General features: G+C 40.0%; 4 protein-coding genes across 4 annotated transcripts; all 4 read left to right on the forward strand.

Moving 5' to 3' along the window:
• Positions 1–3866: 3866 nt before the first annotated feature.
• Positions 3867–6434, forward strand: LOC148115652 (vomeronasal type-2 receptor 26-like). The gene is made up of 2 exons (XM_087885103.1): positions 3867–3948; positions 5524–6434. The coding sequence occupies exons 1-2, from the start codon at positions 3876–3878 to the stop codon at positions 6432–6434; spliced, it is 984 nt and encodes a 327-aa protein (XP_087741229.1). The 5' UTR covers positions 3867–3875.
• Positions 6435–10448: 4014 nt separating this feature from the next.
• Positions 10449–24529, forward strand: LOC148115653 (vomeronasal type-2 receptor 26-like). The gene is made up of 5 exons (XM_087885210.1): positions 10449–10727; positions 12462–12719; positions 17111–17338; positions 21964–22090; positions 23586–24529. The coding sequence occupies exons 1-5, from the start codon at positions 10449–10451 to the stop codon at positions 24527–24529; spliced, it is 1836 nt and encodes a 611-aa protein (XP_087741336.1).
• A 3919-nt stretch (positions 24530–28448) lies between these two features.
• On the forward strand, positions 28449–41419 carry LOC148115654 (vomeronasal type-2 receptor 26-like). Its single transcript, XM_087885211.1, has 3 exons — positions 28449–28727; positions 32816–33074; positions 40476–41419. The coding sequence occupies exons 1-3, from the start codon at positions 28449–28451 to the stop codon at positions 41417–41419; spliced, it is 1482 nt and encodes a 493-aa protein (XP_087741337.1).
• A 4018-nt stretch (positions 41420–45437) lies between these two features.
• LOC148115655 (vomeronasal type-2 receptor 26-like) lies at positions 45438–59437 on the forward strand. Its single transcript, XM_087885212.1, has 5 exons — positions 45438–45716; positions 47451–47708; positions 52106–52333; positions 56942–57068; positions 58415–59437. The coding sequence occupies exons 1-5, from the start codon at positions 45438–45440 to the stop codon at positions 59344–59346; spliced, it is 1824 nt and encodes a 607-aa protein (XP_087741338.1). The 3' UTR covers positions 59347–59437.
• The last annotated feature ends 12371 nt before the right edge of the window (positions 59438–71808 follow it).

The raw sequence follows: 71808 nt of genomic DNA on the forward strand, positions 1-71808 counted from the left end.
GATGAAGCCCCCACGATTTCTGAAGGCAAGCCATTCCACTGGTTAATTGTCCCCACTGTTAGGAAATTCCTCCTTAGTTCCAGGTTGTTCCATCCATTGATTCTTGTCCTGCCCTCTTGTGCTTTGGAAAATAAGTTGACCTCCTTATTCAGTTTACTTATAATTTGTTAAGAACAGTTTATTACATGTTGCTAGAAGAATTTTCAGCTAAGCTGGATCGCCAAATGAAGGACATAGGACAATTGCTCAAAGTAGAAGTGAATTATTTCAAAAAGCCATATATCATAAGAGACATTCAGTGGTTTGAAAGTGGCCACCCCTTGATATATAGAGGCAGCAGTACTGATAGGGAAGTAGGCCCCTTATGTGTTATTTTTGTGGATGTGCCAGCTGATGTGTTTGCTCCAAGAAACATCTGGAAATCCAAGGAAGACATACAGATTTCTCACCCACAGTGTATGGTAATCCTCTTGTTCATTTTGTGTTGTCAATTGTTGGCATGTTTGGTGTTGGGGGAGCAGTGAAGGATTTCCATACCTAGATGGGATTTCTTTAGTTATGATTATGTTGTTGGTGTTTGGCAATTTCTTAGTGGGAGAGACACTAAGCTGGTTTCAGTTGATGTGCCAATAATGTGATTTTCTTTGCAGCTTCATTGGTTTCTGAGAAACTTTCAGCTTCACAACACTTCCAGAGATGGGATTTATTTGGATGAAAATGGAATTCCGACTGCTGACTTTGACATAGCGAACTGGAAACCATCTTCCAAAAATTCTGTTCCTTGGGTGAAAGTTGGGAGTGTAAAAAGAGAAGGCTCCTCTGAAGTCAAGCTCTCCATCAATCAGAGTGCCATCCTGTGGCCAATATCATTTGGTCAGGTAGGTGAAGCTGCTTGGTTTGAGATCTCCTATTTTTTCCCCACATTTTCTGCTCCAAAATAATTCTTATTGATGATAGTCCACATACCCTCCAAATAAGGAAGCCTAAAGCCCCTATAATTCATAGTATATTATGTATCTTTAGAGGTTTTTCAGTAGTTTCCCACAAAATGAATACTGCTACATCACCGGTTGTGTTAGGGCCCTTACAGTCTACATTATTAAGTCACAATATGAATAAACTATGAAACAATCTTATTTTCAATGAGACAATAACCAAAGGTTCAAGAGAATAGTCCTGTCAGGGCTCCGACCATTAACTCATGACCTTCAAGCCAAGTTTCAAAAGAAATCCAGTTCTTTATTAGGAGCACCATGTTGGCAGCTTGCCAAGTGTAGTCAACTCTACCACATGTAATTTACGGCTCAACTATGGCCCTGTTACCCGCTCCTCCCAGGCTGTGTCATAAATCACATTCTCCAACAAGGCACTTCCATGGGCTGTAGAAACCATGACTCACAAACTGGCTCTGGTAATCTGAGATCCGACCTTGGAGGAAGGTGTGCATGGAATGTGCTTGTAAATGGGGCTGCTGAACTGCTCTGACAGATCTCCCCCCTTTCTGCCCATGACAGCTCAAGAGCAGACTAGAAATCCTTTGTGAGTTGACAAGTACACTGAATTGCACAAAAGAAAGATATCAAGTTGAACATGTGGTGGATAAAATGAAGTCAGTTGAAAAAAAATCATTTATACATGATGATACTGTCAGCCTTGAAGCCATTTTGGAAGCGTCTTTTGTCACAAGTAAATGCCTTATTCTCCAATATGTAAATAGTATATAACCGGGGTATTAGGGGTTAACTTATTCTTCATCATTTAATATATTCATATTTAACCACTCCCATATCTTGCTCCGCCTTGTGTATATAAAAGGAGCTGTATGCACCTCCTCCTTGCTTCTATCTGTGATTATTCAGTGAATATAGAATGCCTACTGTAAATAAACAGTGTTTTGTTTGAATACTTTATTCTTAAATCAATTATTGAGTCTGATCCTTAAAATCTTGCAACATCTTTGCCATCTGGGCTGCCATAGCAAGGTTGGTTGGAGCTCTGGGAGCGTGAGGGGCGAGACAGAGATAGCTGGGGGATGTGTAGCCAAAATCACATTCTTTCCCATGGAAGACAAGGATACTCTATCAGGTGTTGGAGGGGCATGGACAATGCCAGCCGGAGTTGGGACTGTGATCTGGTTGGACCATGTAATGGACATGTGATCTGGGGGAAAGAACTTTGGGTTTTGATTTCGGTGGGGAAAACCTCAGGTCCTTCAGAGTCAGATTTTCACCAGCTGTGCCAATATGACATTCCTAATAAATTCATACTTTGAGGAAACTCTAGGCCTCGGGGTTTTGATTGCTCTGAAAGATACAATGTTCAGCTATATGAGAGAAAGATAGGGACTGTTGCCACAATAAATAAACCCAGATTTTGGAAGTTTCCTCCCTCCAACCCAACCAAAAAGGAAGAAAGTAGATATAGCCTTTCACACATGCAGTAAGGACAGGCACCTTTTGGAATGGAACAATTTTCCTTCAGAATGTAGAAAACAGTATGTAACAGTTGACTCACTATGCAGCCCTGCTTGCAACCAGATAACAGTAACGGGAGGAGGGAAAGAAGGCATTGGAATTTAAGGCGAGGTTTGGAAGGGAACTTTGGAATGCAAGAGTGCCGCGTGGAAATGTGAGACAAACCGAAACCCCAAGGTCATCGACTGGAAACGTCTGAAGTAAACAGGCTGTTTTCAAAATAAAGCAAGTGCAATTGATTAGTGGACAATGGACAATAGGAGGTCCAGGGGCAGGGGGAGAAAAAGTTTTCCTATACTGTTTGTGCACAAAAACATCAGAACTGGCTTTTCTACTTCTGTACCCATATGGCTTTTCAGTAAAGTTATACTCCTGGAGAAAAAATGTCCCATGAGTTTCTTTTGCTCTTTAATGCAGTGGGATGATTCACACAATGTTTCTGAATTGACAGTAAAGATTTACAGAGAAAGAGAATCAACTTTAATTTACCATTTCTGTGGAGAGTCTTATTCCATAAAGGTCGATGTTAGATGATACCTCCAACAGAGAATAGAGTAGTGTAGAGTGGAGTGGAGTGGAGTGGAGTGGAGTGGAGTGGAGTGGAGTGGAGTGGAGAGGAGAGGAGAGGAGAGGAGAAGAGAAGAGAAGAGAAGAGAAGAGAAGAGAAGAGAAGAGAAGAGAAGAGAAGAGAAGAGAAGAGAAGAGAAGAGAAGAGAAGAGAAGAGAAGAGAAGAGAAGAGTTGAGTTGTAAGGGACCTTGGAAGTCTTCTAGTCCAACCCCCTGCTTAGACAGGAAACCCTACATTACTTCAGACAAATGGCTATCCAACATCTTCTTTAAAATGTCCAGTGTTGGAAAATTCACAACTTCTGAAGGCAAGTTGTTCCACTGATTAATTGTTTTAACTGTCAGGAAATTTCTCCTTAGTCTATGTTTCTCCCCTTGATTAGTTTCCATCCATTGTATCTTTTCCTGCCCTCAGGTGCTTTGGAGAATAGCTTGACTCCCTCTTCTTTGTGGCAACCCCTGAGATATTGGAACACTGCTATCATGTCTCCCCTAGTCCTTCTTTTCATTACCCAGTCCCTGAAACCATTCTTCATATGTTTTAGCCTCCAATCCCCTAATCATTTTTGTTGCTCTTTTCTGCACTCTTTCTAGAGCCTTTCTAGAGAGTCTTTCTAGAGGGAAAGGAACGAAGATGGGGGTATCCATCAATAATTGCTATAGCACTATTCCATGGCTGAGTTTGCTCCATGTGTTTGTTGTTTTCCAGAAACCAGTTCATTGAAATAAACCCATATAATTCATATGCTGCTCTGACTGATCTTTATTGTTATAATTAGATAGTGCCTTCTTCTAGATGTACAGAAAGTTGTTACCTAGGACATGCCAAGGTTATGATTGAGGGAAAACCAGTTTGTTGCTATGACTGTTCTCTGTGTATGGAAGGAACATTCTCTGAGAAAGAAGGTAGGTGGCTTTGGAAAAAAGAGACAAATTCACGATACAGTCAAAAGTCACTCTTGCATTTCTATCAGTGTTTGGTAAAGATGTTTTTTCCCTACTATTTGTCAACCTAATTAGTAGCATAGTATGCTTATGATTACACAAAGTAAGAAAAATGGAATTTCTGAAAGTTCCACAAACTTTTTAAGATTGGTTACCATCACCTAATTTTGCATGAAGATTTGGCTATTAAATAAATAATGAAAAACCGCTGAAGTCTCTTCTTTCTTTCCTGAGGTATCAGGAAAGAAGAAAAGTCTTCTGGTCAACAGAAATATTGAATTATTTTTTGAAGATGATGTGGCCTGATTGTGGTGTGGGCCTCCCTGAAGAGGTACTGAGCTCCAGCATTGGTTCTTTTCTAGCCCCAGGTCAGCCTTGGTGTCCCAAGAGCCACACTCCATATTGAACATGGTGGAGATATTAATTGGTTCTAATTAATACCATTTCAATCAATGTACAACAACCTCTCTTTGTTGGACCCATCAAGTGAGCAAACGTGACATAAGAGCCCAGAGTGCATCATTTGCCATTATGAAATATGCAATATAACAAGACAACAATTGCATTTCAGCAACAATTTAATTAATTAAAGCCAAAATTCTAAATTTCTGTCCATCCAATGTAACTCATTTTCCATAGCACTTCTTCACTATCTCGCATAGGTCATATAGGATAGGATAGGATAGGATAGGATAGGATAGGATAGGATAGGATAGGATAGGATAGGATAGGATAGGATAGGATAGGATAGGATAGGATAGGATAGGATAGAAACTTTATTTTGCCAAGTGTGATTCTGTCTCTGGACCAGAAGCCACGCAATAATAATAATAATAATAATAATAATAATAATAACAATAATAATAATAATAATAATAATAATAATAATAATAATAATAATAATAATAATAGTAAATTATTAGTAGAGAAGATGAAAATGATTAATGAACTATTTATCCTTTATTTATTTATTTATTTATTTATTTATTTGTTTGTTTGTTTATTTATTTATTGGTTCGATTTATATGCCGCCCTTCTCCCGAGACTCAGGGCGGCTTACAATGTGTTAAGCAATAGCCTTCATACTTTTGTATATACCTGCTTAGTAGGGCTTTCGGCCCCCCCAAGCGGTGTTCTTTTTTTTATATAAAGTCAGCATATTGCCCCCACAATCCAGGTCCTCATTTTACCTACCTCGAAAGGATGGAAGGCTGAGTCAACCTTGAGCCTGGTGAGATTTGAACTTGCAGTAATTGCAGACAGCTGGTGCTACTTAACAGCACTTTAGTCTGCTGCGCCACCAAGGCTCTAATAATTAATTAATTAATTAATTAATATATTTTCTCACATTTCCTACTTAGCTTTGACTAAGTATGATGGATAAGTATTTTCCAATATGTTCTCCACTTCTGTCAATATCTTCTCTCACCCCATCATTTATAAAAACATGTTTTATGTATTGTAGTAGTATTGATTTCATTTGTATTTCCTATAATTCTATAGCTGCAGAAACAGACACGTTTTTCTGTTTTTCAGATGCAGCCCATTGTGAAAAGTGTCCAGATGATCAGCATTCCAATGAGAAGAGAGATCAATGTATCCCCAAGGTTATAACTTTCCTGTCCTATAAAGAAAATTTGGGTCTCATCCTGATTCTTTTTGCCTTTGCCTTATCCATAACTACTGCCTTTGTTCTGGGAATCTTCATTAAGTACCGAGAAACTCCCATAGTCAAAGCCAATAACCGGGACCTCACCTACATACTCTTGATCGCCCTCCTGTTTTCCTTCTTGACCTCCCTTCTATTTATGGGTCAACCTAAGAAAGTTACCTGTCTTCTTCGACAAACCACCTTCAGTATTATTTTTTCAGTTGCTGTTTCTTCATTGCTGGCCAAGACTGTCATGGTGGTGGTGGCATTTCTGGCCACAAAGCCAGGCAGCATGATGAGGAAATGGCTGGGAAAGAGTTTGGCTGTCTCTATTGTCCTGTCCTGTTCTGGGGTTCAGGTGGGCATCTGCCTTGTATGGCTAGGAATTTCTCCTGCATTCCCAGATTTTGACCTGCATTCCCAACCAGGACAGATCATCCTGCAGTGTAATGAAGGCTCAGTTACCATGTTCTACACTGCCCTTGGCTACATGGCGTTTCTGGCTACCATCTGCTTCATGGTGGCTTTTCTAGCCAGAAAACTCCCAGGGACCTTCAATGAAGCCAAGTGGATCACTTTCAGCATGCTGGTTTTCTGCAGTGTTTGGATCTCCTTTGTCCCCACTTACCTGAGCACCAAAGGGAAATACATGGTGGCTGTGCAGATCTTCTCCATCCTGGCCTCCAGTCTTGGTTTACTGGGCTGCATCTTTGTCCCCAAATGCTACATCATTATTCTGAGACCTGATATGAACACTAAGGAGCATCTAATGATGAAAAGCTATGCGGGCTCCTGATTTTAGAAGCTATTTTTGTATAGGTTGCAGGTATAAAATATTATGTCTTGTAAGTAATCTCCTTTTTGTGTGCTTTAAACAAGCTTTGTCCATCAATGTGAGTGCTGAGTTATAATGACTAACTATAGGTAATTTTGGATAATGACCTGACAACTGGTTCTCATGATGGTTGCAACATCTGGTGGTCACATGATCACCATTTGTAAGCTTCCCTGCTAGCTTCTTATAACCAAAATCAATAAACTGACAGATTGTTCCCCATTACTTTTCTACCCAAGCAACTTCCCCACTGACTTTGTTTGTGGGAACTTGGAAGCCCCTGTCATGTGATGTCTTTTCTTAATGATCCATAATCCTATTTTAATAAGAGCTTGCTCTTCCTTTGCATTTTAATTATGTGAAACTATCGTCATCACTTGTTGGGTTGTGGGCAAAACCAATCAGTTACTAAAGACAAAGAAAAGCACAGAGGATCTGAAGAATCTGCCACCAATTTCTGACTGGATGTTAGTGGTGCCAGCATGTCCACGTGAAGACTTTTTCTTGCTGTTATGATGCCTACCTTGGCAGAGATGACAATGACTATTTGATAACATGGGACTCAGTGTTTCAGAGTTTCCAGTCATCTGAGAATTGGCAGTGAGTGGATATAGGAGGTGACCAGACTGAGCCCAAGGGAGGGGTCAAACATGTCATATGTTATGAGTCCCTGCATTCTCGCAAGAGATCTAAGTCCAGCCCACCTTGAATACTTACTTAATTCCCACCCATTTCCCTTGACCGTTGGCAGCTTAGATATTTGTGGAGAGCTTAACCTTGCAATAAACCTTTATATTCATTTGAATTGCTTGAATCTCCTGATTTCCCTGGTGCTTGACAGTAGCAGAGGTAGTTGATTGATTGATGATTGATTGATTGATTGATTGATTGATATGGTAAAGGAACACCTTAGATTTGGGTGCTGCTACAAACCACCTCACGTGGAATATAGTCCATCCTGTTTCCCTCATGTGGTAATAATAAATAACACAAAAAATTGTGTGTTCATGCACTCTATTTTTTGCAGTCTGGTTTTGTCATTTTTGATCAGTTTTTAACTAGTAAGTAGGAATAATATGAATCTTCCTCATTCTGGCCTCATGTGGGTGAAGATTTCTTCTTTTTCCTAAATTCAAGAGAAAAAGCCACTCAATGGCTTCCAATATTATTGACCATGGCATTCTTTTAGGCTAGCTGTCAATTTAGAACTGGGCAGCATAGTGTTACGCTTGTTTGTTAATTTTTCCATGGCTGGTTCCAATCATTATTAATAGGGGTTGAAAGGCCCAGCCCATGGATTCTTCTTTGCGGGTCATCACAAGGCTTGGTACACTCTCCACTCCTTTGTATCATCTACAAAAAACTGTTGGGTGAGATCATCGAACACTATGGGATGAAATTTGGGTGGCCTATAAATGTAATGAATAAAAATCAAATAAACAATCTACATTTAGGAGGAAGATTCCCATGCACACCAAGACAGAGTAAGGAGGTATAATCTCCCTACTGGATAGTTAAAATCCACAGCTCCCACGCATATGAAGATGAGCTGGTCGGCACGCCAGAACCTGAAAGACCAACAGACAACAGCTTGCATGCCCAGAGAGACGGCTTTGCATGCCACTTCTGGCATGCGTGCCATAGGTTCGCCATCATGGCTCTATACCAACCCAAAGAGGAAAGTATTCAGAAATTTTTTCCAAAACAAACCCCACAGTTGCTTTTAGCAGTACAACACCATAGTGGTGCGGTGATTAGAATGCAGTATTGCAGGCTAACTCTGCTGACTGCCAGCAGTTCGATCCTGACCAGCTCAAGGTTGACTCAGCCTTCCATCCTTCCGAAGTCGGTAAAATGAGGACCCAGATTGTGAGGGGCAATATGCTGACTCTGTAAACTGCTTAGAGAGGGCTGTAAAGCTGCCAGTCTTTAATTAGCTTAGCTAAGTCTTAGCTGTAAGTCTAAGTTCTATTGCTATATCATGTTCTGGAATAGCTGACCTTCACTGAGATTCACATCAGACAGAATAAGAATAAATTATGATATACCCACTAGCTAGTTAAAAAGTATACTATTGTTTCACCACAGGACAATCTTTAACATTTCATGAATATTGTTCTAGGATAAAAGGCAAACTTTTCTGAATTGTTCCCCTTCTGACACTAAAATTAGGATGATGCCTCTGAGTCATGTCAAATTGTTTTCTCCAACTGCACACTTCTGTTGCAACAGTCATTCCCAATTCCCCATCTAATTATTAAAATCACTGTTATTTATTCTATTTTTTTAAAAAAAATATTTATGAGATTTCCACCATCTTTAATTTTAAAGCAATTAGGCAGGGACTGTGCTAGACTGAAATTGCAAGTGTCTCTTCCAGATGTATAGCAAACTCCAACATCTTCACTGCCGATGAACTATTTTGTGAACTCTGGGATCAACTGTACTTCAGAGAGAGAAATATAGGAAGGATCTCAATCGATATTTGCAAAATGCTGCTGCTGCAAATGCAGCTCTTTCTGATGCTGATTCTGTCCCAATTTCCCTGTGCCACGATGCGCTTGAAATGTCCACTAAAGGTGATAACAGAAGAATTGAAAGGGTTTAATTACTACAAGCCAGGAGACTACCTGATTGCTGGAATAACATCTAAAATATTTTCTCGACGTTATCCCTATGTTTTCTCTGAGGCTCCAACCCACAGATTGAGAAGGTATTTGTGGGCAAGTACAGGATTCTAGTGACAAGTTTTATCCACTTTGATGTTTTTTCCTTTTCCTAATTCCTCACCATGAGGAAGGCATGTGGCCTAGTGGTAAAGACACTTGCCTCCCCATCAGAAGGTTGAGAGTTCAATCCTAGGTAGTGACAGATGTTTCTCTACTAGGGCACAGAGAAAAAATATCTGCTGCAAACTCCACATGACATCAGGAAGGGCCAGTAAATGCTCAGCAACGTTCAGTCACCCTGACTCTACCTTGAATTAAGGGATTGCTGGGTTATAAAAAGGGAGTTAATGTTTTCTCTTTTAACAATTTCTCACTTGAGAAAGGCATTATTGCTTCTCTCAATTTGCTTTAAGGAAAGTGCTCCTGAGGTACATGACGGTTTGTGAAAAGCTGAGCATGCAAAGCTCCTTATAAGCTCTTCTGCCTCAACAGTATAGACAGCTTTAGCAAGATTCTTCCAAATAAATTTCCTGAGTAGGTTCTGCCTGTTCTCAAACGATTGGTGGGAAAGCAGGAAATATGTATGTTTTCACTCTTTATATATAAATGGTAGTTATATAGTGGGCAATGTTATAATCAAGCTACTCAAAACTTTTGAGCAGAAGGCAATCTTTTGAGGTTCCTCAACATTGTGTCATCTCCTTCCCTCTGTTGCACTCTATCCATCTTTCCATCCTTTCCAATATTTCTTTCCAACCAATGCCTTTACCTATTTTATAAGATGTTGTGGCTTCAGTTTTACCTTTGCTTCAAATAAAGGAATATATTGTAAAAGAATTGAAGGAGGACAGAAACCTTATGTGATAAGTTAATGTTTCAGCTGTAGACGATCACATTAAAGATTTTTGAATATAGGGCAGTAACTCCAAAGCCATTAATATTCTGTAAATGGATTTTACAGGAGCTAGAAAATACCACTTGCTCAAGACTGAATCCAGTACTTGAATCTGGCCATTAATTGTCTCATAGGTAATCCAGTAGGAAGAAATCATAAAATATTGTGAGTAATATATGTATATACACTTAATAACACTCTACTTTCAGCATTCCAGATGGTTGCAAAGATCTGGTTCTTTCTATAAGGTTTGAGCTTGGATGAGGGATTCAGTTGAGAGGATGTTTGGTCTGACACCTTGGAGGAACGCTATGTTTTCATTTGTGTTTTATCTATGATATGCTTTATGGATGGATGTGAGCTACCTAATGACATTGTACAAATAGGCTATTATTTTGCAGTAATTCGATGATGTTCCACCTCACCCTGCTCTTCTTCTTGATTGTTCATAAAATCAACCAGAGCCCAAGAGTGTTACCCAATATCACACTGGGTTACAACATCTATGATAACTTCCTCAATGCCAGGATCACCTATGAGGTCATGATGGACTTGCTGTCTACAGGTCAGGAGAATGTCCCAAACTATAGATGTGGAAGACAAAAGAACCTGCTGGCAGTTCTTGAAGAGATGGATACTGAATTCTTTGATCACATTTCTACTTTCTTGGGCATCTACAAAATTCCACAGGTATGAAGCTAAAATGAACTTAATTCCATGTTGTATGATCTTCAAATTAGCCTAGACTGCAGACCTCATATTATCTCCAAAACGTAATTAGATATTAAAATACCTGAAATAATTTTGTTTCCCCCAAAAAATGCATAGATATGACTTTAGTCTCCCTGCCACAACATGACTTTGAAACAATATCTTTAGCTTGTGACTTCTCCATTTCTGCCACTAAAGAGCCTTTCTTTAAAGAAATGAAAAAGCATGTAAATGAACTCAGGTCCCATGGTAGAATGTCTACTAATGTCGGGGAAATGATAGAGAAATATTTTGGCACACAAATGCTTGGAGAAAGGGCATAGTAAAATGTGGCCTGTTGCAAGATTTTTTTGCTGAAATACCCACAATAGCAGTTTTGGGAAGTGAAAGTGTGAGTTTGTCAAAAGTGATAATAAAATGAGTGGGAGATGGTGGTTGTTTGGTATTTTAAAAATGGGCATGACAAAGAAAGACAAAGGAGAATCAAGGATGTATAAGTGCTGAATGAGTGAGCTATAAATTGAAAAGTTAATGACTGGTACCAAAAGGATGGGTTTGGTCATAAAAGCATAGAAAAGGTTGTACTTTATGTACGTACATAATGACATCATACTGTGTAACAGAATGTCCTTTGCATGGTCAGTATCCAACTTGTTGCTGACAATGTACATAAAAAAGGCAGTATGCCTGTGCAACTGCATCCCATCTATAGGAGTCTCCATGTTGTTGAGTTAAAACACCATGTCCAAAGTCCTTTCTATATTGTAGAAGTCCCAAAGCCAAGTACTTTTTAAGGTCTGCCTTCAACTGCTCAAATGCCTGTTGATGTATAGAGCCCTAAGCAAAAGGATCAGTCATTGTACTTTCATAGAGTAGTTGGAGTTTCGCACTAGAGTGTCTGATTTAACAGTCACTCTGAATCTGAATGTGGTTCTCTCTGTGTGTATCCCTGTTAAATCATGAGCTTTCTCTATTCTAATATATTAAGATTCTCTTATCTGACCTGAACCACTTGCAGAACCTGATGATCTACTATGTAGCTGATCCACAGAATGTGTAGTGCTCACTCAATTGAGCCTCAATTGTTGACAGCAATAGTGCCTCACTGCATCCATAACTGTACGTATAGGGTTTGAAATGTAAGCTGCAGGCTGCAGAACTGTATGCAGCCTGGGGATCACCCATGTTGATCACCCATAGATTAAGTCAGAGTTCCCTCGCCTCAGAGGAAACAAAGAGGAGCAGAATAGAAAATATTAAGGGACCAAGCTAAAATTATACAGATACTTTTTTCTATAAAATTCTCTCAGCATTAGAGAAAAGCCCTTATACAGTATTTAAACATCTATCTTTTAGGATTAGGATTAGGAGCCGCAGTGTTGCAGTGGTTGGAGTGCAGTACTACAGGCTACTTCTGCTGGCTGCAGGCTGCCTGCAATTTGGCAGTTCGAATCTCACCAGGCTCAAGGTTGACTCAGCCTTCCATCCTTCCGAGCTGGGTAAAATGAAGAGCCAGATTGTTGGGGGCAATATGCTGACTCTGTAAACTGCTTAGAGGGGGCTGTAAAGCACTATAAAGCAGTATATAAGTCTAAGTGCTATTACTATTAAAAGTGACACTAACTGCCAATATATTCTCTTTCATCTTAGATCAACTTTGGTATTTTCAGCCACATACCTGAGCCAAAGCACCATTTTCCTTTTTTCTACCAGATGACTCCAAAGCAAGAACCTCCTAATTCAGCAATTGTCAAGCTGCTCCTTCATTTCCGATGGACATGGATCAGCCTCCTTTCTCAGGACAACGAAAGAGGAGAAAACCTTAAAAAAAGTTTGGAAACTCTAGCTGTAAAAAATGGGATATGCATTGTCCTCTCAGAGGCCATCCCAGCAACGAATGTGGATATACGTACCGGAAACATGTTTGAACAAGAAAAAAGGAAAATAGTAGACCTTCTAATCAACACTGAAGTAAAAATTGTAGTTTTTCAACTGGATTTTCAGGCCACAGCAATGCTAGTATCAGTAATACGTGATAGTGAAAGGAAGAATACATTCATTGCAGAAAAAGTGTGGATTGCAACAACTTTGTCATATTTATGTGTAAAAATGTTTTCCAAATATTTTGATCTCCAACATAAACATGTTTTGTTTTCCTTCCTCACCCAGACAAACAGGGGACAATATTATAATTTTAGTTCATATTCCTCTACAGAGAAACAGTTTGTAAATGAAGCGTTTCAGTGTTCCTTTTCAAGGTCTGTGTTGTCTAAGAAAGTTTGGGAAAGATGCACAGAAAAAGAGAGCAGCCTATTACCACCCCATGATGTGCTTGCAGGAAGGGTGACTGAGGATGGCTCCGGTATTTCCAAAGCAATCCAAGCTATGGCCTCAGTCCTCAATGTTGTCTCTTCCTCCCAACTGAGTAAGAGGCGAATGCAGGTTGGAGACCATCGGTCACTCCAATGTATACAGCCATGGCAGGTAAGACTTCTTCTTTGAGATTTCACTGATACTCCCAGTGGTGGGATCCTACCGGCTTAACAACCAGTTTGGTGATTGTGAGCTTCGCTACACATGCGTGCACAATTGAATGAAAAATCACTTCCGCATTGGTGCTAGGGAATTAAAACAGCTGAGGCGTGACAATCCGTTCTGCCGCGCTAATCAGCTGCGAAGATATAGATAAGTAAAGCTCAGACGGGTGGCCCCAACTGATCGTTGGAGAGAACCGGTTCGCTCCCAGCTGATCGTTGGAGCTACCAGTTCAGCTGAACTGGTCTGAATCAGTAGAATCCCACCCCTGGGTGCTCCCCTTTCACTGTATAAAATTGGACGCAGAGAAGGGTGAGACACTCCAAACAACAATTGTCCAGTTTATAGTATTTGAGAATGACAGAGACATTATGGGAATAACTCTTCCAAACTGAAACTACCTGGACTGGTTTAGGATGCTGTAGTGACAGAGACACCTCAATAGTGACAAAGCAATTTTTCTCATTTGCAAACTAAATGAGCTTCAAGATACTCTAGCAATCCTCCAATCAGGTTCTTATGGGTACCTAAAATGCAAATATGTCAATATTCAATCACCCAATCAGAATAGAACTGGAAGGGATCTTGGAGGTCTTCTGGTCCAACCCCCTGCTCAAGCAGGAGACCCTATACCACTTCAGACAAGTGGCTGTCGGATTCGACTGGAAACGTCACAGTCAGGGATTAGCAGGCTCTGATGAGCCTTGCGACATCCCGGACTGACGAACCGCTGCCGAGGGGTCTTCGGACCGAATCTGTCCTGTAGGGACAGGGAAGAAGGAGAGGCACCTCAGAAGACCAAGAGGAACAGGCAAGTTCCTTGGAGGTCAGAGGGAACTCTCCCTGACTTGGCAGCAGGGGGCAGTGGCCATTGCGAATGCCAGTAAGCTGGGGCAATCAGACTAAGCATTGTGCAGGAGCTGCGAATTGAGCAGAACATTGATGCCAGGTGAGTGACAACCAGCTCATAGGCAGAAAAAGAAAAAAAGAGGACTTTTAAATCAGTTATAAATGTCCCAGAGGAATAACAGTGGCTACTGGGCGTGGGGGAAAGGACGGAAGAAGAAGATTAAAGCAGAAGCTATAAAGTGACAAAACCTGATCAGAAAATTGTTTTTTTTTTAATTAAAATACTTGGAGGACTTTAAAAAATTAGAAGAATTAAGAACCTAGAAAGAAATTGAAAAGATCTTTCTTTAATTTGACAAAAAATAAAGGGGATCTAAAAAGCCCTGTAATAGAAGTTTCATATTAAGGAAAAGAAAAGGGGGGGAAACGGACTTTGAAATTTTGAATTAGACTATAAATTGACTTGGTGAAATAAAAACAAAAAAGAAGAAGATAAAAAGATCGTGAAGATTGGCGATGTGGATTATAAACAAAATGGATACTTTTACAGAACGTTGATTGGAATTGTGGACTCTGGAGAGACACCTCCAGGCGAAATTGGATCATTACAACATTGGACTCTTATTGTTGAAAAAAATAAAAAACTTTGATGGTGATAACCAGCTGTGAGAATTGCTAAGGAGGTTTTGTTTTGTCTGCAAGTGACTTGACTTTGATGATCAAAGAAACTGGATTGCAGCAGGACTTAAAATTGGAATAATACCAATCAAGATATAACAAAATGGAGCAGGAAATAAAGGAAATGATGAAAATGATGTATATGTCACTGAAAGCAGAAATAAGAGAAATAATTGCAATACTACAGAGAAGATCTGATGAAAATGTGTTAGACAACACTCAAGTGGATAAAGAAATGATGAATGAAAAGCAAGAAAGAGAGATTAAGAATAAAGATGAAGATAAAGACAAAGACATTGAAAACTCAACTGATTATCTTGGTAATAATAAAAAAGAGAGGAAAATTAAGAGTAAAGGAGGAAGTTTAATAATAAAGGTGAAACTTAAAGATTACATTGGGATTAACAATGGAAAGAGACAAGTAGGAAAAAAGGGGTGGAATAGAAATAATAAAAATATGAATGATTACACTGGGATTAACAGTGAAAGAACAAAAAAGAGAAAGGGATGGAGAATAATGGGAAATATAAAATGCAAAAGATAAGAGTGCAGGAATATAAAATGCAAATAAAAAGATGGGAGAAGAAAAAGAAGAAAAAGGAAAAAATGGGAGAAAGGGAGAAAGAAAGAGAGAAACATTGTGTAGGCACTTAGAATTAAAATGAATTGATGTAAAAGTTTTAGAAATAAATGAATGTCAGAAAAGGTAACAATTGAGATTATGATTTATTTAGAAATAAGAATAGGTTGTGACAGATGGAGTACCTATGAAATTGTGAATTAAAAAATGAATTGGTAAGGAATTGTGATATATTGTATGCATTTAGAATTAAAATGAATTGATGGAAAAGTTATAGATATAAATGAATGTTACTTAGAAATGAGAATAAGTTGTGACAGATGGAATATATATGAAATTGTGAATTTAAAAAATGAATTGCTAAGTAATTGTAATTAATTAGGGAAATTATAACAATTGGAAATTATAACTTTTAAGATAAGAGATAAGAATATAAATATTCAATGAATTGAAAATTGAATTTAAGATCTATGAAAATGTAAATTAAAAAATGAACTGATAAAAAAAATTGTGATATATGGAAGGTATTGAATAGTAATAATGAATTAATTAAGTTAATATGAAGTAATGGCAACATGTATGGGTTTTCAAGAATTGAAACAAGATTCAGAAATATAAATAAGCTTAATACATAAGATTGTAATAGTTGGAACATCTGAGTAAAGATTTATGCTTAATTGGTTTTGTGACCAAAATAAGGGAATTTAAGGAAATAATTGGGAACTATATTATGTTGTGAGAATTTAAATTTAAGGGTTCAAACTTAGGGGAGAAAAAGAAAAATTGAATTATACCAAGGTTAGAGGTTAGAATGAAGGGCAATATCAGTTTATTAAAATTAGAAAGAAAGAAATACTATGGTAAAAAATGAATATATAAAATTATGTTAAAGATGAACAAAAATTTGAATAAATTTATGACCGGGCCAATATTCTGTTCAGAAAAGATGCATTGTATCTTTGTTTGTGTGTTTTAAAGTAAAAAAAAAAACCGTTTACAAAAAACAAAAAGACAAGTAGCTGTCCAGTCTCTTCTTAAAAATCTCCAGTAATGAAGCCCCCACAATTTCTGAAGGCAATCTGTTCCACAGGTTAATTGTCCTCGCTGTTAGGAAATTCCTCCTTAGTTCTAGGTTGCTTCTCCCTTTGATTAGTTTCCATCCATTGTTTCTTGTCCTGCCCTCTGGTGCTTTGGAAAATAAGTTGACCTCCTCATTCAGTTTACTTACAGTTTGTTAAGAACAGTTTATTACGTGTTGCTAGAAGAATTTTCAGCTAAACTGGATCGCCAAATAAAGGCCACAGGATAACTGCTCAAAGTAGATGTGAAGTTAATTTCAAAAAGCCAGATAGTGAAACAGATATTGAGTGGTTTGAAAGTGGTCACCCCTTGACATATAGAGGCAGCAGTACTGATAGGGAAGTAGTTCCTTTATTTGTTATTTTTGTGGATGTGCCAGCTGATGTGTTTGCTCCAAGAAACATCTGGAAATCCAAGGAGGAAATATAGATTTCCCACCCACATTGTATGGTAATCCTTTTATTCATTTTGTGTTGTTAAATTGTTAGCATATTGGGGGAGCAGTGAAGGATTTCTATACCTAGAGAGGATTTCATTAGTTATGATTATGTTGTCGGTGTTTGACAATTTCCTAGTGAGAAACACATTAAGCTGGTTTCAGGTGATGTGCCAATAATGTGATTTTTCTATGTCTTTGCAGCTTCATTGGTTTCTGAGAAACTTTCAGCTTCACAACACTTCCAGAGATGGGATTTATTTGGATGAAAACGGAATTCCTACTGCTGACTTTGACATCGTGAACTGGAAACCATCTTCCAAAAATTCTGTTCCTTGGGTGAAAGTTGGGAGTGTAGAAAGAGAAGGCTCCTCTGAAGTCAAGGTCTCCATCAATCAGAGTGCCATCCTGTGGCCAATATCATTTGGTCAGGTAGGTGGAGCTGCTTAGTTTGAGATCTCCTATTTTTCTCCCAACATTTTCTGCTCCAAAATAATTCCTTTTTTTTTTTTTGAATTTTTTTTTTTTATTTATTTTTAAACATAAAACATAAAACAGCATCTTTTTAGAGCAAGGGTTTGATCCGGTATAAAATAAGTATAAATTCTAAATTTCATCAGTTAACATCTTAAAGGGAAAAAAAAGAAAAAAAAGAACAAATCTAAACCCAATTTTTTTCATTCAATCTAACATCTTATTCTAACATTTAATATTTTATTATGCAATCACCCTAAATCTTAAACTTCAAATCTAAACAGCTCTTTATAATATTCATTTATCATTTTAACAATCAGTATTTCATATATTTTCCTTACTTCAAAGACCCAAATCAGCTCAATGTTTCTTTTAACTCACATCTAATAATCAACATAAAGTATTTTATTCCTCTCTTAAGAACATTTCAAAATCAGTAATTGTTCTTCAGAAATAGCTCCTTCACTCCTCCTAGGTTTATTTTTGGCTGGATTGCAGCTTAATTAGCTGGTTTCCAGGGATGCTTTCCTCCACTCCTAACCTATATTTCGCTGGTTCACAGTTTAGCTTTAACTGCTCCCCAGTATTATCTCCTCCTCTCCTCCTAAGTTTATTTTTAGCTGGTTCACAGCATAATTTGCTGTTTTCCAGGGATGCTTTCCTCCACTCCTTACCTTATATTTAGCAGGTTCACAGTTTAGCTTTAACTGGTCCCCAGCATTGTCTCCTCCACTCCTCCTAAGTTTGTTTTTGGCTGATTCACAACTTAATTAGCTGTTTTCCAGGAATGCTTTCCTCCACTCCTTACTCTATATTTGACTGGTTCGCAGTTTGGCTCTCACTGCTCTCCAGCATTGCCTCCTTCACTCCTCTTAGGTTTATTTTTGGCTGGTTCACAGCCTAATCAGCTGTTCTCCAGAAATGCTTTCCTCCGCTCCTAACCTTATATTTGACTAATTCACAATTGAGCTTTGATCATCTGATCCCCAAAATCATACTTCTTTGCCAATTTAAAGGAATAATGTGTTTTAGTATATATCTTCTCTCCTACTCTCTCCTGAACTATTAATTTTCTTTAAATTTCTCCCATTTCTCATTTGTTTCTTGTTTTTCTATGTAAAACAACATTTTAAACCATTTTCAAATCCATTTTCTGTAACCATTGGAACGCTTATTAATATATATATTTTTTAAGAAATTCTTTCAAAATATCCACATTTTTTGTAGTTTATCTATAATGACATTTCTCACTTTAAAATAGTCATAAAATCTATAAACAATTCTTGGTAATATTCAAAGCTTCATTCACGTTTTCTTATTTTCTATAAAGAACAATATTTTAAACCATTTTAAAGAAACAATCTTCTGTAATCGTTGAATCTATCAATGATTCTTATTAATAATCAAAAATTCATTCATAATCTTCATATTTCTTGTAGTTTTTCTATAATCACGTTTTCCCCACCTTGAAAATCACTTCTCTTAATAATAGTAATGAAAAGTAAAAGTGGGAAAGAGAAAGGGAGAAGAAAAAAGGAATAAAAGTATAGCAGAAAAAATCAAAAAGAGAGATTCAAAAAGAGAAAGGGGAAAAAAGGAAAACAAAAAGAGAGGAATATAATAAGAGGATATTTTAAAAAGGAAAGAAAAAATAGAAAAGAGAGAGAAAGAAGCAGGAGAACGCTCCTCCTTACATTATTTAGACATCAATTACATAGAAAGTATTTACATCCATTTTAATCAAACTGTGGTACTTTTCTCATCTTGCTAATCTGTCCAAACTTTCTTTCTTTTTTTTCTTTTCAGTTCCAATATCAATAAAGTTATAAAGACTAAAGGATTTAGTTCTTTTGTATTCCATATATGGTATCATCATGTCTTCTTGTGGGGCTCCACCCTTCCCTTATGTTAGAACACCATTAATCAGTGATTTTAATTGTTCCAATTAATTTCTTTTTTTCAACTGTCCATAAGTAGTCCAAAGACATCTAAAATCAAGCCTCCTTATTTTTTCCTCAAAATAATCCAATTCTGGAAGCAAGAGACAAAGTTTCTTCTTTAAACAGCAAACTTTCCACAGTTGCAATTTGCACTTTCATTCTCTCAGCCATTTTAACTTCCTCTGCTTGTTATTCTCATAGCTTTTAAAAAAAAACATTCTGCTTGTTTCCTCTTCTCCTTCTTCTCTCCTTCCAAACTAATCCATTCTCATTAAAGACCAAGAAAATATCAAATTTTAAATCCATCCAAAGGGACGTTAAATTCCAAAAGCAGTCAATTGGTGCTATTGTCCTTTAATGGGTCTTCTCCTTGTTAATTGTTTAAATTCTTTGCCCAAATAGTTCTTAGCCGCTATTAGAGCCAGGGCATTATTAGTATTTAAATCTTTGAAGACTGTTCTCTCCTGGGCTAATCCACCCGGCATTCAAACATCTTTTGCTCCTGTGTCTCCTCCTGCACTTTGCTTGTCCTGGCTGCCAAAGCTTTGGGGAAGCCATCATGGCTGCCTCTCCCACCACCGCCGGCGCAGAGGGCAATCCTCTGGCCCCGAGGAACCTGCCCGTTCCTCTCAGCCATCCAAGGGGTCCCTCTCTAATCCCCTGTCCCTCCAGGACAGGGTAGGTCTGCAGACCTGCCGGCTGTGGCTTAAAAGACAGGGTTTTCGCAGGACTCCAAAGAGCCCCACTATTTTCCCGTCCACTCTCCGCGGCGCCAACCGGAAGTCCAAAATAATTCTTATTGATAATAGTCCACACACCCTCCAAATAACGAAACCTAAAGCCCCTGTAATTCATAGTATATTACGTATCTTTAGAGGTTTTTTAGTAGTTTATCCACAAATTGAAAACTGCTACATCACCGGTTGTGTTGGGGTACTTACAGTCTACATTATTAAGTCACAATATGATTTCATAATGAATAAACTATGAAACAATCTTATTTTCAATAAGACAATAACCAAAGTTGCAAGAGAATAGTCCTGTCAGGGCTCAGACGAATGCCCTAATTAACTCATGAGCCTCGAGCCAAGTTTCAAAAGAAATCCAGTTATTTCTTAGGAGCACCATGTCGGCAGCTTGCCAAGTGTAGTCAACTCTACCGCATGTAATTTATGACTTAACTATGACCCTGTTACCCCACTCCTCCCAGGCTGTGTCATAAATCACATTGTCTAATGAGGCACTTCTGCGGACTGTAGAAACCATGCCCCACAAACTGGCTCTGGTAAACTGATATCCGACCTTGGAGGAAGGTATGCATGGAATGTGCTTGTAAACGTGACTGCTGAACTGCTCTGACAGTTCTCCCCCCTTTCTGCCCATGATAACTCGAGAGCAGACTAGAAATGCTTTGAGAGTTGACAAGTACATTGAATTGCACAAAAGAAAGATATCAAGTTGAAAATGGGGTGGAGGGAATGAAGTCAGTTACCAAAAAAATCATTTATACATGATGATACTGTTAGCCTTGAAGCCATTTTAAGAGCATCTTCTGGGCTGCCACAGCAAGGCCAGTTGCACCTCTGGGAGCGTGAGAGGTGAGACAGAGATAGCTGGGAGACCTGGGGAAAGAACTTTGGGTTTTGATTTGAATGGGGGAAACCTCAGGTCCTTCAGTCAGGTTTTCACCAGCTGTGTCAATAGGACATTCCTAATAAATTCATATTTTGAGGAAACTCTAGGCCTCAGAATTTTGATTACTTTCGGTCTGTTACTTGGAACTCTGACAGATACAATGTGCAGCTATGCAAGAGAAAGATAGGGACTCTTGCCACAATAAATAAGCCCAGATTTTGGAAGTTTCCTCCTTCCACCCCCACAAAAAAAGAAGAAAGTAGATATAGCCTTTCACACATGCAGTAAGGACAGGCACCTTTTGCAATGGGTGCCATCTTTCTTCAAAATGTAGAAAACAGTGTGTTATCATTGACTCACTATGCAGCCCTGCCTGCAACCAGATAACAGTAATGGGAGGAGGGAGGGAAGGCATTGGAATTTAAGGGGAGGTTTGGGGGGGAATTCTGGAATGCAAGAGTGCTGCCTGGAAATTTGAGACAGACTCAAACCTCAAGGTCATTGACTGGAAATGTCTGAAGTAAACAGACTGTTTCCAAAATAAAGCAAGTACAATTGAGTAGTGGACAATGGGGGGTCCAGGGGCAGGGGGAGGAAAGATTTTCCTATACTGTTTGTGCGCAAAAACATCAGAACTGGCTTTTCTACTTCCGTTCCCATATGGCTTTTCAGTAAAGTTATACTCCTGGGGAAAAAAATGTCCCAGGAGTTTCTTTGGCTGTTTAATGCAATGGGATAATTGACACAATGTTTCTGAATTGGTAGTAAAGATTTACAGAGAAAGAGAATCAACTTTCATTTACCATTTCTGTGGAGAGTCTTATTCCATAAAGGTCACTATTAGATGATACCTCCAACAGAGAGAAAGGATAGAAGATGGGGGTATCCATCAATAATTGCTATGCCACTATTCCATGGCTGAGTTTGTTGTTTTCCAGAAACCAGTTCATTGAAATAAACCCATATAATTCATATGCTGCTCTGACTGATCTTTATTGTTATAATTAGGTAGTGCCTTCTTCTAGATGTACAGAAAGTTGTTATCCGGGACATGCCAAGGTTATGATTGAGGGAACACCAGTTTGTTGCTATGACTGTTCTCTGTGTATGGAAGGAACATTCTCTGAGAAAGAAGGTAGGTGGCTTTGGAAAAAAAGAGACATATTCACAATGCAGTCAAAAGTCACTCTTGCATTTCTATCAGTGTTTGGTAAAGATGTTTTTTCCCTACTATTTATCAACCTAATTAGTAGCATAGTATGCTTATGATTCCACAAAGTAAGAAAAATGGAATTTCTGAAAGTTCCACAAACTTTTTAAGGATTGGTTACTATCACCCAATTTTGCATGAAGATTTGGCTATTAAATAAATAATGAAAAACTGCTGAAATCTCTCAGATAATTATCTTCTTACCTGGTATCAGGAAAGAAGAAGTCTTCTGGTCAGCAGAAATGTTGAATTATTTCTTTTATTTATTTATTAAATTTTTATTTATTAAATTTATATCCCGCCCTTCTCCCCGAAGGGACTCAGGGCGGTGAACAGCCGAGAATTAAAATAACCTACAATATAAAAGTTAAAATAATAAAAATAAATTAAATTAAACGGCTGCCCCAATTTAAAACCCCTAGCAATACAATTAAAAAACTAACCCATAAAGCCTATTCAGGCCAGGCCGGCTTGCTGAAATAAAAATGTCTTCAGGGCCTTATGGAAAGTGCGGAGATCCGGAATCAGCCGTATTCTTGAACATGATTTGGCCTGATTGTGGTGTAGGCCGCCCTGGAGAGGTACTGAGCTCCAGCATGGGTTCTTTTCTAGCTCCAGGTCAGCCTTGGGATCTTAAGAGCCACACTCCATAATGAACATGAAGTGGAGATAAAAATTGGTTCTAATACCATTTCAATCAATGTACAACAACCTCTCTTTGTTGGAACAATCAAGTGAGCAAACATGATATAAGAGCCCAGAGTGCATCCTTTGCCGTTATGAAATATGCAATGTAACAAGACAACAATTGCATTCCAACAACAATTTAGTTAATTAAAGCCAAAATTCTAAATTTGTATCCATCCGATGTAACTCATTTTCCATAGCACTTCCTCACTATCTCTCATAGATCATATAGAATAGAATAGAATAGAATAGAATAGAATAGAATAGAATAGAATAGAATAGAATAGAATAGAATAGAATAGAATAGAATAGAATAGAATAGGATGGGATGGGATGGGATGGGACGGGACGGGACGGGACGGGACGGGACGGGACGGGACGGGACGGGACGGGACGGGACGGGACAGAACAGAACAGAACAGAATAGAATAGAAACTTTATTTGGCCGAGTGTGATTCTGTCTCTGGACCAGAAGCAACACAGTAATAATAATAGAATATAATATAGTATCAATAAATGAGTAGTAGAGAAGATGAAAACGATTAATGAAGGATTTATCCATTAATATATTTTCTCACATTTCCTACTTAGGTTTGACTAAGTATGATGGATAAGTATTTTCCAATATGTTCTCCACTTCTGTCAATATCTTCTCTCACCCCATCATTTATAAAAACATTTTTATGTAGTGTAGTAGTAATTGATTTCATTTGTATTTCCTATAATTCTATAGCTGCAGAAACAGACACGTTTTTCTGTTTTTCAGATGCAGCCCATTGTGAAAAGTGCCCAGATGATCAGCATTCCAATGAGAAGAGAGATCAATGTATCCCCAAGGTTATAACTTTCCTGTCCTATAAAGAAAATTTGGGTCTCATCCTGATTCTTTTTGCCTTTGCCTTATCCATAACTACTGCCTTTGTTCTGGGAATCTTCATGAAGTACCGAGAAACTCCCATAGTCAAAGCCAATAACCGGGACCTCACCTACATACTCTTGATCGCCCTCCTGCTTTCCTTCTTGACCTCCCTTCTATTTATGGGTCAACCTAAGAAAGTTACCTGTCTTCTTCGACAAACCACCTTCAGTATTATTTTTTCAGTTGCTGTTTCTTCATTGCTGGCCAAGACTGTCATGGTGGTGGTGGCATTTCTGGCCACAAAGCCAGGCAGCATGATGAGGAAATGGCTGGGAAAGAGTTTGGCTGTCTCTATTGTCCTGTCCTGTTCTGGGGTTCAGGTGGGCATCTGCCTTGTATGGCTAGGAATTTCTCCTGCATTCCCAGATTTTGACCTGCATTCCCAACCAGGACAGATCATCCTGCAGTGTAATGAAGGCTCAGTTACCATGTTCTACACTGCCCTTGGCTACATGGCGTTTCTGGCTACCATCTGCTTCATGGTGGCTTTTCTAGCCAGAAAACTCCCAGGGACCTTCAATGAAGCCAAGTGGATCACCTTCAGCATGCTGGTTTTCTGCAGTGTTTGGATCTCCTTTGTCCCCACTTACCTGAGCACCAAAGGGAAATACATGGTGGCTGTGCAGATCTTCTCCATCCTGGCCTCCGGCCTTGGTTTACTGGGCTGCATCTTTGTCCCCAAATGCTACATCATTATTCTGAGACCTGATATGAACACTAAGGAGCATCTAATGATGAAAAGCTATGCGGGCTCCTGATTTTAGAAGCTATTTTTGTATAGGTTGCAGGTATAAAATATTATGTCTTGTAAGTAATCTCCTTTTTGTGTGCTTTAAACAAGCTTTGTCCATCAATGTGAGTGCTGAGTTATAATGGCTATGATCACCATTTGTGAGCTTCCCTGCTAGCTTCTTATAACCCAAATCAATAAACTGACAGGTTATTCCCCATTACTTTTCTACCCAAGGAACTTCCCCACTGACTTTGTTTGTGGGAACTTGGAAGCCCCTGTCATGTGATTTCTTTTCTTAATGATCCATAATCCTATTTTAATAAGAGCTTGCTCTTCCTTTGCACTTTAATTATGTGAAACTATCGGCATCACTTGTTGGGTTGTGGGCAAAACCAATCAGTTACTGAAGACAAAGAAAAGCACAGAGGATCTGAAGAATCTGCCACCAATTTCTGACTGGATGTTAGTGGTGCCATCATGTCCACGTGAAGACTTTTTCTTGCTGTTATGATGCCTACCTTGGCAGAGATGACAATGACTATTTGATAACATGGGACTCAGCGTTTCAGAGTTTCCAGTCATCTGAGAATTGGCAGTGAGTGGATATAGGAGGTGACCAGACTGAGCCCAAGGGAGGGGTCAAACATGTCATATGTTATGAGTCCCTGCATTCTCGCAAGAGATCTAAGTCCAGCCCACCTTGAATACTTACTTAATTCCCACCCATTTCCTTTGACCATTGGAACCTTAGATATTTGTGGAGAGCTTAACCTTGCAATAAGTCTTTATATTCATTTGAATTGCTTGAATCTCCTGATTTCCCTGGTGCTTGACAGTAGCAGAGGTAGTCGATTGATTGATTGATTGATTGATTGATTGATATGGTAAAGGAACACCTTAGATTTGGGTGCTGCTACAAACCACCTCACGTGGAATATAGTCCATCCTGTTTCCCTCATGTGGTAATAATAAATAACACAAAAAATTGTGTGTTCATGCATTCTATTTTTTGCAGTCTGGTTTTGTCATTTTTGATCAGTTTTTAACTAGTAAGTAGGAATAATATGAATCTTCCTCATTCTGGCCTCATGTGGGTGAGGATTTCTTCTTTTTCCTAAATTCAAGAGAAAAAGCCACTCAATGGCTTCCAATATTATTGACCATGGCATTCTTTTAGGCTAGCTGTCAATTTAGAACTGGGCAGCATAGTGTTACGCTTGTTTGTTAATTTTTCCATGGCTGGTTCCAATCATTATTAATAGGGGTTGAAAGGCCCAGCCCATGGATTCTTCTTTGTGGGTCATCACAAGGCTTGTTACACTCTCCACTCCTTTGTATCATCTACAAAAAACTGTTGGGTGAGATCATCAAACACTATGGGATGAAATATGGGTGGCCTATAAATGTAATGAATAAAAATCAAATAAACAACCTACATTTAGGAGGAAGATTCCCATGCATACCAAGACAGAGTAAGGAGGCATAATCTCCCTACTGGATAGTTAAAATCCACAGCTCCCACGCATATGAAGATGAGCTGGTCGGCACGCCAGAACCTGAAAGACCAACAGACAACAGCTTGCGTGCCCAGAGAGACGGCTTTGCATGCCACTTCTGGCATGCGTGCCATAGGTTCGCCATCATGGCTCTATACCAACCCAAAGAGGAGAGTATTCAGAATTTTTTTCCAAAAAAAACCCCACAGTTGCTGTTAGCAGTACAACACCATAGTGGTGCGGTGATTAGAATGCAGTATTGCGGGCTAACTCTGCTGACTGCCAGCAGTTCGATCCTGACCAGCTCAAGGTTGATTCAGCCTTCCATCCTTCCGAAGTCGGTAAAATGAGGACCCAGATTGTGAGGGGCAATATGCTGACTCTGTAAACTGCTTAGAGAGGGCTGTAAAGCACTGTGAAGCTGTATGTAAGTCTACGTTCTATTGCTATATCATGTTCTGGAATAGCTGACCTTCACTGAGATTCACATCAGACAGAATAAGAATAAATTATGATATACCCACTAGCTAGTTAAAAAGTATACTATTGTTTCACCACAGGACAATCTTTAACATTTCATGAATATTGTTCTAGGGTAAAAGGCAAACTTTTCTGAATTGTTCCCCTTCTGACACTAAAATTAGGATGATGCCTCTGAGTCATGTCAAATTGTTTTCTCCAACTGCACACTTCTGTTGCAACAGTCATTCCCAATTCCCCATCTAATTATTAAAATCATGGTTATTTGTTCTATTTTTTAAAAAAACATATTTATGAGATTTTCACCATCTTTAATTTTAAAGCAATTAGGCAGGGACTGTGCTAGACTGAAATTGCAAGTGTCTCTTCCAGATGTATAGCAAACTCCAACATCTTCACTGCCGATGAGCTATTTTGTGACCTCTGGGATCAACCGTACTTCACAGAGAGAAATATAGGAAGGATCTCAATCGATATTTGCAAAATGCTGCTGCTGCAAATGCAGCTCTTTCTGATGCTGATTCTGTCCCAATTTCCCTGTGCCACGATGCGCTTGAAATGTCCACTAAAGGTGATAACAGAAGAATTGAAAGGGTTTAATTACTACAAGCCAGGAGACTACCTGATTGCTGGAATAACATCTAAAATATTTTCTCAACGTTATCCCTATGTTTTCTCTGAGGCTCAAACCCACAGATTGAGAAGGTATTTGTGGACAAGTACAGGATTCTAGTGACAGGTTTTATCCACTTTGATGTTTTTTCCTTTTCCTAATTCCTCACCATGAGGCAGACATGTGGCCTAGTGGTGAAGACACTTGCCTCCCTGTCGGAAGGTTGAGAGTTCAATCCTAGGTAGTGACAGATGTTTCTCTACTAGGGCACAGAGAAAAAATATCTGCTGCAAACTCCACATGACATCAGGAAGGGCCAGTAAATGCTCAGCAATGTTCAGTCACCCTGACTCTACCTTGAATTAAGGGATTGCTGGGTTATAAAAAGGGAGTTAATGTTTTCTCTTTTCCCAATTTCTCGCTTGAGAAAGGCATTATTGCTTCTCTCAATTTGCTTTAAGGAAAGTGCTCCTGAGCTACATGACGGGTTGTGAAAAGCTGAGCATGCAAAGCTCCTTGTAAGCTCTTCTGCCTCAACAGTATAGACAGCTTTAGCAATATTCCTCCAAGATAAATTTCCTGAGTAGGTTCTGCCTGTTCTCAAACGATTGGTGGGAAAGCAGGAAATATGTATGTTTTCACTCTTTATATATAAATGGTAGTTATATAGTGCGCAATGTTATAATCAAGCTACTCAAAACTTTTGAGCAGAAGGCAATCTTTTGAGGTTCCTCAACATTGTGTCATCTCCTTCCCTCTGTTGCACTCTATCTTTTTTTCCACCCTTTCCAATATTTCTTTCCAACCAATGCCTTTACCTATTTTGTAAGATGTTGTGGCTTCAGTTTTACCTTTGCTTCAAATAAAGGAATATATTGTAAAAGAATTCAAGAAGGACAGAAACCTTATGTGATAAGTTAATGTTTCAGCTGTAGACGATCACATTAAAGATTTTTGAATATAGGGCAGTAACTCCAAAGCCATTAATATTTTGTAAATGGATTTTACAGGAGCTAGAAAATACCACTTGCTCAAGACTGAATCCAGTACTTGAATCTGGCCATTAATTGTCTCCTGGGTGATCCAGTAGGAAGAAATCATAAAATATTGTGAGTAATATATGTATATACACTTAATAACACTCTACTTTCAGCATTCCAGATGGTTGCAAAGATCTGGTTCTTCCTATAAGGTTTGAGCTTGGATTAGGGATTCAGCTGAGAGGATGTTTGGTCTGACACCTTGGAGGAATGCTATGTTTTCATTTGTGTTTTATCTATGATATGCTTTATGGATGGATGTGAGCTATCTAATGACATTGTACAAATAGGCTATTATTTTGCAGTAATTCGATGATGTTCCACCTCACCCTGCTCTTCTTCTTGACTGTTCATAAAATCAACCAGAGCCCAAGAGTGTTACCCAATATCACACTGGGTTACAACATCTACGATAACTTCCTCAATGCCAGGATCACCTATGAGGTCATGATGGACTTGCTGTCTACAGGTCAGGAGAATGTCCCAAACTATAGATGTGGAAGACAAAAGAACCTGCTGGCAGTTCTTGAAGAGATGGATACTGAATTCTTTGATCACATTTCTACTTTCCTGGGCATCTACAAAATTCCACAGGTATGAAACTAAAATGTACTTAATTCCATGTTGTATGATCTTCAAATTAGCCCAGACTGAAGACCTCATATTATCTCCAAAAGGTAATTAGATATTAAAATACCTGAAATAATTTTGTTTCCCAAAAAAAATGCATATATATGATTTTAGTCTCCCTGCCATAACATGGCTTGGAAACAATGTCTTTAGTTTGTGACTTCTCCAATTCTGCCACTAAAGAGCCTTTCATCAAAGAAATAAAAAAGCATGTAAATGAACTCGGGTCCCATGGTAGAATATCTACTAACATCAGGGAAAGGATGGAGAAATATTGTGGCACACAAATGCTTGTACAAAGTGAATAGTAAAAATGTGACCTGTTGCAAGATTTTTTTGTTGAAAAACCCACAATAGCTGTTTTGGTAATTGAAAGTGTGATATTTTTCAAAAGTGATAATAAAATGAGTTTGAAGACGGTAGTCATTGGGTATTTTAAAAATGGGTATGACAAAGAAAGACAAGGGAGAATCAAGAATGTATAAGTGTTGAATGAGTGAGTTATAAATTGAAAAGTTAATGACCGGTATGAAAAAGATGGGCTTGGTCATAAAAACATAGAATGAAAAAGTTAAAAGGGTCTGTAAAGATCTCCTAGCCCCGTGATGGCGAACCTATGGCACACGTACCAAAGGTGGCATGCGGAGCCATATCTGTGGGCACGTGAGCATTGCCCTAGCTCAGTTCCAGCGCACATGCACGTGCCGGCCAGCTAATTTTCTGGCCTTCTTGGCCCACTGGAAGTTGGGAAACAGGCCATTTCCAGCCTCTGGAGGGCCTCCGGGGGGCTGGGAAAGGCCTTTTTCGCCCTCCCCAGGCTCCAAGAAAGCCTCTGGTGCCTGGGGAGGGCAAAAAAACAGGCCTATTGGGCCCACCGTGCCATCGCGTGCCAAAAGCGGGGGGAGTGCGGGGGGTGGGACGCATTGAATTATCGGTGTGGGCACGCATGCACACTTCCCCCCCACAGTCCCCCCCCCCCGCATTTGGCATGCAATGGCAAAAAGGTTAGCCATCACTGTCCTAGCCAATCCTGTTGTGGCCCCGCCCTCTGAGCCTGTCCCATCGGAGGAAGAAAGCTCCGAGCATGAGGAAGAGGAGTCAGCCAGGCCTCCCTCTCCAGGACCCTCCCCTCTGGCATTGTCTCAAGTGCCGGCCGAGGGAGAGGAGACAGCTGATTCGAATCAGAGTGATGAAGAAACATCATTCCTGGACGCACGCCTCCGAAGGCGTGATAAACGTTTGCAGCAGCTTAGGAGGCGTGCTAGGGATTAGAACTGAGTCACTGGACCACACCCCAGAGACTATATAATAGAGGGTAGTGGTAAAGGATCCTTGTAACGAACAAAGCAAACCTTAGATAGTCACTAAAGCCTCGTCCGGAACTGCTGAGAGAAAGATTTAAAGTGTCGGACATTTGGACTCTTGAGTATTTATCTTTCTGTTTTACTTTGAAAATAAAGTCACTTGGCAGACGGTGTGTCTATCGCTGCCAAGTGGAAGATAAGACCTGGGTGCGTTCCAAAGTGTTTCCTTAACCCTTGACTGGCTGTGTTTGTGTGTGTGTGGGTACGGGGACAGATCAAATCCCTCAGACCTGACCAGCGATCCTCAGACCACTGCAGACAAATACCAATCAATTACTTCTATTAGTCTAGCAAAGCAGTTCTCTTGGCAAAAGAGAATGGATATGGATGTAAGCACGATGGTATTGTCAGTCTATGCCCAGAGCATGATTGTTATTTGGATGACCCAATTTCAAGTGATTCCCTCTGCTTGAATGGATCAGTACTGAAAAGCCCAATTTTGGTACCAGGTCAATCAACAGCATCTGCTCTTCTAGTAGCAAAATCCTCCCCATAATTACTAAAGGTCCATAGAAAAACCAATAGATGCTTCTTCTATTTACATGGGAGCATACCAGCAAAATCAATCTGTTTCATCTAGAAAAGGTACATTTTTGTACCTTTTTGAAGGGCATTGGAAGGAACATAGCTTTAGTCCTCTTCCCTTGAAGTAGGTTAAATAGACTGCATATCCTTTATATGAATTGAATCAGGAGGCTGTGAGTTCAATCCTAGGTAGCGGCAGATATTTCTCTCTCTGGGCACAATGAGTAATTATCTGCTGCGAACTCTGCGTTGGCAACAGGAAGGGCATCTGGCCTGTAAACACTCAGGTCCATTCAGTTGGCCTGACGCCACCCCAATGTAAGGAATTACAGGATCATTAAAAGAAAAAAAATATCCTTTATATGAATTCCGTGACCTGTCCAACTCTGCTTGAACTTCTGAGCTAGTGGTTATTGGGGATTCCCAAAATGTTCTTTAATCTATCCTTGGAATAATTATATTCTCTTTCAACTTCCTCCTTCAAATCCTACCTTAGCATTGTTGCTGTTAGTGTAAAAGACAAAACAGTCCTGAGGCTCTATAATGGAAGGAAGAAAAAGAGCCTTGGTAGTACAGTGGTCTAGGGCACCCTGTTATTAAGCTGGTTATTAAGACCAGCTGCCTGCAATTACTGCAGGTTCGAATTTCCCCAAGGCTCAAGGTTGACTCAGCCTTCCATCCTTTCTAAGGTAGGTAAATTGAGGACCCAGTTGTGGGGGCAATAAGCTGACTTTGTATACATATACAAAAGGATGAAGGCTATTGCTGAGCACATTGTAAACTGCCCTGAGTCTCCAGAGAAGGCCGGCATATAAATCAAAAATTAAAAAAAAAAATTCAACTGAGTTTTTAGGAGGAAATTTATAAATTCTTACCCTAGGATTCTGCAGATGCTGCATGTCATAAGATAGGAGTAGTACAGAGATGGATAAAAGATTCTCAAGCTTGTACTTTATGTATGTATATAATGACATCATACCAGTGGTGTGATTCAAGTAATTGAACAACCGGTTCTCTGCCCTAATGATTTCTTCCAACAACCAGTTTACCAAACTGCTCAGAAAGTTAACAACCGGTTCTCCCAAAGTGGTGCGAACTGGCTGAATCCCACCACTGCATCATACTGTGTAACAGAATGTACTTTGCATGGTCAGTAACTAACTTGTTGCTGAAATGCACATAAGCAAGGAGAGTAAGCCTCTGCAACTGCATCCCATCTATAGGAGTCCCCATATTGTTGTGTTAAAACACCAAGTCCAAGGTCCTTTCTATATTGTAGAAGTCTCAAAGCCAAGTATTTTATAAGGTCTGCCTTCAATTGCTCAAATGCCTGTTGATGTATAGAGCCCTAAGCAAAAGGATCAGTCATTGTATTTTCATAGAGTAGCTGGAATTTCGCACTAGAATGTCTGATTTAACAGTCACTCCTAATCTGAATGTAGCTTTTTCTGTTTGTATCCATGTTAAATCAGGAGAGTTCTCTATTCTAATATATTAAGATGCTCTTATCTGACCTGAACCACTTGCAGAACCTGATGATCTACTATGTAGCTGACCCATAGAGTATGTAGTGCTCGTGTGAGCCTCAGTTCTTGATTGTGAGCAATAGTGCCTCACTGCATCCATTTCATCACCCAGACATAGCTGTATGGGTAGGGTTTGGCCAGAAATGTATGCAGCCTGGTGATCACCCATGTTGATCACGCATAGATTAAGTCAGAGCTCCCTCACCTCAAAGGCAGCAAAGAGGAGCTGAGTAGAAAACATTAAAGGACCAAGCTAAAATTATGCAGATACTTTTTTTTCTATAAAATTATCTCAGCATTGGAGAAAGGCCCTTACATTTAAGAATCCATCTTTTAGGATTAGGATTAGGAGCTGCAGTGGTGCAGTGGTTAGAGTGTAGTACTGCAGGCTACTTCTGCTGATTAGTGGCTGCCTGCAATTTGGCAGTTTGAATCTCACCAGGCTCAAGGTTGACTCAGGCTTCCATCCTTCCAAGGTGGGTAAAATGAGGACCCAGATTGTTGGGGGCAATAGGCTGACACTGTAAACTGCTTAGAGAGGGCTGTAAAGCACTGTAAAGCACTATATAAGTCTAAGTGCTATTGATATTACTATTAAAAGTGACATTCACTGCTAATATATTCTCTTTCCTCTTAGATCAGCTTTGGTGTTTTCAGCCACATACCTGAGCCAAAGCATCATTTTCCTTTTTTCTACCAGATGACCCCAAAACAAGAACCTCCTAACTCAGCAATTGTCAAGCTGCTCCTTCATTTCCGATGGACATGGATCAGCCTCCTTTCTCAGGACAACGAAAGAGGAGAAAACCTTAAAAAAAGTTTGGAAACTCTAACTGTAAAAAATGGGATTTGCATTGTCCTCTCAGAGGTCATCCCAGCAACGAATGTGGATATACGTACCGGAGATATGTTTGAGCAAGAAAAAAGGAAAATAGTAAACCTTCTAATCAACACTGAAGTAAAAATTGTAGTTTTTCAACTGGATTTTCAGGCCACAGTAATGCTATTATCAGTAATAAATGTTAGTGAAATGGAGAACACATTAATTGCAGAAAAAGTGTGGATTGCAACAACTTTGTCATATTTAAGTGTAAAAATGTTTACCAAAAAACTTGATCTCCAGTGTAAACATGTTTTGTTTTCCTTCCTCACTCAGACAAAGAGGGGACAACATTATAATTTTAATTCATATTCCACTACTGAGAAACAGTTTGTAAAGGAAGCATTCCAGTGTTCCTTTTCAAGGTCTGTGTTGTCTAAGAAAGTTTGGGAAAGATGCACAGAAAAAGAGAGCAGGCTATTACCACCCCATGATGTGCTTGCTGAAAGGGTAAATGAGGATGGCTCTGGTATTTCCAAAGCAATCCAAGCTATGGCCTCAGTCCTCAATGTTGTCTCTTCCTCCCAACTGAGTAAGAGGCAAATGCACGTTGGAAACCAGCAGTCATTCCAGTATATACAGCCATGGCAGGTAAGACTTCTTCTTTGATATTTCACTGCTACTCCCAGTGGTGGGATCCTACCAACTTAACAACCGGTTCGGTGATTGCGCGCTTCACTACATGCCCATACGCAATTGGATGAAAAATCACCTTCCATGTTAGTGTTAGGGAATTAAAACAGCTGAGCCGTGGCAATCCACTCTGCCACGCTAATCAGCTGTGAAGATATAGGTAACTAAAGCTCAGGGGTGGGCAGGCCCAGCTGATCATCGGAGCTACCAGTTCAGCCAAACCGATCCGAACCGGTAGAATCCCACCCCTGGGTACTCATCTTTCAATGTATAAAATTGGATGCAGAGAAGGGTGAGACATTACAAACAGCAATTGTCCAGTTTATGGTATTTGAGAGTGACAGAGACATTATGGGAATAACTCTTCCAAACAGAAACTACCTGGGCTGGTTTAGGATGCTGTAGTGACAGAGACACCTCAATAGTGACAAAGCAATTTTTCTCATTTGCAAACTAAATGAGCTTCAAGATACTCTAGCAATCCTCCAATCAGGTTCTTATGGGTAGCTAAAATGCAAATATGTCAATATTCAATCACCCAATCAGAATAGAACTGGAAGGGATCTTGGAGGTCTTCTGGTCCAACCCTCTGCTCAAGCAGGAGACTCTATACCATTTCAGACAAGTGGCTGTCCAGTCTCTTCTTACAAACCTCCAGTGATGAAGCCCCCACAATTTCTGAAGGCAAGCCATTCCACTGGTTAATTGTCCCCACTGTTAGGAAATTCCTCCTTAGTTCCAGGTTGTTCCATCCATTGATTCTTGTCCTGCCCTCTTGTGCTTTGGAAAATAAGTTGACCTCCTTATTCAGTTTACTTATAATTTGTTAAGAACAGTTTATTACATGTTGCTAGAAGAATTTTCAGCTAAGCTGGATCGCCAAATGAAGGACATAGGACAATTGCTCAAAGTAGAAGTGAATTATTTCAAAAAGCCATATATCATAAGAGACATTCAGTGGTTTGAAAGTGGCCACCCCTTGATATATAGAGGCAGCAGTACTGATAGGGAAGTAGGCCCCTTATGTGTTATTTTTGTGGATGTGCCAGCTGATGTGTTTGCTCCAAGAAACATCTGGAAATCCAAGGAAGACATACAGATTTCTCACCCACAGTGTATGGTAATCCTCTTGTTCATTTTGTGTTGTCAATTGTTGGCATGTTTGGTGTTGGGGGAGCAGTGAAGGATTTCCATACCTAGATGGGATTTCTTTAGTTATGATTATGTTGTTGGTGTTTGGCAATTTCTTAGTGGGAGAGACACTAAGCTGGTTTCAGTTGATGTGCCAATAATGTGATTTTCTTTGCAGCTTCATTGGTTTCTGAGAAACTTTCAGCTTCACAACACTTCCAGAGATGGGATTTATTTGGATGAAAATGGCATTCCGACTGCTGACTTTGACATAGCGAACTGGAAACCATCTTCCAAAAATTCTGTTCCTTGGGTGAAAGTTGGGAGTGTAAAAAGAGAAGGCTCCTCTGAAGTCAAGCTCTCCATCAATCAGAGTGCCATCCTGTGGCCAATATCATTTGGTCAGGTAGGTGAAGCTGCTTGGTTTGAGATCTCCTATTTTTTCCCCACATTTTCTGCTCCAAAATAATTCTTATTGATGATAGTCCACATACCCTCCAAATAAGGAAGCCTAAAGCCCCTATAATTCATAGTATATTATGTATCTTTAGAGGTTTTTCAGTAGTTTCCCACAAAATGAATACTGCTACATCACCGGTTGTGTTAGGGCCCTTACAGTCTACATTATTAAGTCACAATATGAATAAACTATGAAACAATCTTATTTTCAATGAGACAATAACCAAAGGTTCAAGAGAATAGTCCTGTCAGGGCTCCGACCATTAACTCATGACCTTCAAGCCAAGTTTCAAAAGAAATCCAGTTCTTTATTAGGAGCACCATGTTGGCAGCTTGCCAAGTGTAGTCAACACTACCACATGTAATTTACGGCTCAACTATGGCCCTGTTACCCGCTCCTCCCAGGCTGTGTCATAAATCACATTCTCCAACAAGGCACTTCCATGGGCTGTAGAAACCATGACTCACAAACTGGCTCTGGTAATCTGAGATCCGACCTTGGAGGAAGGTGTGCATGGAATGTGCTTGTAAATGGGGCTGCTGAACTGCTCTGACAGATCTCCCCCCTTTCTGCCCATGACAGCTCAAGAGCAGACTAGAAATCCTTTGTGAGTTGACAAGTACACTGAATTGCACAAAAGAAAGATATCAAGTTGAACATGTGGTGGATAAAATGAAGTCAGTTGAAAAAAAATCATTTATACATGATGATACTGTCAGCCTTGAAGCCATTTTGGAAGCGTCTTTTGTCACAAGTAAATGCCTTATTCTCCAATATGTAAATAGTATATAACCGGGGTATTAGGGGTTAACTTATTCTTCATCATTTAATATATTCATATTTAACCACTCCCATATCTTGCTCCGCCTTGTGTATATAAAAGGAGCTGTATGCACCTCCTCCTTGCTTCTATCTGTGATTATTCAGTGAATATAGAATGCCTACTGTAAATAAACAGTGTTTTGTTTGAATACTTTATTCTTAAATCAATTATTGAGTCTGATCCTTAAAATCTTGCAACATCTTTGCCATCTGGGCTGCCATAGCAAGGTTGGTTGGAGCTCTGGGAGCGTGAGGGGCGAGACAGAGATAGCTGGGGGATGTGTAGCCAAAATCACATTCTTTCCCATGGAAGACAAGGATACTCTATCAGGTGTTGGAGGGGCATGGACAATGCCAGCCGGAGTTGGGACTGTGATCTGGTTGGACCATGTAATGGACATGTGATCTGGGGGAAAGAACTTTGGGTTTTGATTTCGGTGGGGAAAACCTCAGGTCCTTCAGAGTCAGATTTTCACCAGCTGTGCCAATATGACATTCCTAATAAATTCATACTTTGAGGAAACTCTAGGCCTCGGGGTTTTGATTGCTCTGAAAGATACAATGTTCAGCTATATGAGAGAAAGATAGGGACTGTTGCCACAATAAATAAACCCAGATTTTGGAAGTTTCCTCCCTCCAACCCAACCAAAAAGGAAGAAAGTAGATATAGCCTTTCACACATGCAGTAAGGACAGGCACCTTTTGGAATGGAACAATTTTCCTTCAGAATGTAGAAAACAGTATGTAACAGTTGACTCACTATGCAGCCCTGCTTGCAACCAGATAACAGTAACGGGAGGAGGGAAAGAAGGCATTGGAATTTAAGGCGAGGTTTGGAAGGGAACTTTGGAATGCAAGAGTGCCGCGTGGAAATGTGAGACAAACCGAAACCCCAAGGTCATCGACTGGAAACGTCTGAAGTAAACAGGCTGTTTTCAAAATAAAGTGATCTGTCCCCGTACCCACACACACACACACAGCCAGTCGAGGGTTAAGGAAACACTTTGGAACGCACCCAGTTCTTATCTCCGACTTGGCAGCGATAGACACACCGTCTGCCAAGGGACTTTATTTGCACAAACAGACAGATAAAATACGAACGTTCAAGAAAGTCCAAACAGAAATAATATTCCTCCCAGCAGTTCCGGACGAGGCTTTAGTGACTCCAAGGTTTTGCTTTGTTCGTCACAAAAGATCCTTGACCACCACTCTCTATTATATAGTCTCTGGGGTGTGGTCTCTGGGGTGTGGTCCAGTGACTCAGTGCTAATCCCTAGCACGCCTCCTAAACTGCTGCAAACGTTTATCACGCCTTCGGAGGCGTGCGTCCAGGAATGATGTCTCATTATCACTTTGACTGGAATCAGCTGTCTCCTCTCCCTCGACCGGCACTTGAGACAATGCCAGAGGGGAGGGGCCTGGAGAGGGAGGCCTGGCTGACTCCTCTTCCTCATGCTCGGAGCTTTCTTCCTCCGATGGGACAGGCTCAGAGGGCGGGGCCACAACATAAAGCAAGTGCAATTGATTAGTGGACAATGGACAATAGGAGGTCCAGGGGCAGGGGGAGAAAAAGTTTTCCTATACTGTTTGTGCACAAAAACATCAGAACTGGCTTTTCTACTTCTGTACCCATATGGCTTTTCAGTAAAGTTATACTCCTGGAGAAAAAATGTCCCATGAGTTTCTTTTGCTCTTTAATGCAGTGGGATGATTCACACAATGTTTCTGAATTGACAGTAAAGATTTACAGAGAAAGAGAATCAACTTTAATTTACCATTTCTGTGGAGAGTCTTATTCCATAAAGGTCGATGTTAGATGATACCTCCAACAGAGAATAGAGTAGTGTAGAGTGGAGTGGAGTGGAGTGGAGTGGAGTGGAGTGGAGAGGAGAGGAGAGGAGAGGAGAAGAGAAGAGAAGAGAAGAGAAGAGAAGAGAAGAGAAGAGAAGAGAAGAGAAGAGAAGAGAAGGGAAGGGAAGGGAAGGGAAGGGAAGGGAAGGGAAGGGAAGAGAGAGAAGAGAAGAGAAGAGAAGAGAAGAGAAGAGAAGAGAAGAGAAGAGAAGAGAAGAGAAGAGAAGAGAAGAGAAGAGAAGAGAAGAGAAGAGAAGAGAAGAGTTGAGTTGTAAGGGACCTTGGAAGTCTTCTAGTCCAACCCCCTGCTTAGACAGGAAACCCTACATTACTTCAGACAAATGGCTATCCAACATCTTCTTTAAAATGTCCAGTGTTGGAAAATTCACAACTTCTGAAGGCAAGTTGTTCCACTGATTAATTGTTTTAACTGTCAGGAAATTTCTCCTTAGTCTATGTTTCTCCCCTTGATTAGTTTCCATCCATTGTATCTTTTCCTGCCCTCAGGTGCTTTGGAGAATAGCTTGACTCCCTCTTCTTTGTGGCAACCCCTGAGATATTGGAACACTGCTATCATGTCTCCCCTAGTCCTTCTTTTCATTACCCAGTCCCTGAAACCATTCTTCATATGTTTTAGCCTCCAATCCCCTAATCATTTTTGTTGCTCTTTTCTGCACTCTTTCTAGAGCCTTTCTAGAGAGTCTTTCTAGAGGGAAAGGAACGAAGATGGGGGTATCCATCAATAATTGCTATAGCACTATTCCATGGCTGAGTTTGCTCCATGTGTTTGTTGTTTTCCAGAAACCAGTTCATTGAAATAAACCCATATAATTCATATGCTGCTCTGACTGATCTTTATTGTTATAATTAGATAGTGCCTTCTTCTAGATGTACAGAAAGTTGTTACCTAGGACATGCCGAGGTTATGATTGAGGGAAAACCAGTTTGTTGCTATGACTGTTCTCTGTGTATGGAAGGAACATTCTCTGAGAAAGAAGGTAGGTGGCTTTGGAAAAAAGAGACAAATTCACGATGCAGTCAAAAGTCACTCTTGCATTTCTATCAGTGTTTGGTAAAGATGTTTTTTCCCTACTATTTGTCAACCTAATTAGTAGCATAGTATGCTTATGATTACACAAAGTAAGAAAAATGGAATTTCTGAAAGTTCCACAAACTTTTTAAGATTGGTTACCATCACCTAATTTTGCATGAAGATTTGGCTATTAAATAAATAATGAAAAACCGCTGAAGTCTCTTCTTTCTTTCCTGAGGTATCAGGAAAGAAGAAAAGTCTTCTGGTCAACAGAAATATTGAATTATTTTTTGAAGATGATGTGGCCTGATTGTGGTGTGGGCCTCCCTGAAGAGGTACTGAGCTCCAGCATTGGTTCTTTTCTAGCCCCAGGTCAGCCTTGGTGTCCCAAGAGCCACACTCCATATTGAACATGGTGGAGATATTAATTGGTTCTAATTAATACCATTTCAATCAATGTACAACAACCTCTCTTTGTTGGACCCATCAAGTGAGCAAACGTGACATAAGAGCCCAGAGTGCATCATTTGCCATTATGAAATATGCAATATAACAAGACAACAATTGCATTTCAGCAACAATTTAATTAATTAAAGCCAAAATTCTAAATTTCTGTCCATCCAATGTAACTCATTTTCCATAGCACTTCTTCACTATCTCGCATAGGTCATATAGGATAGGATAGGATAGGATAGGATAGGATAGGATAGGATAGGATAGGATAGGATAGGATAGGATAGGATAGGATAGGATAGGATAGGATAGAAACTTTATTTTGCCAAGTGTGATTCTGTCTCTGGACCAGAAGCCACGCAATAATAATAATAATAATAACAATAATAATAATAATAATAATAATAATAATAATAATAATAATAATAATAATAGTAAATTATTAGTAGAGAAGATGAAAATGATTAATGAACTATTTATCCTTTATTTATTTATTTATTTATTTATTTATTTGTTTATTTGTTTGTTTGTTTATTTATTTATTGGTTCGATTTATATGCCGCCCTTCTCCCGAGACTCAGGGCGGCTTACAATGTGTTAAGCAATAGCCTTCATACTTTTGTATATACCTGCTTAGTAGGGCTTTCGGCCCCCCCAAGCGGTGTTCTTTTTTTTATATAAAGTCAGCATATTGCCCCCACAATCCAGGTCCTCATTTTACCTACCTCGAAAGGATGGAAGGCTGAGTCAACCTTGAGCCTGGTGAGATTTGAACTTGCAGTAATTGCAGACAGCTGGTGCTACTTAACAGCACTTTAGTCTGCTGCGCCACCAAGGCTCTAATAATTAATTAATTAATTAATTAATATATTTTCTCACATTTCCTACTTAGCTTTGACTAAGTATGATGGATAAGTATTTTCCAATATGTTCTCCACTTCTGTCAATATCTTCTCTCACCCCATCATTTATAAAAACATGTTTTATGTATTGTAGTAGTATTGATTTCATTTGTATTTCCTATAATTCTATAGCTGCAGAAACAGACACGTTTTTCTGTTTTTCAGATGCAGCCCATTGTGAAAAGTGTCCAGATGATCAGCATTCCAATGAGAAGAGAGATCAATGTATCCCCAAGGTTATAACTTTCCTGTCCTATAAAGAAAATTTGGGTCTCATCCTGATTCTTTTTGCCTTTGCCTTATCCATAACTACTGCCTTTGTTCTGGGAATCTTCATTAAGTACCGAGAAACTCCCATAGTCAAAGCCAATAACCGGGACCTCACCTACATACTCTTGATCGCCCTCCTGCTTTCCTTCTTGACCTCCCTTCTATTTATGGGTCAACCTAAGAAAGTTACCTGTCTTCTTCGACAAACCACCTTCAGTATTATTTTTTCAGTTGCTGTTTCTTCATTGCTGGCCAAGACTGTCATGGTGGTGGTGGCATTTCTGGCCACAAAGCCAGGCAGCATGATGAGGAAATGGCTGGGAAAGAGTTTGGCTGTCTCTATTGTCCTGTCCTGTTCTGGGGTTCAGGTGGGCATCTGCCTTGTATGGCTAGGAATTTCTCCTGCATTCCCAGATTTTGACCTGCATTCCCAACCAGGACAGATCATCCTGCAGTGTAATGAAGGCTCAGTTACCATGTTCTACACTGCCCTTGGCTACATGGCGTTTCTGGCTACCATCTGCTTCATGGTGGCTTTTCTAGCCAGAAAACTCCCAGGGACCTTCAATGAAGCCAAGTGGATCACTTTCAGCATGCTGGTTTTCTGCAGTGTTTGGATCTCCTTTGTCCCCACTTACCTGAGCACCAAAGGGAAATACATGGTGGCTGTGCAGATCTTCTCCATCCTGGCCTCCAGTCTTGGTTTACTGGGCTGCATCTTTGTCCCCAAATGCTACATCATTATTCTGAGACCTGATATGAACACTAAGGAGCATCTAATGATGAAAAGCTATGCGGGCTCCTGATTTTAGAAGCTATTTTTGTATAGGTTGCAGGTATAAAATATTATGTCTTGTAAGTAATCTCCTTTTTGTGTGCTTTAAACAAGCTTTGTCCATCAATGTGAGTGCTGAGTTATAATGACTAACTATAGGTAATTTTGGATAATGACCTGACAACTGGTTCTCATGATGGTTGCAACATCTGGTGGTCACATGATCACCATTTGTAAGCTTCCCTGCTAGCTTCTTATAACCAAAATCAATAAACTGACAGATTGTTCCCCATTACTTTTCTACCCAAGCAACTTCCCCACTGACTTTGTTTGTGGGAACTTGGAAGCCCCTGTCATGTGATGTCTTTTCTTAATGATCCATAATCCTATTTTAATAAGAGCTTGCTCTTCCTTTGCATTTTAATTATGTGAAACTATCGTCATCACTTGTTGGGTTGTGGGCAAAACCAATCAGTTACTAAAGACAAAGAAAAGCACAGAGGATCTGAAGAATCTGCCACCAATTTCTGACTGGATGTTAGTGGTGCCATCATGTCCACGTGAAGACTTTTTCTTGCTGTTATGATGCCTACCTTGGCAGAGATGACAATGACTATTTGATAACATGGGACTCAGTGTTTCAGAGTTTCCAGTCATCTGAGAATTGGCAGTGAGTGGATATAGGAGGTGACCAGACTGAGCCCAAGGGAGGGGTCAAACATGTCATATGTTATGAGTCCCTGCATTCTCGCAAGAGATCTAAGTCCAGCCCACCTTGAATACTTACTTAATTCCCACCCATTTCCCTTGACCGTTGGCAGCTTAGATATTTGTGGAGAGCTTAACCTTGCAATAAACCTTTATATTCATTTGAATTGCTTGAATCTCCTGATTTCCCTGGTGCTTGACAGTAGCATAGGTAGTTGATTGATTGATGATTGATTGATTGATTGATTGATTGATTGATATGGTAAAGGAACACCTTAGATTTGGGTGCTGCTACAAACCACCTCACGTGGAATATAGTCCATCCTGTTTCCCTCATGTGGTAATAATAAATAACACAAAAAATTGTGTGTTCATGCACTCTATTTTTTGCAGTCTGGTTTTGTCATTTTTGATCAGTTTTTAACTAGTAAGTAGGAATAATATGAATCTTCCTCATTCTGGCCTCATGTGGGTGAAGATTTCTTCTTTTTCCTAAATTCAAGAGAAAAAGCCACTCAATGGCTTCCAATATTATTGACCATGGCATTCTTTTAGGCTAGCTGTCAATTTAGAACTGGGCAGCATAGTGTTACGCTTGTTTGTTAATTTTTCCATGGCTGGTTCCAATCATTATTAATAGGGGTTGAAAGGCCCAGCCCATGGATTTTTCTTTGCGGGTCATCACAAGGCTTGGTACACTCTCCACTCCTTTGTATCATCTACAAAAAACTGTTGGGTGAGATCATCGAACACTATGGGATGAAATTTGGGTGGCCTATAAATGTAATGAATAAAAATCAAATAAACAATCTACATTTAGGAGGAAGATTCCCATGCACACCAAGACAGAGTAAGGAGGTATAATATCCCTACTGGATAGTTAAAATCCACAGCTCCCACGCATATGAAGATGAGCTGGTCGGCACGCCAGAACCTGAAAGACCAACAGACAACAGCTTGCATGCCCAGAGAGACGGCTTTGCATGCCACTTCTGGCATGCGTGCCATAGGTTCGCCATCATGGCTCTATACCAACCCAAAGAGGAAAGTATTCAGAAATTTTTTCCAAAACAAACCCCACAGTTGCTTTTAGCAGTACAACACCATAGTGGTGCGGTGATTAGAATGCAGTATTGCAGGCTAACTCTGCTGACTGCCAGCAGTTCGATCCTGACCAGCTCAAGGTTGACTCAGCCTTCCATCCTTCCGAAGTCGGTAAAATGAGGACCCAGATTGTGAGGGGCAATATGCTGACTCTGTAAACTGCTTAGAGAGGGCTGTAAAGCTGCCAGTCTTTAATTAGCTTAGCTAAGTCTTAGCTGTAAGTCTAAGTTCTATTGCTATATCATGTTCTGGAATAGCTGACCTTCACTGAGATTCACATCAGACAGAATAAGAATAAATTATGATATACCCACTAGCTAGTTAAAAAGTATACTATTGTTTCACCACAGGACAATCTTTAACATTTCATGAATATTGTTCTAGGATAAAAGGCAAACTTTTCTGAATTGTTCCCCTTCTGACACTAAAATTAGGATGATGCCTCTGAGTCATGTCAAATTGTTTTCTCCAACTGCACACTTCTGTTGCAACAGTCATTCCCAATTCCCCATCTAATTATTAAAATCACTGTTATTTATTCTATTTTTTAAAAAAAAATATTTATGAGATTTCCACCATCTTTAATTTTAAAGCAATTAGGCAGGGACTGTGCTAGACTGAAATTGCAAGTGTCTCTTCCAGATGTATAGCAAACTCCAACATCTTCACTGCCGATGAACTATTTTGTGAACTCTGGGATCAACTGTACTTCAGAGAGAGAAATATAGGAAGGATCTCAATCGATATTTGCAAAATGCTGCTGCTGCAAATGCAGCTCTTTCTGATGCTGATTCTGTCCCAATTTCCCTGTGCCACGATGCGCTTGAAATGTCCACTAAAGGTGATAACAGAAGAATTGAAAGGGTTTAATTACTACAAGCCAGGAGACTACCTGATTGCTGGAATAACATCTAAAATATTTTCTCGACGTTATCCCTATGTTTTCTCTGAGGCTCCAACCCACAGATTGAGAAGGTATTTGTGGGCAAGTACAGGATTCTAGTGACAAGTTTTATCCACTTTGATGTTTTTTCCTTTTCCTAATTCCTCACCATGAGGAAGGCATGTGGCCTAGTGGTAAAGACACTTGCCTCCCCATCAGAAGGTTGAGAGTTCAATCCTAGGTAGTGACAGATGTTTCTCTACTAGGGCACAGAGAAAAAATATCTGCTGCAAACTCCACATGACATCAGGAAGGGCCAGTAAATGCTCAGCAACGTTCAGTCACCCTGACTCTACCTTGAATTAAGGGATTGCTGGGTTATAAAAAGGGAGTTAATGTTTTCTCTTTTAACAATTTCTCACTTGAGAAAGGCATTATTGCTTCTCTCAATTTGCTTTAAGGAAAGTGCTCCTGAGGTACATGACGGTTTGTGAAAAGCTGAGCATGCAAAGCTCCTTATAAGCTCTTCTGCCTCAACAGTATAGACAGCTTTAGCAAGATTCTTCCAAATAAATTTCCTGAGTAGGTTCTGCCTGTTCTCAAACGATTGGTGGGAAAGCAGGAAATATGTATGTTTTCACTCTTTATATATAAATGGTAGTTATATAGTGGGCAATGTTATAATCAAGCTACTCAAAACTTTTGAGCAGAAGGCAATCTTTTGAGGTTCCTCAACATTGTGTCATCTCCTTCCCTCTGTTGCACTCTATCCATCTTTCCATCCTTTCCAATATTTCTTTCCAACCAATGCCTTTACCTATTTTATAAGATGTTGTGGCTTCAGTTTTACCTTTGCTTCAAATAAAGGAATATATTGTAAAAGAATTGAAGGAGGACAGAAACCTTATGTGATAAGTTAATGTTTCAGCTGTAGACGATCACATTAAAGATTTTTGAATATAGGGCAGTAACTCCAAAGCCATTAATATTTTGTAAATGGATTTTACAGGAGCTAGAAAATACCACTTGCTCAAGACTGAATCCAGTACTTGAATCTGGCCATTAATTGTCTCATAGGTAATCCAGTAGGAAGAAATCATAAAATATTGTGAGTAATATATGTATATACACTTAATAACACTCTACTTTCAGCATTCCAGATGGTTGCAAAGATCTGGTTCTTTCTATAAGGTTTGAGCTTGGATGAGGGATTCAGTTGAGAGGATGTTTGGTCTGACACCTTGGAGGAACGCTATGTTTTCATTTGTGTTTTATCTATGATATGCTTTATGGATGGATGTGAGCTACCTAATGACATTGTACAAATAGGCTATTATTTTGCAGTAATTCGATGATGTTCCACCTCACCCTGCTCTTCTTCTTGACTGTTCATAAAATCAACCAGAGCCCAAGAGTGTTACCCAATATCACACTGGGTTACAACATCTATGATAACTTCCTCAATGCCAGGATCACCTATGAGGTCATGATGGACTTGCTGTCTACAGGTCAGGAGAATGTCCCAAACTATAGATGTGGAAGACAAAAGAACCTGCTGGCAGTTCTTGAAGAGATGGATACTGAATTCTTTGATCACATTTCTACTTTCTTGGGCATCTACAAAATTCCACAGGTATGAAGCTAAAATGAACTTAATTCCATGTTGTATGATCTTCAAATTAGCCTAGACTGCAGACCTCATATTATCTCCAAAACGTAATTAGATATTAAAATACCTGAAATAATTTTGTTTCCCCCAAAAAATGCATAGATATGACTTTAGTCTCCCTGCCACAACATGACTTTGAAACAATATCTTTAGCTTGTGACTTCTCCATTTCTGCCACTAAAGAGCCTTTCTTTAAAGAAATGAAAAAGCATGTAAATGAACTCAGGTCCCATGGTAGAATGTCTACTAATGTCGGGGAAATGATAGAGAAATATTTTGGCACACAAATGCTTGGAGAAAGGGCATAGTAAAATGTGGCCTGTTGCAAGATTTTTTTGCTGAAATACCCACAATAGCAGTTTTGGGAAGTGAAAGTGTGAGTTTGTCAAAAGTGATAATAAAATGAGTGGGAGATGGTGGTTGTTTGGTATTTTAAAAATGGGCATGACAAAGAAAGACAAAGGAGAATCAAGGATGTATAAGTGCTGAATGAGTGAGCTATAAATTGAAAAGTTAATGACTGGTACCAAAAGGATGGGTTTGGTCATAAAAGCATAGAAAAGGTTGTACTTTATGTACGTACATAATGACATCATACTGTGTAACAGAATGTCCTTTGCATGGTCAGTATCCAACTTGTTGCTGACAATGTACATAAAAAAGGCAGTATGCCTGTGCAACTGCATCCCATCTATAGGAGTCTCCATGTTGTTGAGTTAAAACACCATGTCCAAAGTCCTTTCTATATTGTAGAAGTCCCAAAGCCAAGTACTTTTTAAGGTCTGCCTTCAACTGCTCAAATGCCTGTTGATGTATAGAGCCCTAAGCAAAAGGATCAGTCATTGTACTTTCATAGAGTAGTTGGAGTTTCGCACTAGAGTGTCTGATTTAACAGTCACTCTGAATCTGAATGTGGTTCTCTCTGTGTGTATCCCTGTTAAATCATGAGCTTTCTCTATTCTAATATATTAAGATTCTCTTATCTGACCTGAACCACTTGCAGAACCTGATGATCTACTATGTAGCTGATCCACAGAATGTGTAGTGCTCACTCAATTGAGCCTCAATTGTTGACAGCAATAGTGCCTCACTGCATCCATAACTGTACGTATAGGGTTTGAAATGTAAGCTGCAGGCTGCAGAACTGTATGCAGCCTGGGGATCACCCATGTTGATCACCCATAGATTAAGTCAGAGTTCCCTCGCCTCAGAGGAAACAAAGAGGAGCAGAATAGAAAATATTAAGGGACCAAGCTAAAATTATACAGTTACTTTTTTCTATAAAATTCTCTCAGCATTAGAGAAAAGCCCTTATACAGTATTTAAACATCTATCTTTTAGGATTAGGATTAGGAGCCGCAGTGTTGCAGTGGTTGGAGTGCAGTACTACAGGCTACTTCTGCTGGCTGCAGGCTGCCTGCAATTTGGCAGTTCGAATCTCACCAGGCTCAAGGTTGACTCAGCCTTCCATCCTTCCGAGCTGAGTAAAATGAAGAGCCAGATTGTTGGGGGCAATATGCTGACTCTGTAAACTGCTTAGAGGGGGCTGTAAAGCACTATAAAGCAGTATATAAGTCTAAGTGCTATTACTATTAAAAGTGACACTAACTGCCAATATATTCTCTTTCATCTTAGATCAACTTTGGTATTTTCAGCCACATACCTGAGCCAAAGCACCATTTTCCTTTTTTCTACCAGATGACTCCAAAGCAAGAACCTCCTAATTCAGCAATTGTCAAGCTGCTCCTTCATTTCCGATGGACATGGATCAGCCTCCTTTCTCAGGACAACGAAAGAGGAGAAAACCTTAAAAAAAGTTTGGAAACTCTAGCTGTAAAAAATGGGATATGCATTGTCCTCTCAGAGGCCATCCCAGCAACGAATGTGGATATACGTACCGGAAACATGTTTGAACAAGAAAAAAGGAAAATAGTAGACCTTCTAATCAACACTGAAGTAAAAATTGTAGTTTTTCAACTGGATTTTCAGGCCACAGCAATGCTAGTATCAGTAATACGTGATAGTGAAAGGAAGAATACATTCATTGCAGAAAAAGTGTGGATTGCAACAACTTTGTCATATTTATGTGTAAAAATGTTTTCCAAATATTTTGATCTCCAACATAAACATGTTTTGTTTTCCTTCCTCACCCAGACAAACAGGGGACAATATTATAATTTTAGTTCATATTCCTCTACAGAGAAACAGTTTGTAAATGAAGCGTTTCAGTGTTCCTTTTCAAGGTCTGTGTTGTCTAAGAAAGTTTGGGAAAGATGCACAGAAAAAGAGAGCAGCCTATTACCACCCCATGATGTGCTTGCAGGAAGGGTGACTGAGGATGGCTCCGGTATTTCGAAAGCAATCCAAGCTATGGCCTCAGTCCTCAATGTTGTCTCTTCCTCCCAACTGAGTAAGAGGCGAATGCAGGTTGGAGACCATCGGTCACTCCAATGTATACAGCCATGGCAGGTAAGACTTCTTCTTTGAGATTTCACTGATACTCCCAGTGGTGGGATCCTACCGGCTTAACAACCAGTTTGGTGATTGTGAGCTTCGCTACACATGCGTGCACAATTGAATGAAAAATCACTTCCGCATTGGTGCTAGGGAATTAAAACAGCTGAGGCGTGACAATCCGTTCTGCCGCGCTAATCAGCTGCGAAGATATAGATAAGTAAAGCTCAGACGGGTGGCCCCAACTGATCGTTGGAGAGAACCGGTTCGCTCCCAGCTGATCATTGGAGCTACCAGTTCAGCTGAACTGGTCTGAATCAGTAGAATCCCACCCCTGGGTGCTCCCCTTTCACTGTATAAAATTGGACGCAGAGAAGGGTGAGACACTCCAAACAACAATTGTCCAGTTTATAGTATTTGAGAATGACAGAGACATTATGGGAATAACTCTTCCAAACTGAAACTACCTGGACTGGTTTAGGATGCTGTAGTGACAGAGACACCTCAATAGTGACAAAGCAATTTTTCTCATTTGCAAACTAAATGAGCTTCAAGATACTCTAGCAATCCTCCAATCAGGTTCTTATGGGTACCTAAAATGCAAATATGTCAATATTCAATCACCCAATCAGAGTAGAGCTGGAAGGGATCTTGGAGGTCTTCTGGTCCAACCCCCTGCTCAAGCAGGAGACCCTATACCACTTCAGACAAGTGGCTGTCGGATTCGACTGGAAACGTCACAGTCAGGGATTAGCAGGCTCTGATGAGCCTTGCGACATCCCGGACTGACGAACCGCTGCCGAGGGGTCTTCGGACCGAATCTGTCCTGTAGGGACAGGGAAGAAGGAGAGGCACCTCAGAAGACCAAGAGGAACAGGCAAGTTCCTTGGAGGTCAGAGGGAACTCTCCCTGACTTGGCAGCAGGGGGCAGTGGCCATTGCGAACGCCAGTAAGCTGGGGCAATCAGACTAAGCATTGTGCAGGAGCTGCGAATTGAGCAGAACATTGATGCCAGGTGAGTGACAACCAGCTCATAGGCAGAAAAAGAAAAAAAGAGGACTTTTAAATCAGTTATAAATGTCCCAGAGGAATAACAGTGGCTACTGGGCGTGGGGGAAAGGATGGAAGAAGAAGATTAAAGCGGAAACTATAAAGTGACAAAACCTGATCAGAAAATTTTTTGTTTTTTTTTTAAATTAAAATACTTGGAGGACTTTAAAAAATTAGAAGAATTAAGAACCTAGAAAGAAATTGAAAAGATCTTTCTTTATTTTGACAAAAAATAAAGGGGAATCTAAAAAGCCCTGTAATAGAAGTTTCATATTAAGGAAAAGAAAAGGGGGGGAAACGGACTTTGAAATTTTGAATTAGACTATAAATTGACTTGGTGAAATAAAAACAAAAAAGAAGAGGATAAAAAGATAGTGAAGATTGGCGATGTGGATTATAAACAAAATGGATACTTTTACAGAACGTTGATTGGAATTGTGGACTCTGGAGAGACACCTCCAGGCGAAATTGGATCATTACAACATTGGACTCTTATTGTTGAAAAAAATAAAAAACTTTGATGGTGATAACCAGCTGTGAGAATTGCTAAGGAGGTTTTGTTTTGTCTGCAAGTGACTTGACTTTGATGATCAAAGAAACTGGATTGCAGCAGGACTTAAAATTGGAATAATACCAATCAAGATATAACAAAATGGAGCAGGAAATAAAGGAAATGATGAAAATGATGTATATGTCACTGAAAGCAGAAATAAGAGAAATAATTGCAATACTACAGGGAAGATCTGATGAAAATGTGTTAGACAACACTCAAGTGGATAAAGAAATGATGAATGAAAAGCAAGAAAGAGAGATTAAGAATAAAGATGAAGATAAAGACAAAGACATTGAAAACTCAACTGATTATCTTGGTAATAATAAAAAAGAGAGGAAAATTAAGAGTAAAGGAGGAAGTTTAATAATAAAGGTGAAACTTAAAGATTACATTGGGATTAACAATGGAAAGAGACAAGTAGGAAAAAAGGGGTGGAATAGAAATAATAAAAATATGAATGATTACACTGGGATTAACAGTGAAAGAACAAAAAAGAGAAAGGGATGGAGAATAATGGGAAATATAAAATGCAAAAGATAAGAGTGCAGGAATATAAAATGCAAATAAAAAGATGGGAGAAGAAAAAGAAGAAAAAGGAAAAAATGGGAGAAAGGGAGAAAGAAAGAGAGAAACATTGTGTAGGCACTTAGAATTAAAATGAATTGATGTAAAAGTTTTAGAAATAAATGAATGTCAGAAAAGGTAACAATTGAGATTATGATTTATTTAGAAATAAGAATAGGTTGTGACAGATGGAGTACCTATGAAATTGTGAATTAAAAAATGAATTGGTAAGGAATTGTGATATATTGTATGCATTTAGAATTAAAATGAATTGATGGAAAAGTTATAGATATAAATGAATGTTACTTAGAAATGAGAATAAGTTGTGACAGATGGAATATATATGAAATTGTGAATTTAAAAAATGAATTGCTAAGTAATTGTAATTAATTAGGGAAATTATAACAATTGGAAATTATAACTTTTAAGATAAGAGATAAGAATATAAATATTCAATGAATTGAAAATTGAATTTAAGATCTATGAAAATGTAAATTAAAAAATGAACTGATAAAAAAAATTGTGATATATGGAAGGTATTGAATAGTAATAATGAATTAATTAAGTTAATATGAAGTAATGGCAACATGTATGGGTTTTCAAGAATTGAAACAAGATTCAGAAATATAAATAAGCTTAATACATAAGATTGTAATAGTTGGAACATCTGAGTAAAGATTTATGCTTAATTGGTTTTGTGACCAAAATAAGGGAATTTAAGGAAATAATTGGGAACTATATTATGTTGTGAGAATTTAAATTTAAGGGTTCAAACTTAGGGGAGAAAAAGAAAAATTGAATTATACCAAGGTTAGAGGTTAGAATGAAGGGCAATATCAGTTTATTAAAATTAGAAAGAAAGAAATACTATGGTAAAAAATGAATATATAAAATTATGTTAAAGATGAACAAAAATTTGAATAAATTTATGACCGGGCCAATATTCTGTTCAGAAAAGATGCATTGTATCTTTGTTTGTGTGTTTTAAAGTAAAAAAAAAAACCGTTTACAAAAAACAAAAAGACAAGTAGCTGTCCAGTCTCTTCTTAAAAATCTCCAGTAATGAAGCCCCCACAATTTCTGAAGGCAATCTGTTCCACAGGTTAATTGTCCTCGCTGTTAGGAAATTCCTCCTTAGTTCTAGGTTGCTTCTCCCTTTGATTAGTTTCCATCCATTGTTTCTTGTCCTGCCCTCTGGTGCTTTGGAAAATAAGTTGACCTCCTCATTCAGTTTACTTACAGTTTGTTAAGAACAGTTTATTACGTGTTGCTAGAAGAATTTTCAGCTAAACTGGATCGCCAAATGAAGGCCACAGGATAACTGCTCAAAGTAGATGTGAAGTTAATTTCAAAAAGCCAGATAGTGAAACAGATATTGAGTGGTTTGAAAGTGGTCACCCCTTGACATATAGAGGCAGCAGTACTGATAGGGAAGTAGTTCCTTTATTTGTTATTTTTGTGGATGTGCCAGCTGATGTGTTTGCTCCAAGAAACATCTGGAAATCCAAGGAGGAAATATAGATTTCCCACCCACATTGTATGGTAATCCTTTTATTCATTTTGTGTTGTTAAATTGTTAGCATATTGGGGGAGCTGTGAAGGATTTCTATACCTAGAGAGGATTTCATTAGTTATGATTATGTTGTCGGTGTTTGACAATTTCCTAGTGAGAAACACATTAAGCTGGTTTCAGGTGATGTGCCAATAATGTGATTTTTCTATGTCTTTGCAGCTTCATTGGTTTCTGAGAAACTTTCAGCTTCACAACACTTCCAGAGATGGGATTTATTTGGATGAAAACGGAATTCCTACTGCTGACTTTGACATCGTGAACTGGAAACCATCTTCCAAAAATTCTGTTCCTTGGGTGAAAGTTGGGAGTGTAGAAAGAGAAGGCTCCTCTGAAGTCAAGGTCTCCATCAATCAGAGTGCCATCCTGTGGCCAATATCATTTGGTCAGGTAGGTGGAGCTGCTTAGTTTGAGATCTCCTATTTTTCTCCCAACATTTTCTGCTCCAAAATAATTCCTTTTTTTTTATTTATTTATTTTTTTATTTATTTTTAAACATAAAACATAAAACAGCATCTTTTTAGAGCAAGGGTTTGATCCGGTATAAAATAAGTATAAATTCTAAATTTCATCAGTTAACATCTTAAAGGGGAAAAAAAGAAAAAAAAGAACAAATCTAAACCCAATTTTTTTCATTCAATCTAACATCTTATTCTAACATTTAATATCACCCTAAATCTTAAACTTCAAATCTAAACAGCTCTTTATAATATTCATTTATCATTTTAACAATCAGTATTTCATATATTTTCCTTACTTCAAAGACCCAAATCAGCTCAATGTTTCTTTTAACTCACATCTAATAATCAACATAAAGTATTTTATTCCTCTCTTAAGAACATTTCAAAATCAGTAATTGTTCTTCAGAAATAGCTCCTTCACTCCTCCTAGGTTTATTTTTGGCTGGATTGCAGCTTAATTAGCTGGTTTCCAGGGATGCTTTCCTCCACTCCTAACCTATATTTCGCTGGTTCACAGTTTAGCTTTAACTGCTCCCCAGTATTATCTCCTCCTCTCCTCCTAAGTTTATTTTTGGCTGGTTCACAGCATAATTTGCTGTTTTCCAGGGATGCTTTCCTCCACTCCTTACCTTATATTTAGCAGGTTCACAGTTTAGCTTTAACTGGTCCCCAGCATTGTCTCCTCCACTCCTCCTAAGTTTGTTTTTGGCTGGTTCACAACTTAATTAGCTGTTTTCCAGGGATGCTTTCCTCCACTCCTTACTCTATATTTGACTGGTTCGCAGTTTGGCTCTCACTGCTCTCCAGCATTGCCTCCTTCACTCCTCTTAGGTTTATTTTTGGCTGGTTCACAGCCTAATCAGCTGTTCTCCAGAAATGCTTTCCTCCGCTCCTAATCTTATATTTGACTAATTCACAATTGAGCTTTGATCATCTGATCCCCAAAATCATACTTCTTTGCCAATTTAAAGGAATAATGTGTTTTAGTATATATCTTCTCTCCTACTCTCTCCTGAACTATTAATTTTCTTTAAATTTCTCCCATTTCTCATTTGTTTCTTGTTTTTCTATGTAAAACAACATTTTAAACCATTTTCAAATCCATTTTCTGTAACCATTGGAATGCTTATTAATATATATATTTTTTAAGAAATTCTTTCAAAATATCCACATTTTTTGTAGTTTATCTATAATGACATTTCTCACTTTAAAATAGTCATAAAATCTATAAACAATTCTTGGTAATATTCAAAGCTTCATTCACGTTTTCTTATTTTCTATAAAGAACAATATTTTAAACCATTTTAAAGAAACAATCTTCTGTAATCGTTGAATCTATCAATGATTCTTATTAATAATCAAAAATTCATTCATAATCTTCATATTTCTTGTAGTTTTTCTATAATCACATTTTCCCCACCTTGAAAATCACTTCTCTTAATAATAGTAATGAAAAGTAAAAGTGGGAAAGAGAAAGGGAGAAGAAAAAAGGAATAAAAGTATAGCAGAAAAAATCAAAAAGAGAGATTCAAAAAGAGAAAGGGGAAAAAAAGGAAAACAAAAAGAGAGGAATATAATAAGAGGATATTTTAAAAAGGAAAGAAAAAATAGAAAAGAGAGAGAAAGAAGCAGGAGAACGCTCCTCCTTACATTATTTAGACATCAATTACATAGAAAGTATTTACATCCATTTTAATCAAACTGTGGTACTTTTCTCATCTTGCTAATCTGTCCAAACTTTCTTTCTTTTTTTTCTTTTCAGTTCCAATATCAATAAAGTTATAAAGACTAAAGGATTTAGTTCTTTTGTATTCCATATATGGTATCATCATGTCTTCTTGTGGGGCTCCACCCTTCCCTTATGTTAGAACACCATTAATCAGTGATTTTAATTGTTCCAATTAATTTCTTTTTTTCAACTGTCCATAAGTAGTCCAAAGACATCTAAAATCAAGCCTCCTTATTTTTTCCTCAAAATAATCCAATTCTGGAAGCAAGAGACAAAGTTTCTTCTTTAAACAGCAAACTTTCCACAGTTGCAATTTGCACTTTCATTCTCTCAGCCATTTTAACTTCCTCTGCTTGTTATTCTCATAGCTTTTAAAAAAAACATTCTGCTTGTTTCCTCTTCTCCTTCTTCTCTCCTTCCAAACTAATCCATTCTCATTAAAGACCAAGAAAATATCAAATTTTAAATCCATCCAAAGGGACGTTAAATTCCAAAAGCAGTCAATTGGTGCTATTGTCCTTTAATGGGTCTTCTCCTTGTTAATTGTTTAAATTCTTTGCCCAAATAGTTCTTAGCCGCTATTAGAGCCAGGGCATTATTAGTATTTAAATCTTTGAAGACTGTTCTCTCCTGGGCTAATCCACACGGCATTCAAACATCTTTTGCTCCTGTGTCTCCTCCTGCACTTTGCTTGTCCTGGCTGCCAAAGCTTTGGGGAAGCCATCATGGCTGCCTCTCCCACCACCGCCGGCGCAGAGGGCAATCCTCTGGCCCCGAGGAACCTGCCCGTTCCTCTCAGCCATCCAAGGGGTCCCTCTCTAATCCCCTGTCCCTCCAGGACAGGGTAGGTCTGCAGACCTGCCGGCTGTGGCTTAAAAGACAGGGTTTTCGCAGGACTCCAAAGAGCCCCACTATTTTCCCGTCCACTCTCCGCGCGCCAACCGGAAGTCCAAAATAATTCTTATTGATAATAGTCCACACACCCTCCAAATAACGAAACCTAAAGCCCCTGTAATTCATAGTATATTACGTATCTTTAGAGGTTTTTTAGTAGTTATCCACAAATTGAAAACTGCTACATCACCGGTTGTGTTGGGGCACTTACAGTCTTCATTATTAAGTCACAATATGATTTCATAATGAATAAACTATGAAACAATCTTATTTTCAATAAGACAATAACCAAAGTTTCAAGAGAATAGTCCTGTCAGGGCTCCGACGAATGCCCTAATTAACTCATGAGCCTCGAGCCAAGTTTCAAAAGAAATCCAGTTATTTCTTAGGAGCACCATGTCGGCGGCTTGCCAAGTGTAGTCAACTCTACCGCATGTAATTTATGACTTAACTATGACCCTGTTACCCCACTCCTCCCAGGCTGTGTCATAAATCACATTGTCTAATGAGGCACTTCTGCGGACTGTAGAAACCATGCCTCACAAACTGGCTCTGGTAAACTGATATCTGACCTTGGAGGAAGGTATGCATGGAATGTGCTTGTAAACATGACTGCTGAACTGCTCTGACAGTTCTCCCCCCTTTCTGCCCATGATAACTCGAGAGCAGACTAGAAATGCTTTGAGAGTTGACAAGTACATTGAATTGCACAAAAGAAAGATATCAAGTTGAAAATGGGGTGGAGGAAATGAAGTCAGTTACCAAAAAAATCATTTATACATGATGATACTGTTAGCCTTGAAGCCATTTTAAGAGCATCTTCTGGGCTGCCACAGCAAGGCCGGTTGCACCTCTGGGAGTGTGAGAGATGAGACAGAGATAGCTGGGAGACCTGGGGAAAGAACTTTGGGTTTTGATTTGAATGGGGGAAACCTCAGGTCCTTCAGTCAGGTTTTCACCAGCTGTGTCAATAGGACATTCCTAATAAATTCATATTTTGAGGAAACTCTAGGCCTCAGAATTTTGATTACTTTCAGTCTGTTACTTGGAACTCTGACAGATACAATGTGCAGCTATGCAAGAGAAAGATAGGGACTCTTGCCACAATAAATAAGCCCAGATTTTGGAAGTTTCCTCCTTCCACCCCCACAAAAAAAGAAGAAAGTAGATATAGCCTTTCACACATGCAGTAAGGACAGGCACCTTTTGCAATGGAACCATCTTTCTTCAGAATGTAGAAAACAGTGTGTCATCATTGACTCACTATGCAGCCCTGCTTGCAACCAGATAACAGTAATGGGAGGAGGGAGGGAAGACATTGGAATTTAAGAGGAGGTTTGGGGGGAATTCTGGAATGCAAGAGTGCAGCCTGGAAATGTGAGAAAAACCCCCCAAGGTCATTGACTGGAAATGTCTGAAGTAAACAGGCTGTGTCCAAAATAAAGCAAGTGCAATTGATTAGTGGACAATGGACAATGGGAGGCCCAGGGGCAGGGTGAAAAAAGGTTTTCCTATACTGTTTGTGTGCAAAAACATCAGAACTGGCTTTTCTACTTCCGTTCCCATATGGCTTTTCAGTAAAGTTATACTCCTGGGGGAAAAAATGTCCCAGGAGTTTCTTTGGCTGTTTAATGCAATGGGATAATTGACACAATGTTTCTGAATTGATAGTAAAGATTTACAGAGAAAGAGAATCAACTTTCATTTACCATTTCTGTGGAGAGTCTTATTCCATAAAGGTCACTGTTAGATGATACCTCCAACAGAGAGAAAGGATAGAAGATGGGGGTATCCATCAATAATTGCTATGCCACTATTCCTTCGCTGAGTTTGTTGTTTTCCAGAAACCAGTTCATTGAAATAAACCCATATAATTCATATGTTGCTCTGACTGATCTTTATTGTTATAATTAGATAGTGCCTTCTTCTAGATGTACAGAAAGTTGTTACCCGGGACATGCCAAGGTTATGAATGAGGGAACACGAGTTTGTTGCTATGACTGTTCTCTGTGTACGGAAGGAACATTCTCTGAGAAAGAAGGTAGGTGGCTTTGGAAAAAAAGAGACATATTCACGATGCAGTCAAAAGTCACTTGCATTTCTATCAGTGTTTGGTAAAGATGTTTTTTCCCTACTATTTATCAACCTAATTAGTAGCATAGTATGCTTATGATTCCACAAAGTAAGAAAAATGGAATTTCTGAAAGTTCCACAAACTTTTTAAGGATTGGTTACTATCACCCAATTTTTCATGAAGATTTGGCTATTAAATAAATAATGAAAAACCGCTGAAATCTCTCAGATAATTATCTTCTTACCTGGTATCAGGAAAGAAGAAAAGTCTTCTGGTCAGCAGAAATGTTGAATTATTTCTTGAACATGATTTGGCCTGATTGTGGTGTAGGCCGCCCTGGAGATGTACTGAGCTCCAGCATGGGTTCTTTTCTAGCCCCAGGTCAGCCTTGGGGTTTTAAGAGCCACACTCCATAATGAACATGAAGTGGAGATAAAAATTGGTTCTAATTAATACCATTTCAATCAATGTACAACAACCTCTCTTTGTTGGAACAATCAAGTGAGCAAACATGATATAAGAGCCCAGAGTGCATCCTTTGCCGCTATGAAATATGCAATGTAACAAGACAACAATTGCATTCCAACAACAATTTAGTTAATTAAAGCCAAAATTCTAAATTTGTGTCCATCCGATGTAACTCATTTTCCATAGCACTTCCTCACTATTTCTCATAGATCATATAGAATAGAATAGAATAGAATAGAATAGAATAGAATAGAATAGAATAGAATAGAATAGAATAGAATGGAATGGAATGGAATGGAATGGGATGGGATGGGATGGGATGGGATGGGATGGGATGGGATGGGATGGGATGGGATGGGATGGGATGGGGCGGAACGGAACAGATCAGGACAGGACAGAACGGAACGGAACAGAATGGAATGGAACAGAATGGAACAGAACGGAACAGAACAGAACAGAACAGAACAGAACAGAACGGAACGGAACGGAACGGAACGGAACGGAACGGAACAGAACAGAACAGAACAGAACAGAATAGAATATAAACTTTATTTGGCCAAGTGTGATTCTGTCTCTCGACCAGAAGCAACACAGTAACAATAATAAAATATAATATAGTATCAATAAATGAGTAGTAGAGAAGATGAAAACGATTAATGAAGGATTTATCCATTAATATATTTTCTCACATTTCCTACTTAGGTTTGACTAAGTATGATGGATAAGTATTTTCCAATATGTTCTCCACTTCTGTCAATATCTTCTCTCACCCCATCATTTATAAAAACATGTTTTATGTATTGTTGTAGTAATTGATTTCATTTGTATTTCCTATAATTCTATAGACACGTTTTTCTGTTTTTCAGATGCAGCCCATTGTGAAAAGTGTCCAGATGATCAGCATTCCAATGAGAAGAGAGATCAATGTATCCCCAAGGTTATAACTTTCCTGTCCTATAAAGAAAATTTAGGTCTCATCCTGATTCTTTTTGCCTTTGCCTTATCCATAACTACTGCCTTTGTTCTGGGAATCTTCATTAAGTACCGAGAAACTCCCATAGTCAAAGCCAATAACCGGGACCTCACCTACATACTCTTGATCGCCCTCCTGCTTTCCTTCTTGACCTCCTTTCTATTTATGGGTCGACCTAAGAAAGTTACCTGTCTTCTTCGACAAACCACCTTCAGTATTATTTTTTCAGTTGCTGTTTCTTCATTGCTGGCCAAGACTGTCATGGTGGTGGTGGCATTTCTGGCCACAAAGCCAGGCAGCATGATGAGGAAATGGCTGGGAAAGAGTTTGGCTATCTCTATTGTCTTGTCCTGTTCTGGGGTTCAGGTGGGCATCTGCCTTGTATGGCTAGGAATTTCTCCTGCATTTCCAGATTTTGACCTGCATTCCCAACCAGGACAGATCATCTTGCAGTGTAATGAAGGCTCAGTTACCATGTTCTACACTGCCCTTGGCTACATGGCGTTTCTGGCTACCATCTGCTTCATGGTGGCTTTTCTAGCCAGAAAACTCCCAGGGACCTTCAATGAAGCCAAGTGGATCACCTTCAGCATGCTGGTTTTCTGCAGTGTTTGGATCTCCTTTGTCCCCACTTACCTGAGCACCAAAGGGAAATACATGGTGGCTGTGCAGATCTTCTCCATCCTGGCCTCCAGCCTTGGTTTACTGGGCTGCATCTTTGTCCCCAAATGCTACATCATTATTCTGAGACCTGATATGAACACTAAGGAGCATCTAATGATGAAAAGCTATGTGGGCTCCTGATTTTAGAAGCTATTTTTGTATAGGCTGCAGGTATAAAATATTATGTCTTGTAAAGTAATCTCCTTTTCGGGTGTTTTAAACAATCTTTGTCCATCAATGTGAGTGCTGAGTTATAATGGCTAACTATAGGTAATTTTGGATTATTATTATTATTATTATTATTATTATTATTATTATTATTATTATTATTATTATTATTATTATTATTATTATTATTATTTCAATTTGTATACCGCCCTACTCCTGAAGGACTCAGGGCAGTGAACAGCCATAGAATAAAACATATGAGTACAAAATTTAAAATAAAATAAAACGAATTAAATAATTTGGCTGAAAATTTAAAACCCCAATAATTTAAGACCAAATTTTGGTTGTTGAGGTTGTTGAGAGTGTGGTTGCGGGACAGCTTCCCCAGTACCTGGATGAAGCGTCGTATCTGGATCCGTTCCAGTCGGGTTTCAGGCCTGGGTACAGCACGGAAACGGCATTGGTCGCGTTGGTTGATGATCTCTGGAGGGCTCGGGACAGGGGCTGCTCCTCTGTCCTGGTCCTGTTAGATCTCTCAGCGGCTTTTGATACCATCGACCATGGTATCATGCTGCACCGGTTGGAAGAGTTGGGGGTGGGAGGCACCGTACTAAGGTGGTTCTCCTCCTTTCTCTCCGACCGGTCGCAGTCTGTGTTGACAGGGGGGCAGAGGTCGACCCCGAGGCCCCTCATATGTGGGGTGCCGCAGGGATCGGTCCTCTCGCCCCTTTTGTTCAACATTTATGTAAAGCCGCTGGGCGAGATCATCTGTGGTTTTGGGGTGAAGTACCATCAGTACGCGGATGACACCCAGCTGTACATCTCCACCCCGGACCACCCCAACGATGCCCTTGAAGTGATGTCCCAGTGCCTGGAGGCCGTACGGATCTGGATGGGGAGGAACAGGCTCAGGCTCAACCCATCCAAGACCGAGTGGCTGTGGTTTCCGACGTCCCGATATAGTCAGCTAGTGCCATCGCTGACTATTGGGGGCGAATCATTGGCCCCCACGGATAGGGCCCGCAACCTGGGTCTCCTCCTGGATTCACGGCTGTCGTTAGAAGAGCATGTGACGGCCGTGTCCGGGAGGATTTTTCATCAGGTTCGCCTGATCCGCCAGTTGCGTCCCTATCTAGATCGGGACTCCCTACACACAGTCACTCATGCCCTCGTTACTTCTCGTCTGGACTACTGCAACACTCTCTACATGGGGCTCCCCTTGAGGTGCACTTGGAGGCTCCAACTGGCGCAGAGTGCGGCCACGCGGGTGGTGATGGGAGCGACATGGAGTTCCCATGTGACACCTCTCCTGCACGAGCTGCACTGGCTCCCGGTGGTCTTCCGAGTGCGCTTCAAGGTTCTGATTATCACCTTTAAAGCGCTCCATGGCTTAGGACCTGGTTATTTACGGGACCGCCTGCTACCACCAATAGCCTCCCACCGGCCAGTACGCTCCCATAGAGAGGGGCTCCTCCGGGTGCCGTCGGCCAAACAATGTCGGCTGTCTGCCCCTAGGGGGAGAGCCTTCTCTGTGGGGGCACCTACGATTTGGAACGAGCTCCCCCCGGAGATACGTAGGATCCCGGATCTGTGCACCTTCCGCCGGGCGCTTAAGACTTTTCTATTTTATCAAGCTGGCCTGGCCTAAATCTTCCCCCTTTTTAAATGTGGAAATTTTAAATTTTTAAATTTTAAATTCGTCTTATTTATAGGGGTATGGGTAAGGCGTTTTAAATTGGGGAGCCATTTTAGATTTAATTCTGTCTTAAACGTATTTTAATTGTTTATATTGTATGTTTTTTAATTTTGGCTGTTCACCGCCCCGAGTCCTTCGGGAGAGAGGGTGGTATAAAAATCTAATAAATAAATAAATAAATAAATAAAATTTAAAATTTCCATTTAAAAAGGGGAGAAACTTAGGTCAGGCCAGCTTGGTGAAATAAGAACGTCTTGAGTGCGCGACGGAAGGTACGCAGATCCGGGATCCTCTGTATCTCCGGGGGGAGCTCATTCCAGAGAGTAGGTGCTCCCACAGAGAAGGCTCTCCCCCTGGGAGCTGCCAGTCGACATTGTTAGGCTGACGACACCCAGAGGAGCCCCTCTCTATGGGAGCGTACTGGTCGGTGGGAGGCTATTGGTGGTAGCAGGTGGTCCCGCAAATAACCAGGTCCTAAGCCATGGAGCGCTCTAAAGGTGATAACCAAAACCTTGAAGCGCACTCGGAAGACCACCGGGAGCCAGTGCAGCTCACGCAGGAGAAGTGTTACATGGGAGCGACACGTCGCTCCCATTACCACCCGCGCGGCCGCACTCTGCGCCAGTTGGAGCCTCCGAGTGCTCCTCAAGGGGAGCCCCATGTAGAGAACGTTACAATAGTCCAGACGGGAGGTGACGAGGGCATGAGGATAATGACCTGACAACTGGTTCTCATGATCCTGTGGCTCCCAAGGACATGGACAGGGTCCTGGGACGGCTGAACGCGACCACATGTTTATTGGACCCGTGTCCCTCCTGGTTGGTACTGGCTTCCCAGGAGGTAACACGAGGCTGGCTCCAGAAGATTGTTAACACTTCTTTGAGTGAGGGGGTCCTGCCGGCCGCTTTGAAAAAAGCGGTTGTGAGGCCCCTCCTCAAGAAGCCCTCTCTGGATCCGGCTGTTTTGGCTAACTATCGTCCAGTCTCCAACCTTCGCTTCGTTGCGAAGGTTATTGAGAGTGTGGTAGCGCGACAGCTTCCCCGGTACCTGGATGAAGCTGTCTATCTAGACCTGCTCCAGTCCGGCTTCCAGCCTGGGCACAGCACAGAAACGGCATTGGTCGCGTTGGTGGATGATCTCTGGAGGGCTCGGGATAGGGGTTGCTCCTCTATCCTGGTCCTGTTAGACCTCTCAGCGGCTTTTGATACCATCGACCATGGTATCATGTTGCACCAGTTGGCAGGGTTGGGGGTGGGGGGCACTGTTCTGCGGTGGTTCTCCTCCTACCTCTCTGACCGGTCGCAATCTGTGTTGACAGGGGGGCAGCAGTCGACCCCGAGGCACCTTGCTTGTGGGGTGCCACAAGGGTCAGTCCTCTCACCCCTTCTGTTCAACATTTATGTAAAGCCGCTGGGTGAGATCATCCGTGGCTTCGGGGTGGAGTTCCATCAGTACGCCGATGATACCCAGCTGTACATCTCCACCCCAGGCCACCCCAACGATGCCCTTGAAGTGATGTCCCAGTGCCTGGAGGCCGTGCGGGCCTGGATGGGGAGAAATAGGCTCCGACTCAACCCCTCCAAGACTGAGTGGCTGTGGCTTCCGGCGTCCCGATATAGCCAGCTGACGCCATCGCTGGCTATTGGGGGCGAATCACTCACCCCCACGGATAGGGCTCGTAACTTGGGCGTCCTCCTGGATGCACGGCTGTCTTTAGAAGATCATTTGATGGCCGTGGCCAGGGGGGCTTTTTATCAGGTTCGCCTGATACGCCAGTTGCGCCCCTTTCTAGATCGGGACTCCCTACGCACAGTCACTCAGGCACTCGTCACTTCCCGCCTGGACTACTGCAATGCTCTCTACATGGGGCTCCCCCTGGGGTGCACCCGGAGGCTCCAGCTGGTCCAGAACGCGGCCGCGCGGGGGATTATGGGGACGACGAGCTGCACTGGCTCCCGGTGGTCTTCCGGGTGTGCTTCAATGTATTGGTGACCACCTTTAAAGCACTCCATGGCTTAGGGCCGGGGTACCTACGAGACCGCCTTCTGCCACCAATAGCCTCCCACCGGCCAGTACGCTCGCACAGAGTGGGCCTCCTCAGAGTGCCGTCCGCCAGACAATGTCGGCTGGCGACCCCCAGGGGGAAAGCCTTCTCTGTGGCAGTGCCCACCCTCTGGAACAACCTCCCCCCAGAGATACATACAATAACAGACCTCCGGATTTTTCATCAGGCCCTGAAAACCTATTTATTTCAACTAGCTGGGCTGGCTTGAGTTAAATTTTAAATTGATTTTAAATTGGGTTGTTTTAATTTACGGCCAAAATATTTAATTATTTTAAACTGTTTTTAAATTTTGTATGTCCTGTTTTTTACTTTGGCTGTTCACCGCCCTGAGTCCTAATTGGAGAAGGGCGGTATAGAAATTGAAACAAATAAATAAATAAATAAATGATGGTTGCAACATCCGGTGCTCACATGATCGCCATTTGTAAGCTTCCCTGCTAGCTTCTTATAACCAAAATCAATAAGCTGACAGGTTGTTCCCCATTACTTTTCTACCCAAGCAACTTCCCCATTGACTTTGTTTGTGGGAACTTGGAAGCCCCTGTCATGTGATGTCTTTTCTTAATGATCCATAATCCTATTTTAATAAGAGCTTGCTCTTCCTTTGCACTTTAATTATGTGAAACTATCGTCATCACTTGTCGGGTTGTGGGCACAACCAATCAGTTACTGAAGATAAAGAAAAGCACAGAGGATCTGAAAAATCTGCCTCCAATTTCTGACTGGATGTTAGTGGTGCCAGCATGTCCATGTGAAGACTTTTTCTTGCTGTTATGATGCCTACCTTGGCAGAGATGACAATGACTATTTGATAACATGGGACTCACTGTTTCAGAGTTTCCAATCATCTGAGAATTGGCAGTGAGTGGATATAGGAGGTGACCAGAATGAGCCCAAGGGAGGGGTCAAACATGTCATATTTATATTTATATTTTATTGAATTTCTATACCGCCCTACTCCCGAAGGACTCAGGGCGGTGAACAGCCATGAAATAAAACATATACATATACAAAATTTAAAATCAAATAAAATGAATTAAATAAATTTGGCTGAATTGATACCCATAATTTAAAATACCCATATTTTAAAATACAGTAAAAATTTAAAATTTACACTTAAAAGGGAGAAGATTTAGGCGAGGCCAGCTTGATGAAATAAAAGAGTCTTCAGCTCGCGGCGGAAGGTGCGCAGATCCGGAATCCTCTGTATCTCTGGGGGGAGCTCATTCCAGATCGTCGGTGCCCCCACAGAGAAGGCTCTCCCCGTAGGGGCCGACAGCCGACATTGTTTGGCTGACGGCACCTGGAGGAGCCCCTCTCTGTGGGAGCGTACTGGTCGGTGGGAGGCTATTGATGGTAGTAGGCAGTCCCGTAAGTAACCAGGTCCTAAGCCATGGAGCGCTTTAAAGGTGGTAACCAGAATCTTGAAGCGCACCCGGAAGACCACCGGGAGCCAGTGCAGCTCGCGCAGGAGAGGTGTTACATGGGAGCTCCACGCTGCTCCCATAACCACCCGCACGGCCGCACTCTGTGCCAGTTGGAGCCGCCGGGTGCACCTCAAGGGGAGCCCCATGTAGAGAGCGTTACAATAGTCCAGACGAGAGGTGACGAGGGCATGAGTGACTGTGCGTAACGAGTCCCGATCTAGAAAGGGACGCAACTGGTGAATCAGGCGAACCTGATGAAAAATCCTCCCGGTCATGGCTGTCAAGTGCTCTTCTAAAGACAGCCATGAATCCAGGGGGACGCCCAAGTTACGAGCCCTTTCCGTGGGGGCCAATGATTCGCCCCCAATAGCCAGCGATGGCGCCAGCTGACTATATCGGGACGTCAGAAACCACAGCCACTCGGTCTTGGATGGGTTGAGCCTGAGCCCGTTTCTCCCCATCCAGATCTGTACGGCCTCCAGGCACTGGGACATCATTTCAAGGGCATCGCTGGGGTGGTCATAAGTTATGAGTCCCTGCATTCTCGCAAGAGATCTAAGTCCAGCCCACCTTGAATACTTACTTAATTCCCACCCATTTCCCTTGACCGTTGGCAGCTTAGATATTTGTGGAGAGCTTAAGCTTGCAATAAACCTTTATATTCATTTGAATTGCTTGAATCTCCTGATTTCCCTGGTGCTTGACAGTAGCAGAGGTAGTTGATTGATTGATTGATTGATTGATTGATTGATTGATTGATATGGTAAAGAAACAGCTTCGATCTGGGTGCTGCTACAAACCACCTCACTTGGAAAAGAGTCTATCCCTCCTGTTGTACTAATAAATAACACAAAAAAATTGTGTATTCATGTACTCCATTTTTTGCTGTCTGGTTTTGTCATTTTTGATCAGTTTTTAATGTAAGTAGGAATAATATGTTACCTCAAGAATAAGTTTCTTGAGTTAAGGGGAGCCAAACTTCTCCATTGTTAATTTTCTTAAACTAGAATTATTCCCTGAGTCACATAACAAGAGTCATATTTTCTCCAGCTACACACCTTTGTTGCAACAGTGATTCACAATTCCCCTTCTAAATATTTAAATCAAGGTAATTTATCATCTTTTCAGCAATGCCTATGGGATTTCCACCCACTGCAATTATTCAATCTTGAAATCAACATGATAAATAATTAAAAACTCCTCACATGCAGAACCTGACAACATGGTCCATAAATATATCCTGCTGTGCTGAGAGCAGAGGATGGAATTGGTTTAGGCAGACTTTGCTAATCTGAGATTGAAGATTACATTTCTGGAGCCAAACTGGACCATTTTAGGAATAGCTGTGCTCTTTTATGAGCAAATCTTCTTTGTAACTCAGCAGCTCTGAGCCCAAAGAAGAAAGAATTATAACGAGGATCTGCATCATGATAGGTCAAGTGCTTCTTCTTCTACAAGTGTGGCTCTTTCTGCTCCTACTTCTGCTCCAATTTCCCTATGTGAACATGGTAATGAAATGTCCCTTGAAGAAGCTAATAGAAGGAAACAAGGAATTCAATTTCTACAAGCCAGGAGACTATCTAATTAGTGGAATCATATCTTTATCAAATTCTATATTTCAATCCTATGTTTTCTCCCAGCCTCCCATGCATCAATTTTCAAGGTAACTATGGAAGCATATATGATTGTGTTGGTCATTGATTTTTTTACCCCCTCCAGTGTCATTTTAATAGGGAATCCCAAAGGTGCTTTTTCAAAAGGCAACTGGACTTTTCCTTCTTTTTTCTTCTTGAAGACATTTTGCTTCACATTCAAGAAACTTCTTCAGTTTTGACTGAAAGTTCGACTGAATATCTCCATAGACATTTAGTAGCCATTGATTCTTATTTTCCAATTTCTGTCCTCTTTCAAGCATGTTTGTTTTAATCCCAATTTGCTCTAAGAAAAAGGCTTAGAAGACACAACATGCATTTTTAAAAACTGCAATATGGGTGGGTTGTTTTTTTTTTTTTTTTAGTTCTTTAGTAAAGTCTAGAATTAACATTGGGGGCCTTTGTTAACACTCTCACAAAATTATTATTGGGTGAATAAGGTCTTGCTTGTTCACAAAATGATTACTGTGCTACCTGGGAACAGAGTTGGGTTGGCTTGGAGAATTCAGGGAGTTGAAATCTACACTTGAAAGGTGCTAAGGTTGAGAACACTGCCTACAGAGTCAGCAAATTTCATTTTGCTACAAAACAAACCAGTGAGGCTGCCCACCCCATGTCTCTCCACTTGATATATTGCTCTCCCTTCCTTCCTTCCTTCCTTCCTTCCTTCCTTCCTTCCTTCCTTCCTTCCTTCCTTCCTTCCTCCCTTCTCTCTGCCTCTCTCTGCATTTGTGTCAATTTTTGTGCAATCCCATTCCATTTTTTTTAATGGTTCAGGGATTGAAGAAACTGTTGAAATGAGTTAAGTAACTAACCAAATTAAGCCTTTTGCAGAAAACCAACTTAAATGTGTCACAGTAAGTAATAAGCTCCTGATTTCTCTAAAGATAATCACATTTAAAAAGGTTCCCCTCACACATATGTGCTAGTCATTTCCAGCTCTAGGGGAGTGGTGCTCATCTCCATTTCAAAGCCGAAGAGCCAGCACTGTCTGAAGACATCTCCATGGTCATGTGGCCAGCATGACTGAATGCCAAAGGCACACGGAATGATGTTACCTTCCCACCAAAGGTGGTCTCTATTTTTCTACTTGCTTTCGAACTGCTAGGTTGGCAGAAGCTGGGACAAGTAACGGGAGCTCACCCTGTTATGTGGCACTAGGGATTTGAACCGCTGAAATGCCAACCTTTCGATCGACAAACTCAGCGTCTTACAATCACATCTATGACATAGCTATTGTGCAACAGAATTGCTATTGGATCTGAAGATGGTTCTTGAGGAGGAGACCACCACTTGGCAAATGAGAATATGCACTCAGATTGAATTTGCCACTCTTTGAACCACACCATTAGTCACCTCCTGGTTAATACAGTAGGAAGTATAAACATATGAAGATTCAATTTGTACTATGCGGAGTGGTTGGTTTTCAAAAGTTAAGTTAGCAATTGCCAAGAAACTTTCCTACTTTCATTTGTCTTTTACCAGTTCCTATAATTTAGGTTTCCAAGTTATCTTCTTGAGTCACACTTCTGGGAAAATAACAGGATCAACTTTTGACTTTTTAGTAGGAGCTCTTTGAATCTGTCTATGGAGATTCTCAGTCATCCAGGTCATGGTTGTCCCAAAGGTGCTTTTTCAAGAGGCAACTGGACCATCTTGGTTTTTCTTTGAAGATGTTTTGCTTCTCATACAAGAAGTTTTTTTCAGCTCTGACTGGATGGTGTGGAATGGAAGGATTCCTTACCATCCAGTCAGAGCTGAAGAAGCTTGAAAATTGAAGAAGCTGAAGAAAATTGACACAAACGCAGAGAGAGGCAGAGAGAAGGAAGGAAGGAAGGAAGGAAGGAAGGAAGGAAGGAAGGAAGGAAGGAAGGAAGGAAGGAAGGAAGGAAGGGAGAGCAATATATCAAGTGGAGAGACATGGGGTGGGCAGCCTCACTGGTTTGTTTTGTAGCAAAATGAAATTTGCTGACTCTCTAGGCAGTGTTCTCAACCTTAGCACCTTTCAAGTGTAGATGAGAAGTGAAGCATCTTCAAAGAAAAACCAGAAAGTCCAGTTGCCTGTTGAAAAAAAGGGACTCTGACTCTGACATACAGAGTATTTATTTTTGTTATTTAGTTTGGGAAGAAGCTCTTCTTGGTATCAAAGAAGTTGAGCTTTTAATAGCAGGTTCTGAGAATTCTATCCAAAATGATGATGATGATTTGCTGTTTTTAATGGTGCAATAAATGTTTGACGGCACAAACTATCATTGCAGCTTAGAATATATGAGTTACTGGCATGTTCTGCCCTTCTTGTTTGCCATTCATGAGATCAACAAGAGCCCGAGGCTCTTACATAACATCACCCTGGGCTACAACATCTATGAGAACTTTTTCAATGCAAGAATGACATACGAGGCCATGATGGACTTGCTCTCTACAGGAAAGGACAGTGTTCCAAACTACAGTTGCAGAAGACAAAAAAATATATTGGCCGTGCTTGAAGGGACTGATTCAGAACTCTTTAATCATGTATCAACCATGTTGGGCATCTACAAAATCCCCCAGGTAGGTATGTAAAAGGAACTTACTTTCATGGTATAAATTTTCCTGGTTAGTTCAGAGGACATATCACCAAGGAAATCTGGAGAAAGATAGTGGATATTAAAAGAACCGAAATAGTATGCTCAAAATAATTTTGCTTCACTGTCTTTATTTTCCAGGCTACTTCTTCCTGTGTAATCAAATTTAATTTATGTTTAATTATCCTTCTTTCCTCTTTAATTTTCTTGTTTTTGGGGATCTTTATATAATTTTTCTTCTAATTTTTGGAGTTCTTCCTGTAGTTTATTTTGTGGTTGATTTTTCTTTCTCCTTTTCTTTGCAATATATGCGATCGAGACCCCTCTGATGTAGGCTTTTAGAATATCCCAGAGATTTTGAGGGGAGGTATCTTCTTTTTTATTTATGCTCAGAAAGATCTTTATTTCTTTTTCCATTCGCAATTTATATTCTTTCTCCTTACATACATATTGATTTAGAGTCCACCTTTTTTATCTTTTTTGTCCCTTCCAATTTTTTTTTTTTTAATTTGATTTATATGCCGCCCTTCTCCGGAGACTCAGGGCGGCTTACAATGCGCTAAGCAATAGCCTTCATACTTTTGTATATTTATACAAAGTCAGCTTATTGCCCCCACAACTGGGTCCTCAATTTACCTACCTTAGAAAGGATGGAAGGCTGAGTCAACCTTGAGCCTGGTAAGATTCGAACCTGCAGAAATTGCAGGCAGCTGTGTTAATTACAGGGTGCATTAAACCACTGTACTACCAAGGCTCTACCAATGAATTATTATAGGGTTATGGTCTGTCCATTCGTTTAATCCAATATCTATTTTTTTCAATTTCCAACTGCAATTGTGTTGACATCCAGGCCATGTATTTTCTCCTTCATATCTTCACATATTTCTTTCATGTGCTTGGCATCTATGTACAACATTTTCTTTTAAATCATGAGTTAGCTTTATAGATGTTTTCTTTTCTGCTACTGACTTAGACTTAGATTTATAATAACTTTATTGTCACTTTGAATGTACACTAATCGGCATACATTAAAATGAAATTTCATTGCATACAGCTCTCAAAAGGTCACCACCTCCAATATACACTACATAAACATCATAATAAATAAATAAATAAATAAATAAATAAATAAATAAATAAATAAATAAATAAATACAAAATTATGTATACACCCACATATATTCTATGACACAGAGAAATAACACTGTCTGTTTCAGACTGAATTGCATCAAGACTAAAAAACACTAAGAAACAAGAATTAGCTAGAATGGTATCCTCCAGAATACCATTGCTTCTTTTCATATAAGGAGGAAGGTGGAAAAGCCAAGTAGAAGGAGGATGCAGAAAATCTGGAAGAGTCTCAGCAGTGGATATAGGCCCTTTATTTTCCCTCAAAATAAAACGAAGCACCAATTTCTTTTCTGTTCTTATTAGATCAACTATGGTGTTAACACTCACATCCCCCATCAGAAAGTTCATTTTCCTTTTTTCTATCGAATGATTCCAAAAGAAGAACCTCCTTACTTAGCAATTGTGAAATTGCTCCTGCATTTCCGATGGACGTGGATTGGTGTCCTTGCTCCGGACAATGAAAATGGACAAAACTTCAGAAGAACTTTTGCACCTGTAGCTGCAGGGAAAGGCATTTGCATCGTATTCTCGGAAAGTATTCCGGTGTTGCGCTGGGAAAAAAAAGCTTTCATCTCTTTAACCTTCAAAAGAACGAAGCAAAAATAATTGTTTGTCGATTGGACTTTCAAACAACTATGACACTAGCCATTTACCTACATGCAGCTGACATGGGAAATGAAGAACATTCAGGAAAAGTGTGGATTGCAACAACTTTGCCAGACAGAAGCGTGAGAGTGTTCTACCACTGGGTTGATCTGGAAGATAAACATGTTTTGTTATCCTTCTTAACTCAGGCAAAGAAAAGAACGTCGCAGTATGATTTTAGATTGTATTTCACTAGTGTTGTGGAGTATGGGGCAACACCATTTCAGTGTTCACATTCAAGCACTGCATTGTCTAAGAAAGTTTGGAAAAGGTGTATGGAAAGAGAGAGCTGGGATATTCCACCCAAAGAGGTTGTTGAAAAGTTCCTGTCTGAAGATGCCTACAGTATTCCCATTGCAATCCAGGCTGTATTGAGGGTCCTCGGTGCTGCCTCATCCTCCCAACTAAGCCGGAGGAAGATCGGAGACGGTTTGACATCCCAGATAGTACAGCCATGGCAGGTGAGATTTCTCCTTTCAAGTTCCTTGGTGCCTCCTTTCAATTTCTTAAGTTCTCTGAGGGGAATGGCAGGGCTGGGAAGGAGTTTACACAAGACAGAGCTGATTGTTTATACAATTCAATAGGATCCCAGAAGTATTTTTGCCTGGTGGAAAAGGCTGTTGCTCTGAATCAATTGTGAAGAAATGGCTGTAGTGATTTACGCACTTCAAGTGGCAGCCATGGACTGGTGCAGAACAGGCCTAATCCTCTCTTAGTGCTCGGTCTTGGTGTCCAAGCAACCGTGGCCAAAGCTTCATGGCAGAGCGTAAACTTCTAGATCACTCCATGCCAATTAGTATTTTCTTATTAGTAATTAGTATCTGTATGTGTGTGTGTGTGTGTGTGCATGTGTGTGTGTCAGTAATGGGATTCAAATCCCGTCGCTACCAGTTCGCTCATGGGTGCATGCTCATGCGTGCAATGCTTCTGTGCAAGTGCAGAAGCTTCTGCGCATGTGCAGAGACATCTGGCCAGGTGGGCGGAGCCTCCCACCACTGCCGCTACCGGTTCACCCGATCCGGGGCGAACTGGTAACAACCCACCACTGGTGTGTATATATATGTGTATGTGTGAATACGTGTGTGTATACACAAATAGACATAGACATAGACATAGACATAGACATAGACATAGACTTCTTGCATTTATGTATAGGCCAGGCATAAATTGACAGGAATACAGCATGAAAATTTCAATAATTATTATTTGATTTGATTTGATTTGATTTGATTTGATTTGATTTGATTTGATTTGA

Source organism: Pantherophis guttatus, chromosome 2, assembly GCF_059756535.1.
Source record: "Pantherophis guttatus breed Tessera chromosome 2, ASM5975653v1, whole genome shotgun sequence".
NCBI classification, from domain to species: Eukaryota; Metazoa; Chordata; class Lepidosauria; order Squamata; family Colubridae; genus Pantherophis; species Pantherophis guttatus.

Coding starts and splice junctions, on each gene's coding strand:
- LOC148115654 (XM_087885211.1), top strand. CDS start 28,449: ATGTTCCACCTCACCCTGCTCTTCTTCTTGACTGTTCATAAAATCAAC. Junction 28,728..32,815: donor GCATCTACAAAATTCCACAG/GTATGAAACTAA, acceptor CTTTCCTCTTAG/ATCAGCTTTGGTGTTTTCAG. Junction 33,075..40,475: donor AGCAACGAATGTGGATATAC/GTACCGGAGATA, acceptor ATAATTCTATAG/CTGCAGAAACAGACACGTTT.
- LOC148115655 (XM_087885212.1), top strand. CDS start 45,438: ATGTTCCACCTCACCCTGCTCTTCTTCTTGACTGTTCATAAAATCAAC. Junction 45,717..47,450: donor GCATCTACAAAATTCCACAG/GTATGAAGCTAA, acceptor TTTTTCTACCAG/ATGACTCCAAAGCAAGAACC. Junction 47,709..52,105: donor ACCTTCTAATCAACACTGAA/GTAAAAATTGTA, acceptor ATGTCTTTGCAG/CTTCATTGGTTTCTGAGAAA.
- LOC148115652 (XM_087885103.1), top strand. CDS start 3,876: ATGATTGAGGGAAAACCAGTTTGTTGCTATGACTGTTCTCTGTGTATG. Junction 3,949..5,523: donor AACATTCTCTGAGAAAGAAG/GTAGGTGGCTTT, acceptor TCTGTTTTTCAG/ATGCAGCCCATTGTGAAAAG.
- LOC148115653 (XM_087885210.1), top strand. CDS start 10,449: ATGTTCCACCTCACCCTGCTCTTCTTCTTGATTGTTCATAAAATCAAC. Junction 12,720..17,110: donor ACCTTCTAATCAACACTGAA/GTAAAAATTGTA, acceptor ATGTCTTTGCAG/CTTCATTGGTTTCTGAGAAA. Junction 17,339..21,963: donor GGCCAATATCATTTGGTCAG/GTAGGTGGAGCT, acceptor TGTTATAATTAG/GTAGTGCCTTCTTCTAGATG.